Genomic DNA, 64,362 nt, shown 5'->3' on the forward strand with positions numbered 1-64,362 from the left:
AATTTGTCCGTAAAATTACGGATTGTTTTTACAGTGTACCTAACGGAGTACTGCTCGCCACTGGCCTTTCCGAACTCGGTGAGCTTTCTCCGCGATGCACGTGTGGCAACACAGAAGTCTTTGCTTACGCTTGCATCTCCCTTTTCAAGCTCTTTTCGGGCAGACAAACAGGCTTCTTCAATTTTAAAGCTTGAAAATCTTAGAATCAATGGACGGCACTTATCAGAATAAAATTTTCCCAGCCCATGCGCTCGTGAAATAGCCTCATCAGAAAGCTGCAGCTCTAAAGTGAATTGCAACAGCTCTCGCACCTTTTTCTCAGAATCCTCCCAAGTCTCATTTGGGTTATCAGGAAGTCCATGAAATAACACGTTCTTGCGCCGGGATCTGTCTTCAAACTCGTCAAGACGACGAGCGAGAAAAAATTCCCCCACATTTCCCCGAGGGGGAGAATGTGAAAGTGCGAATGCACGGTTGTCGGCCCGCTTCCGGCGCTTGCGCTCGGCCCCCGCAGCCCACCGCCTCGCCGCCTTCTCTTCCATCTCTTCCATCGGGTTTGTAGTATCACGTGTACACCACGCAGTTATCAAGCCGCTATAACGCCGCTGAGTCGCCAACGCACGCCGCTGACGACGTAGTTTGAATGCGTTAAAGATATAAGGCGCGTCACTAACACTGATATCACCGTCGCGTCCGTGGCTTGGTCGGTAGAGCGTCGCGCTGCGGCCGCAAAGTCCTCGGATCGAAACCTGGCGCCGGATGCTGTTTCTTTTTTAAATATAGAGGAGCACTGCGGACGCCGCCGCCGCCGCCGGCGGTGGATGGTTTGCGGTCGCTTATAAAGTGCATTCGCACTTAAAAGCAGTTTCGGTGCATACAGCGTCAGATACTGTGCGGGTTAAGTAAAGGTCACTTTGGCCTTCAATTGCTGATAATTTATCTTCTGACATTTGTTTCTTGAGACTCAGCTGAATAGCCTTCACATCAGACAGCTGCGACAATACTTCGGCATGGTTTTTAACAATTTTCGCGCCTAGTGCTTTCAACAGGGTATACATGTCATTGAAAGTCTGGCTGTGGTCGGGTTTAGTTGGCCCTGGATTGAGCTCAACATCGCCTCCCAGTAACAAAAGCTTTGCAACAAAAATACATCGGCACTTAGCACAAAGGGGGCATGGTAGCAGAATCAGAAAACGGTTATCACTCCGGTAACATTTTGTATACCGATAGCAACTAACCTGTAGAACGAAGCAAAAAGCGTTGCTGGACATGCTGCCGGTTTTGCTGCTGCCATGCCCACTGACGATTCCCGGGGTTCGACCGGGAATCGTCAGTGGCCATGGCGGCAGCAGCAGCAGCAGCAGTGAAAGGAAGTGGCAAGCCCCCGCCTGTGCAACGACATTGATTCATGCTTGGGATGGATGATACTTGTAGTGAGTGTTCCCTATGGCTACAACAAAATAATGGTTATGAGCGCCGTGCCCTGCAGTTTCAAGGAAACACGTGGTGTTACCTGTTAACAGAGGCGGTGTTTTTTCCAAAGAATAAAATGAACACATACATCCGTTCGCTATGGAGCTGTATTGCAACACCAACCGGGATATTAGCATACAAGACATCACTGCGTTTGGTTACGTTTGCAGTTGTTATTTCAATATAAATATTCCCCTTGTGTGGGAATGCATTGCAGAAAATTTTCAGAAAGCGCCACTTCTCTTATAGAAGCAGACGACACGGATCAGCTGCTTGTGATGTCAACGTGCCGGAGAACAAATAGTACCTGACAAGAAATAAAGAAAACCAAACCCATAGGTGCATTTGCGTATCTGCACGCAACTTGGCGTCAGACCGCTGCAAAAAAATACTGTGTATTCAACAAAACTGAGTGAAGTTTTTTTTTGTAGCTTCCCATATAGACTTCTGGTGTCAGTACAAGTGGGCACGCATCAGAAAACACATGGAGCATCCCACGTATATGCTTGCTTCCATAGTACGCATAGTCGTGCCGGCAAAATATAAACAAAAACACGAGGAACGTAAATGTTTACATTACGCAGCGGCACGACAATAAATAGATGGACACACACCAGCCACAATGCTGAGGCTCGCATATACTACGGCTATATTGAAATGACTCTCAAATATCTCAAACATATGGTCCTGTACAATTTTTAGTTTGCCTTTCTGCCGTAGTAGGTCCAAGGAAACGAGTTAAAGTGGAGCTTGTTCCGCAAAATAGTTTTTCTGACACAGATAAGGAGCACAAGCACACGCGGCTATACGTATGCTGGCATGTAGTTACACGAACAATCACGCATATCTCTATCAGCTTTGAAATGATCTCCATTATTCCAAGCGGCTTTTTTTTCATCGGCACTGAGAATGTGAGGGGAACCATTCATATAAAACTGTAGCTACCGTTGTGCGCTCTACCATGTCCAGGCCTGTGGCTATGTCGAGTAACAGAAGGGTGAACAACAAGTTAAGTAAACGTATTGCTTGTATTCGCTAGCGAGGCGTGCATGCAGGCAACCATGTGAGTGCGCCGTAACTCGTTACGTCGGGCTCCGCGGGATGGTGTTACTTGTCCGTGCTAAGCACATGACTGTGAAACACATGACTGTGTTTCACGTTACAAACTGTACCTCATTGAACGCGAAGTACTGCCTCGAGTCCAATGTGAGTGTGATTAATAACATCTCTGTTGACGCCATCGTTGAGAATCGGGTTGAAACGGAGCAGACGACGCATGCCGGTGTTTTTTTTTCTTCGGCGTGCGGGCGCAGTGGCCCAAGTCGCGCCATGTCCGTGGCGCATCGGTCATGTCTGTGGCCGTTTACAGTGTTGCCAAGCGGAGAAATTGACAGCTAAACTTTTCAAAGAATACCACCTATAGAGGCTTTCTTTAACGATTCCTCATACACATCTACATCCAAAAATGTTCGCATGTTTAGTACATGTTTATTGACATATGAACGCATTTGAAAAAATAAAACGCATCAAGTGACATTTTTTGAACCCATTCAATGAACACTCACCGTAGTTTAAGCAGTTTCAGGTAAAGATTTGGTGCGCAGTTGTATTTTCAAAAACCTCCCTCTACAAACCTTAATCTTTAGCTCTTGAGGCCTTATATCCCGGGTGTCACAATGTATACACACGAACATTTTGCCGCAATTCCACACACAACAGACATCAAATCACTTCCTGGCACCGATAAGGCACAGTGGAGTTTACATGGGAGACATTCGCTTCTACAAGCATCGTGAGGTCGCGTTATTCTCTTCGGGGGCCCACGGCCCCACACACAGTTTCTCCATTGGTGAAGCATTCGCGCCTTCTCTCACACACACACTACTGCACTCCTCTCTCGTAAGTGGGCTCGCGGGTTTTCATCTTTTTGTTTTCCATCTTTCATTTGAGCGGTGCCAATAGGGTTCATTTGAAGCCGTTGCGAATAACAGTGTCCATGCAGTCCCGTGCTTGTATACAACTGGTTTTGTTGTGATTAATCGCTTTCCTGTCGCCCTTGCGAGACATTTTGTTTATTAAAATACTGTTTGGCTGATTGCATCACACTGAAACAGAATAGTGGCCATTCGTTCTTTCTCTTGCTGATGATCGTACTGCACTGAATGCCATGCTGCGGGACGTCGTCTGCTCACGGAGTTCAGAAGTTGTGCCTCCGTTGTCCGCAAGATGGCGCTGAACGCAGCACATCAACTGTTGGTGGAGTTGATGATAAAGGGTGGCAGCGAGCGATGGGGGGCGCAAATACGAGGGAAGGGTAGAGACGCGCCGAAAAAGTTTTGGAACCATGTGCGGGCATGAGGGAAATGCTTGGGACCCACAGAACGTGGTACTACAAAAAACGAAGAAGGGCAGATGCTCAAGGGAGAGCAGGCATTGGCATACCTTCATGAAATTGTCACGGAAAAATTCTGTAAGGTGGATGAAGTGGCTCGCAGTGTCACAGTTATGTCACGGCGGGGAGGCCGGAGTGTCTCGAGATAGATGGGAACAAGCTCGAGGGGAAAAAAGTGGACCCAAAAATACCGCAGTAGGCGCGGATGGGATACCAATGGTCAACCAGTTATGGCCAAAGAGCAAGGAAAGGCTACTTCAAGCCATCGGCACAGGGCAGAAAAGAAGGCAATATCGCACATGTGGCGAACGAGCAGGATGAACTTTAAAGGGGCACTGACACAAAAATTTTGCATCTTGTTTTTTTTTGTTGCGATAAGTAGCTAGTGACCTACTTATAACCTGTAGAAACCTCATTTGCTTCAGCGTGCGACGGTTGTTTAATTAGAGGCATTTTCAATGCGGCCAGTCGCAGTTTCGGTTTCAGCGAGTGCCGCGAAACGATGGATTTTGTGGATTTTGTGTGAACAAAGCTGACCACGTGACCGTCGGAGGGATATCACAGAGCAGAGCCGCCGTAGCACTGTCGAATCCGCATCGACGGCAGTTTCTGCGAATGCCCCCACGTACTGATCTCGTGAGGCGCTTAATTAAAAAGCGACCGTGGATGTGACGCAGGCGCTGCGAGTGCAAAAGCTACCGCGGCTAAAGAACGACGCGCGACGCTCGAGACGGTGGGTGGCAAGACGCGCGCTGGGAGCAGCCGGCCGGTCTGCCTACAGGTCCGCCTACAGATGTGTTCGGCTTAGCACTGCGGCGGATATTCGAGTGCCGCTCTCGTAAGCGGTGCAGATGACAATTTTTAATGCAACCCGCCATCGCATCATTAACTCCGTTCTCATGTAAGCCACCATGGTCGGAACTTGGGGACAATTTCGTGTAGCGGTAACAAGCTATCACTCGAGCTACCTGCGCCGGCCGGGGCTACTTCGCGGCCGTGGCCGCCGCTTGCACAGCGACCGTGCGGCTAGCTCAGTGGGCTTTTCGTGCCTCCGGCGTGTTTTCGCATCCAATGGTAATAAACAGTAATACAAACAGAGTGCCTGGAATCGCTGTAGAACTTTGGTCGCGGCCAGCTGCCCGATTAGCTGACGAAATCACGGCGCCTCCGCCGCCAACGATCGGGTCGTTCGTTCTCGAGAGCAGAGGCTCCGCCCTCCGGCCCTCCGATTGGAGCGGCGAGCCGGGCGAGCCGGCGAAAAACGCCGGCAGTGCGGAAGCGGCAAACACAAACTCGTGACGTGTTTAGATGTTGTTTATTTACACCATATCCTCGGGATGTCGATTGCGCGTGGTCCTCTGCTGGCTGCTCGGTTGCGTTTTGCACACATTAAAATTGATTTTAAATATGTTCTAGGCTGTATTCGCCGCTGATATTTTGCAGATGATGTATATGTGTTCCCACCAATCTATCTCAGAAGTTATCTCGCCTTCAAAATTTTGTCAGTGCCCGTTTAAAGGGACAGACAACCGATTTTGGTCGAATATATGTTCTCTATCCCAAATGAAAGGGCATCCGTTAAAGTACCTTAACGAGAAACGGTATTGCTGATAATGCCCTAAACTTTTTAAATAAAAATTTTCAGATCTATGAGCTGTATATGTCCTCCCAAAAATCATGCTGGCAACCATGACATACAGTAGCGCGGCCACATACTTTTGTCTGTATGCGAGATGCAAAGCGATATTTTAAATCTTGTCCCCACCTAAAAAAAGTGTGAATCGCAGGCTTTCTTATTCTGTTATGTGTTTTTTTAAAATTCACTTGTCTATTTTGCACGAAGGTGTCATCTGTTGGGATGGACAACAGATAGAATCTGGCTTCACGTGGAGGTCGGCCGCTCAATTCTCCCCGGGCGTGTCAATTTTTTAAGCTGCCATTGGAGTATTTGGAAACTGAAATCGTATATTTCGGCAGAAGAAACGCCCCTGACTCAGGCAGAATCGTCAAAGCTCCTTCACTGGGTCTGTCTACTGAACTATGCCGTTGATTTTGGGCATGAAGGCTCAGTTAGCCACACTGAGAGCAACCCAGTGCGGCGGGCGGCGTGTCTTAAAAATTTCCAAAATAACGTTCAAAAATGCATATACAATTTAAACTTATACAAATACTTGGTTAAAAAATTTTCAGTATGTGAATAAATGTTTCAGCTGTCACAGTAGCTGCTGGGTTTGCAGGTCACGCGACCGGGACACATATTGTAGTGTCAAGTTTCGACACTACGAACCGCCACCCATCCGATTTCAGAATGTTTGTTGCCAAATTAAAATTATTTCCACCAATTTGTTCATAAATTGTTTGTGGTTATCGGGCTATATAAAACACCGGCTTTCATTTGGGATAGGGAACATATACTCGACAAGAATCGGTTGTCTGTCCCTTTAATGCACAAAGGCAAAGGAGGCAGGACTAAACCGAGCTCGTACAGACCAGTCACCGTCAAGTCAGTGCTGTACAGGTTAGGAATGCAGACAGTGAAATTCGAGCTAGAGCAGTGGGCAGGAGAAAAAAGGATACTAGGAAAACTTCAAAATGGGTTTCAAAAAGTCACAAGTCTAGATGACAACCTATTTGTAGTAAGCCAATGCATAGACGTGGCGAAGATGCAAAACAGACATTTGTTGTTTGCCTTCCTGGACATTGAAGCTGCATATGATAACGTAGACAGGGAGTGGCTATGGAATATCCTGGAGGACGAGGGAGTGGGTGCAGAATTTATCAACTTACTCAGGGAACTTTACCAAAAAACACCAAGTGCAAATAGTGTGGGAGGGGATAACATGATAATAGGCTTGTATACACCTACAATAGTTTGAATCATGCATGTCCTCTCTCTCCACTGCTGTTCAGGATCTACATGGTGGGGTTAGAAAGGAAGCCAGAGGGTAGTGCGCTGCGATTCGATTTATCATACATGAAAAACGAGCGAGCGGCGCAACAACGGGTTCCAGGATTAATGTATGCAGACGACATACTGTTGATGGGGGACGACTGGATAGGTATGCAGGGCTTGATGGATATATGCGGTGAAGAAGCTACGGCCCTAGGGAGAGCCTTTAGCAGAGCGAAATTAGGCATCATGGTCTTCAGCGATGACACGGAGCACAAAACAGTATCAGTGCAACAAAGTCGGGTATAAGAGTATAAATATTTAGGAGCATGGCGCATGAGGTGCACCTCAAGACGAAAGGAAAGTGGAATGCAGCTATAATGAAGCATGAAGCACTGTGGGGCTGCACCAAATGTGAGGTGGTAAGGGGAGTCTGGAAAGGGGTCAGGGTACCTGCGGGCCTGGAGGTAAATCAGAGGGTGGTAGGCAGACTGGCCTTGGGGCCCACACCAAAACTGCGAATGAGGCTGTACAGTGAGATATGGGCTGGTTGTCCTTTGAGGCGAGGGAAGTGCAAAGCAAGATAAAGTTTGAGGAGCGACTTCGTGACATGGTGAAGGAAAAATGGGCTGTGAGAGTGTTATATGAGGAGCATGGACACGCGGTGGAGACGGAGGACCGGATCAAGCGGTACGGAAAGTCGGTATAGGGGAAAGTGGGGCATACGCAAGTGTTAAAAAGCAGGTAAAGGCAGCGGAGACGACGAATTAGGCACAGAGAATGGAAGAGAAAAAAACCTTGGAGATATACAGGACAGAGAAACTAGAAATCGGGAAGGAAGGTCTCTATGGCAATACGAGAGGCAGTGCATTGCTCTTCGAAGCACAGGTGGGGGCGTCTGCGAACCTTAATGGGCATACACAGGCATCTGCAGGCCACAGGATGAAACGTGCATGCTGCGGCAGAGATCAGGAAACTGTAGATATTGTCAGGGACTGCACAGAGACACGACCGCTGCTGGGCAATGGGGAAACGACTTTGGCGGAGGCTTTGGAATTTTTTGGGGTGAGGGGGAGCCTCAACTTTAGGGCCATAGAGGTGACGAAGAGGTGGTTGAAATGGTGGTGGAGGAAAAGCGGGGAAGAGATGGGTACGCAAGGGGAGTAATCATACGAATGAGAATTTAGAACAGCGTGGGGAAGAGAAAAGGGAAAGAGTGTGGAGGAGGAACTGGAGGGGCACATTTATTAGGTTAGCTAAGAGTAGGGCAAGCAAGTGGAATAAAACAGGCAAGTCCACGTCCCGATTCGAAGGGAGAGCCACCAATCATCGCTGTTAGTGGCGCCACCATACCAGCGCACGAGGCCAATGACGAACTAATCGTGGTGCGTTTTTTAAAGAGGCCATTTTCACGAGGTTTGATTGCGCTACTTGTCAAGTGAACCAAAATTACCCCCTTCTCGCACGTATCGCCGGTGGGGAGGAGCAATAACACTTGGCGAAAAAACGTGTGCAATGGCAGTACTCGTGACGCCGCATGTGTCCCATTTGATGTGCCGAGTGTGTTCTAAACGCTGTTTGGAACCTTTGTTGCAGACTGCATTTTTGAGCAGCAGGTCCGTCCCTATATATGACGAGTACCTTCTCCAGAGGCCTTGTGACCAGTCCCTAGTCAACTGCGAGGCCCCCTGACGACGGCCTCTGCCCTGCTCAGTTACCATCTGCTGAAGGAACGGGGTCCCTCCTTCAGGTTCTTGTGGACCCTCCTCGCTCCCTGTGTGCAAGAGACTGATTTTGCTTCACTGAGCAGGCGGGGCTCGGTTTCTGAGCCTGTTGGTGCAAGCAGTGCTGCCTCGACTGTGTGAGGCAGTCCCGTGTCATCTGATGGTGGGAGCATTCCTGCAGCTGCCACAGTTTAGCTTTGTAAAATTCCTGGGCCGAATGTTGTTGCGCACTATGAGCGAAATTCCAAGCACTGTCTCGCCCTGTGCTGGGTGCTGCGAACAACCAGCACTGGCTGACGCCCTCGGCCTGTGCTTGCCTGGCGGAGGAGTCGGGTGGAGACAGAGAGCCATGGTTCTGTCACATGTCACGATTGCTGGGCGTGCATGCGCAGCTATAGGTTGCAGCCCTCGCTCATGGCATGACCATTGTGCTGGCGGGAAGCTTAAAGGGACACTAAAGTGAATTTGTCAAGCTCCCGTTTTTGCTTGCACTGCGTAGACTGGCTCAAATTGCCACATTTTTCATCGTTTATCCAGTTGATAAGTTTGTAATTATCTTATAAAGCCCGAAAGAAGAAAATCTACCATGTGCGGTCTGCGGCGGCCGCACCCAGAGTTTCTTAGTAAGTATACTAGAGAGGAAACTGCGCCTCGTAAGCCATGTCGTCATGGGGGTTCATGGGAAGACCCCCTTTTTGGCTTGGGCTTGGCATGACAATTGGATTCTTAAGCGGTTTTTGGGATTTGCTTTCTTCACCATGATTTAATACGTTTACGAGCTACAAGGAAGCCGAAATCCTCCCGTTTCTGTGGCACCCGCGTTCAGTGAAACAGCAGGCAATGCGTAATCGCACATGACGTTGCTCATGTCGCAGTCGAAGGACGTATGACTGAGCGGGAATATGCCGTTGCGAAATTTGTAACCGACGAAAAGAAGAAACAAAACGTACTTCGACGAAGACACAATACGGCAGATACGGGCGCTTGTATGCGTCCTATCTTGTCATCGTGCACGACTGTTTAACACCACGTATTCTTTTTCCTTGTTAAACTACCTGGCGGTCGGTGCACCGCGGTTCACCATAAAGGTAACGTTTTCGTAGGCACGCTCAAAAAACTTTCGAAACTCTTCAAATTTATTATTTGAAATAATGGTAAAATTAATAAAATCACAGTATCTAATGAGTTACCCCCCAAATATTAATATTGTTCGTAACCAACCTTGGCCTGCGGAATAGCAGGCACCACCGTTCCGGCGAAAATACGCTTTACCTCCCTTTTTCTTAGTTGTAAAACAGCCTGTTTTATTTTCCACTTACATAATTGCACGCTAGTCTTCGCGTTTTTTGTGGCACTTTGTTTAAATTTGCGGTCACTAAAACGTTTCAATCCAAGCCAATGATGAAACTAAGGCGAGCGCGATGTATAATGGCGGTCCATGACGACACAGACGACCTTGATGTGAGCCGCATAGACGCTAGCACCAGATTCCTCTCTAGTGTATACTGTAAGAAACTATATGGCCGCACCATCTAAAGGCTGTGACGTCGGGAGATGGTGCACCGTGATTGGTAGATGTCAACGATTAGCATCCAAACAAGTTTTGCTTTCGGTTCTGTCAAACAACACGCTTGGCATTCGCCATTATCATTGGATGGGTATTCTCAATATCTCAATAATTGTCATACTGCGCTTCTGCCATGTTGTCGGCTGTAAAATGGCTAAGATAAGCCTCCCAAGGCGGCTTGGAATCATAGCAATCACTAGCCGAGGCCTACGCAGTGGATACTTGCCCTCCGTGTCACCGCAGACGATGAAATGCCATGCGCTTTTCCCCCATATTTCGAGCTTGCCTCACTCATGCCTGTATCGTACAAAGCGTGTTCGCACCAGGCCAAGGGTCTGCTGATTCTGGCCTGTGCCCACTGCCCGCAAGCAGTCAGCGCTTATGGCAACAGCACGCCAACGAGAACACGCTAGCGCTTCAGTGTCAGACTGCGCGCGTTCTGCGAACTCACTCGTGGAGCAGTGAACGTTACGGCCCAAAAGTGGGGAACTCAGTATAGAAAACATGGGCCGAAAACAACAAAAAAAAATCAACTTACAAAAAAAGTACCCTCGGCGATTCGAACTTGCAACTTGCAATATAACATACCTAGCACCCCAAACCACTCGGCCACTGGCCAGCGCTACCAGCATGGGAAATATAAGGTATATAATGTATAACCAGTTTACACTTTTGTTTAGTTTTAGCATTTCAAGCACCTTAGGTGACTATTTGTTGTATAGCGTTCGGGCAGTAAGTGTCCCCCAAATTACCACAATATGTCACGTCCAGCAATTGCATTTCTTAGACAGCAGATGTGTGGTCGTGCTGCTGACCGCTGTGCTTGTACACCCAGTGCAAAAAAGTGCTTCCTGCTCCCTAGTTTTGTGCTGTATGGTAATAGTTTCAGTTGATTTTATTTCCTTGGTACCTATATATCGACTTCGCTGACTGTTCTCCTGCCTTCAAGTGGCCTTAGATTTTCCTACTAGCGTACCAGTCAGTGAAGCGTCGCATGTGCGCTTGTGCAGCGCTTGTTTGGAGCGACCTTGACTTGGAGCTTCATACAGTGTACAAACTAACAAACTAAAGAAATGCACATTCTTCCATTCACAAACGTGTCGTGGCTAATTTCAACTGAGCGAACGAATTGCGACGACCCGTTGGAGGCCGGCGGACTAAACGCTGGGCCGACTCGGAAAGTCGGCGAGCCGCGCAGTAGCACAGTCAAGCCAAGTCATCTCCTCCTGATGTCGCACAAAAACGCCGCAGAAAATGGGCGAGGATGCAGAGAGGACGAGAGCACTTTCGAATTGATTTTTCTACTAAATTCGCGTAAACGCACTCAGAGGGTCGAATCATGGCCTATGGCCTATGGATTCTGCACTACAATTTGCGCTAGTAATCCCGCAATGTTTACAAATCGCTTCAGTGTCCCTTTATATGCGGACTCCAAACGGCCCAATGTGACCTTTCCAGTGCCGTCAGTGGTAGAGTGATCAATCGGGTTGGTGTTACACATGCACTGAGATGCTTATGGTGCGGGAGGCAGAGAGGCAGCCCTATGTTTGTCCACGAGAATAAAGCTCGAGTCCTTCCAAGTTTCATTCAGGTAATTACAAATTACAAACAGACGTGTTTTGTTTTGAGCACAGTGTGGACTGCGTCCAGCTTCGCAGGTCATCCCTTTTCTCAAAGTGGAAGGGCACTAAATTTTTTTGGGGTGTGAAGTTTTTTGTGTTTTTTGTTTTGTTCGGCTTAGTGTTTTGAGTGTTATGGTTTCTTCGGGGTCTTCTACTGTGTAATAAATTTATCTTGTCCACATGTTTTGAGCGTTATGCTTTCTTCGGGGTCTTCTACTGTGTAATAAATTTGTCTTGTCCATCACTCCAATGCCTCTTATGTCCATTCTTTTCCGCCCGCCGAGATGGAATGTGACAGCAGTTATCTTCCCTGTTCTGGATGCAAGGTACGTTCAAAGCTGCTGTTTTGCTTGCGGCTGCAGTCAGGCTGCATTACCCAGCTAGGAAGGCAGGACGAAAGCACCGAAGGCCTCGACCCGCTTTGCGGCGTCATGTGAATGTTGCCGCAAGTTTGGCTGACTCACCGAAAGGTGCTGTCAAGAAAGCACTCGAGGCAAAGTCAACAAAGTCTGCTTTAATCTGCAGACACCATGGGCCACTGTGTTCAACGAAGCGTCTGCCTGAGTTGGGATCTTGCTAGGCCGTCTACGGCAGCCCGCCCTGTATGTCTCCTAGAGGGAGGGTTGCCTGATGGTTGCTTAGTCCAGGAACATGGCATTCCTTGTTCAGTCAGACCATAGAGCAGAAAGCCACAGAGGAAGCAATCCTGTTGCACGCAATGGCTCGGTTGGACAGAAAGGTTTCCAGAGGGCATGCCACACTTGGGCAGTGTGCCCTTTGGGCAACGCGCATCAAGGGCAACATTCAGGCCATCGATGGGTTCCGGGACTATAATGGTAGCCTCAAGGTTGGCCTGTCTTGAGAGAGATAGCCAACCTGCGCGGTGACTGTGAAGGGGGCTTTAAGTGGTGTGCTTGCAACAGGCGTAGCTGCGTTGACTATGCACTGATATAGTATTCACTGGCAACCTGCATCAGACAAGTCCACATTGATGAAGGAGGCCTCTTCCGACTGGGGAGTGACCACAACCGAATCAAGCTTTCCCCTCATCGCCCCATTAGAAAACCTGTAAAGCGCTACCTGCAGGCAGCCGCATACAAGACAGTTGCCAATGAGTTGGAGTCCAGCCCCATCTACGCAAGGAAAGCAACGTACCATGAGTTTGTCGATGAATTAACTATAATCGTGTGCAAGCATGAGGTTCGCACGGGCTCTCGTGGGGGTGCTCAACGAAAGCGGTGCTGGGACAGCGAAATCAAAAAGGCCCTTGAAAGCGCGCTGTGCGGCAAAGCCGGGTGCACAGGTGTGCAGTGAAAAATCTCGCAGCCAGTGAACACCTCCTCCTGTGGGTGGCAGTGGAGGCCATACAGGGTTGGATGGTCAACGTTGGAGGCTCGCAAGGCCACCAACAAGATTGCATTTGAGGAGCAAAACTGAGCCGTGAACGACAACTGCTGGGCACGATGACTGTTCCGCTACATAGGACTCGAGGGGTATGGACACAATGATGCAACCGCCTCCCTCGAACCAGCCCAATGGAGGTGGGCCCTGTGCGCACGATCAATGAGAAGCTGTGAGCCAGAGGGAAAGATGAGGGAACCACTCGGTGGTGGACCGCAATGCCCCAAAAGCTAGGTCACCTTGGCCACAAGCAAGAAATAGGCCGTATGTGGCAACAGCAGCGGCAGTGCACTCCCCTTTGAGGCCCGTGCAGGGGCACTGCGCATGATGCTGTGCTGTCAGTGCTGCGACAAAACACAAAGTGCAGGGCTTGCGGCGCGCATGAAGAAAGTATCGAACAGCTAGTGCTGCACTGCCATAAGCTGCTCCCATCTGCTAGGATGACTATGACCAGCATTGGGGTTCGAGTATGGACTACCACAATGGCTTCGAGAGTGGCTACCACACTGGCAGCGATCGGTTCGGCTCGGTGCGGCTGTGGCGACATTGCAGTGAACTTGAAAAGAAAGGGACGGGCGAAGAGAAGACAGAGACTCTAGGTCCCCATTCCGAGCTGCTACTACTTCTTCCTCTACTTCATGTTTTTTTACATTCTCCCCCCCCCCAAGATGCAGGCCCAATCCCGCTAACCCCATGTTCAACACCCTCCCCACTGAAGGAAGATACATATGCAAACCTTATCTCAGAAATTATAATGTCCAGCTCCCTTAATGTCTATATGGACACCGATTATTCACAGCAGCCCTACGTTTCTGTCAAAAGGTCCCTTCCTAGAGCCATAATGTTTGTAGTCCTGCTCCGGCTGATGCGTTCAGTGCGAAAGGCACTTTTTGACAGTCCATTTCCGCATGCTCTGACGTTTGAATATGACCGTCGTGATGGTGTATGGGTACTTGGCTGAAACGTAGGTGGTGCTGATTTGTCTGCCATCTTTGGATGAACTGTGTTGTAAGTTTGGCTTTCCACTGTAACTTTGGCACTTGGCTTTCCACTCTGTCCTGGTGACTCCACAATGCAAGCACGATATTGTCATTTGCAAGGATGTGTCCTTTAATTATTTTGGTTGTCCTGTATGATGACGATATTCTGTCACACGTGTGTGGCGTAAGGGAAAGAGAGTTGCGGTAAGATGAACAGGCAGGTTTTTAGTTGTGGTCCGTGTTATGGAGTCACCACGCAACAATCCACATGCCCGTAGCTGTTCTGGTTTAGTCATTCGTGAGTCGGTAGAAGCAGCTTCGTGTTGTGATACATTTGCAGGAACTGTGTACTCTACACTTGTATGTTCAACAAAACTGGTCTTACTTGTCACATGTAATGAATATGTGCCGTGCTTTGCTATTTGCAGTTTTATCTGTCATAAATTTTGGTGAAGCGCTTCTGTTCCTGAGAAACTGGCGTCCCACTAGATGTTGTGGTGTCATTAAAGTAGGGTTACATGCCCTTGGAAACATAGTGAATTGGCGTTTTGGTGAGGGAGTCAGTAACAGCAGTTATGTACCTAATAGCCCAGATAATAGTTTATTGCTTCCATCTTTTTCAATATTGTGTATGTTATGTTAGGTTTCATTTGTGCGGCGTGCCTGGATTCACACGTAACTTTCTTAATGGAGTGAGCTAGTTTTCAGCTGATTTCTTGTTTGATGTGAGCAGCATTATTTAGTAATGTGGATATTGTAAACACAGGTCGTGCTTCTGCAGAGGTTCTGTACGTGCGGGGTGCACCTGCATTGTATCATGTAATTCATGATTGAGTTCTAACTATAGTGCCTATTCTAGGCGTTATAATGACGCGAAGAATTCTGGATTGGCTTGGTTGTGCGGTTCGCCGAACCGCTAACGGGTCATCAGAAGTCGATCGCGAAGAAGGTGCACCTGAGCCCCAATGTGGCTCCATTTCACTAGTTTGCAGTGGTTTGCTGACCATGTATTAGGCTTAGTGAAGTCCACGCGGTTAAACTCCGCAGTAGGAATCCGTATGGGGGTTATTCACTATTGCAAGCAGCAAGAAGCTTTCGCGTAGCAGATAACGCCGAGTGCGTTTCAGTGCCCGTCAGCTTGAAGTGGCAGTACGCATCGACATGGCTATTAAATAACTTGTGAACTGGCGCCCTCAGTGTGAACGGGCTGCCTTACAGGTTTCGGCGCGACCCGGCTGGCAATCTAAGTATACAGGAGGCTGTGGTCGAGTCCGTGGTCCATGGTAAGTTTCGCTTACTGTGTATTAAATGATTTAAAGGAGGCATTGGTTCTGTAAGCGTGGCGAAAGTTACGGAATCCTGACTGTCCTGTTGGCATTTTATAGGGGTTCTAGAACGCGTGCTCATAGATTAATCTTACATGCCGGCTCACGCGCGAGCAGGCTCCTTGCCGAAGACATGCGTAGAGGGGCGGATACTACGGGTCGCAGTGAACTGGGTATTCGCTCTTTCCAGCGACGGTGGCGCCACCGCGCGCCCTCTATGTGAAGCTGTTTGTAGATGATCGGTCTCGCTGGCGGAGGCAGCCGCCCCATTCGGAAACGTGGTGATGGAAAACATTAAACCGAAAAGCAACCGAATGTGCTGCGTGCCGCAGTGTACAAATCGATCAGTGCCGGGAAAAACCAGCGTGCATACCTTTCCCAGGGATAAGAAAGCCCGAAAGGTGTGGACAACCTAGCTGCGCATCGGAAAAGCTGTCATTAACACGATGGTGGTTTGCAGCAGCCACTTTACGAAGACGGACTTCTTCTGGAGCCATATTCGTAAGTTTAATTCGCTCTTTCCCTAGTGATGCTGTGCTTTCCTTCTGAGATAAGTGTGTCGTCTATTAACAGATGGTCTGCAGCCACTGAAACCGCGGCTGAAGAAAGGCGCCGTGCCGTCACGAAACATTCCGGTGCGCACGCACGAGAAAACGGTGAAGCCCAGATCCAACAGGAGAGCGACATTGAGAGAAACCCAAGGTACGCTTCGGCATGCGTTTTCGATCGACGTGATTCACGTCGATTCACGTCCGATTCACGTTGGGAGTCACGTGAATGATCATCTACTGTGCCGGTCGTTACGTACCACCGCTTTTCTTTCGTCTGCAGCTGCTCGCACATTTGTAAGCTCCGTGTTCAACGTTTTGTTAAACGCCTCTGCCACCTTGCAAAAACGGTGGTTGCTAGTTTTCTCCCACGCTGCTCCCAAGCGCTCAATCCGCGATGTCGAAATTGGAGCGCGACTGTGATTAATTAGCCTGTATTTTAACGGTGCACCTCGCGTCGTCACATACCGTGCACGCGATTGTCCCAGGGGCCCAGGCAGGGACCACGGTTTGTAGTAATTTTAAATAAGCAGTGTCGAAGAAATCCCTGGCCGTTTAATCCACTATTAATTATTTACCGTGAGTACCTGATCACCAAGCGGGGAATTGGACGGACGTTCTCAAAACCGATATATAGATAAAATAGGGAAGCATTAAAGCAACAATGCTGCAAAGCAAATTACGTATAAAAGCAGAGAAACAAGCAACCCCCCAAAAAACAAGTAAAAATGCTTCAGCCCTTTATAGAGCGAATGCGGATTCAAGAAGTTCTTTCAATTATAAGAAATTAGATTGTCTAAGCGTTCCAGTCTGTAGTTATTTCAAATTGTGAGGTTATGAAAAAAATTAAATGCGCTTATATAACGATAGTATTCTCAATTTGTTTTTTCCTTTGATTTCAATGTCCCAACACGTAGTAACATTGCGTTAAAATAGTGGGTTGTATTCCAGTTTCATTGTTGTATGCCAGAGAAACTGAGGTCTGGCAGTACTTTCCAGCTGCGCCAAAAAAGCTTTCAAGATTTGTGAATTCTGTATTGTGCTACCATTGCAGAAGACCTGGAAGGAAGCCTGGCACCTGGAACCAGCCCAGCAGGGTAGGGCTGCATCTGTACGCCCTCAACCAGCGCAGGTGTAACGGGAAACGAAGGTAAATGTCTGAAAACGTGGTACAGCACGGCCCTATTTGAAATTTTCTCTACTATGTGCCGCACAATCATGTATACTAGCCCGAACTCCACCTCCACTGCCCATTGAACCAAACTCCCGCTATCCGGACGTGAGCTGTGTAATAACGTGATCTCCTTTTCTTTGATACTCCAGATGCAGTTTTTTTCACATAAAACACTAATTTTGTGTCCAAACCCAGTCATAACACCCTAATGCAACGTGAAAACTCTGTATATACAGAACCAGTGGGTCTAGTACGTTCAATATTGGTTCAAATGATGTAGTATTTGTTGCACTTATTATTTAACATTGTTTTGCAGCATCAAATTATGTTTTTTTTGCGCTACAGACATACCACTGCAAGAATGGCTGCAGAACACAAGTGCGTGTCCAGGGGCTCAAACAGTTGGTACCGATCCGAATGCAGGTAGGGTATTAAAATTTGTTCTGATGCAGCGTTGTGTAGAAGCTACAATTTATTTCTTATTTATGTTCCAGATGCAGCAGCAGCTGAAGCATTGCTGCTGTTGCGTGGCTCATCACAACCCGAAACGGCCGAAAAAGCAGTTCAAGCAAACACAGTGCATGACTACTTGCAGAAGTTTAGGATATCTGAACTGCTTGTGAGTGACCATTATATTAACACATTCACAGGGGGGCCAAGCGCTAAAATCCTGAACAAAGTGGTTGCGCTAGTGAAAAGTAAGGAAAGCGAGAACAGGATGGAGGCCACAGTTCAAGACAGAGTTGTTTTGGTGCTGATTGTGCTGAAACAAGCGATGTCATTTTCTTCGTTAGCTGTACTTTTCCAGTGCAGTGTATCATCAGTGCACAGGTACTTTGCTCACACGCTTCCTCTTGTTGCTGCAGCGCTCCAGTCAGTTATTGAGTGGCCGTCAAAAGAGGAAGTTTTGAACAACATGCCCGTGCACTTGAAAAAGTACTCGAGGGTGAGGGGTGTCGTGGACTGCACAGAAATTTTTGTTGAAAGGTCCCGATGCTCGACTTGCCAGCTACTGTCGTACTCGCACTACAAGTCAAATTACACAGTGAAGTTCCTTGTTTGCGTTAGTCCGGCAGGAACCATAACTTTCATTAGCCGTGCATTTGGCGGAAGAGCGTCAGATAAAGCAATCACTGCACAGTCTGGGCTTTTGGAAAAGTTTGAGCCGTTCACTGATGACATCATGGTGGACAGGGGCTTCTTAATTGATGAACTATGCAGTGCTCGAGCAGTTGGTATCGTAAGACCGCCCTTTGCAGGAAAGGCAAGTCAGTTTAGCCATTCTGATGCCATCAGTACTGCTGACATTGCTAGGGCACGAGTGCATGTAGAACGAGTTATTCAGAGGATAAAAATATTCAAAATGTTCGACTGCGCAATCCCATGGGAATTGCTGCCACACATTGATCAGCTGTTTACAGTCGCATGTGGCCTGACCAACCTGTGTGCGCCAATACTTGCTGATGACAAATTTCTCTGACTTCACTAAGACTTCTAAATGTGGCACGAAACGAAAAACAAAACAGCTTTTTTGTGTGCCGTTTTCTTAAACTCTTTTATGATGGTAGGCTCCTGCAGTCCTGTGCTGTGTGTCCAGATTTCTACGCATGCTAAGGATTGTACCCGTCTCTCGTAAAAGCTGTTTGTTTTGTTTTTTGTCGTCATAGCATTGTTTATTTTCATGATAACTCTTATGTATAAATTTACCTCGTACCCAAATGTTGTGTTTTTACTATCAGTTTATTTTCTGCGTTCAGTATTTGAGCAAGTAGTAATCTTGCCTGAACAAGATACACATTTGTCTCGAGTTTTCAACAATTAAAAAGTGCCTGCATATTGCAAGTTGACATGTTGCTTCATACAATGTGAAAAATAACATGTATTTTGAAACTTTCTGTTCACCATCCGCGGTGTCTCAGTGGCTACGGCGTTGTGCTGCTGAGCCCAAGAATGCGGGGAAAGCAGAAACGCCCGTGTTCGAGATTTCGGCGCACTCTAAAGATCCCCAAGTGGTCAACATTAACCCGTAACCCTCCACTACACCGCGTCTTATTGCCTGCCTAGCATCAGTGTGTTACACAGCATAATCAATCAATCAAAGTTTCTCACAGTCTTTAGTTTAGAGTACAGTATTTCCAGGTTTGCCGCCCATGTGTGCTTTGCATTTTCTTTAAATGTGAATCAATCAACCAATGTCTTAGAAACCTTGAAAACTGTTTTTTATTGCACTTTTCTGTAATATTTTGTACAATGACAAACAAGTCATGTGGTGCTTGAAGCTTACACATGGCATGACATTGCGGCTATTTCGACCAGTTTTGGAAGAATCTTCTTAAAATAAACATACTGCAACTTTGAAACAAGGCTCTGCATGTGCTCAGGGTCTCTCTTCACTTCAATGACCAGGCTCTGCACTGGAGAGAAAACTACAAAATCACAATTGTCCATACAGAGCAGAAGCATGCCTAGCTGAACTTGGGAGTAATAGCTGTGTTGACGTTTCAGAGTATAGTTCTGCCCGTCTTCAACAATGTAAGAATGCTTCTTACCTTCTACTAGGTTAACAATGCCAGCGTCTTTACCTAGCACGGGGCATTTTACCTCAATCAGGACCTTCCTGCCATCCCGTGAGCTTATGCCATCGGGGCTGTAGCCCAGCCATGGCACCTCAGGGGCTATTACAAGCCCAAGTCTACTGACTTCAGTTTGGCACAGAAGCTCATATTCCTCCAAGGCGACTGGCTCGTTAAGTTTGCCATAGTCTGTAGCACTTTTTCCTCTAAATGTGGCTTTACAGTACATTCTTTCCAGTTTTGCCGCCCACGTGTGCTTTGCATTTTCTTCAAATGTGAACAACTCACGACATATGCTACCTGTAATCCTTTTTTTTTCTTTCGCTATGCCAGAGTGTACACCTTTGTACTAATGTTGACAAACAAATCCACCTGGCTTTTTCATGGCTTAGGCACACATTACTTTCGTAAAAGGCCTTCTCAGCTGGGCTTAGCATACCAAGGGAACACTTTTTCAGTTTAACTTTTGACTCTCCTACGTTGCTAGACTAAAAAAACTGAAAAGTAGTGTACTTCTGGAGCATGAGATTGACGCGTTCAGGTGCGAATGCAGAGTCCATTACTCTCGCAACATTTGCGTCATGAGGCTTCCTTGTACGCCTTTTGTGTTATGCGAGTGCGGAATCCGGTGCCACATCCAGTAATTGTTTCCTCATGTCATCCTGGAGCTCCTGGGGGGTCACCTTTTCTTGAATTTTGTCAACGTGGCAGAACGCTGCCACTGGCCGTGGTTCATAGAGAGCCTTTGCACTAAGACGGCCCCACTGCTGCTGCATATTCGTGCAGGAAATGGTGTCCAAGCTGTCGGCACTTGACCTGGGTACGAAGACAAATAAAAACATAAATGCAAAGACTGCATGTGCATGAGTGTGCAAGAGTATGCAATGAATGCAATACCTTAATGTTTCTGAACGGCTGTGAAACAAAGGCCAACCAAGGAAATGATTTGTTACAATCTGGCTTGGTGGTAGCTGGTTCGCTTCCCTGGCTGTTGAAATTGTATTTCATTTGGAGGTGAAAAATTAATGTCTGCGCGAGTGTCTGACTTCGCGTCCACTCGGTAGCACACCGAATCGGCCAGCTTTCACAGCAGCATACAATGACCAGTTTTGCTTTTTTTAAGCATTTCAGATTTTTTCTTGCAGAATGAACACAGGCAAGTACCACACGATGTTTTTTTTTCAGTTATTTTATGTTTTATCTGCTAAAAAAACTAACAATATCTATGAAAATAATTGTGCTCCAAATAACACTCACCAATCAGGGTAGCAAACACAAGCTTGCACATTTCCGAGAGGCCTGCTTTGCAGGTGCAGGTCCCCTGAAAATAAAGATGTGATATTAATTATCTTCCTAATTTAGCATTTGGTAAATGTTACTGTCCACAACGAAAAGCATCGAACCCACGAAAAAATATCTTTCAAATTGAGCATTTGGCAACTGTTTCTTTGTGCTTTTAGACGCCTGTGTACTACGAAAAGCATCGCAGCCACCTCCACATGTTTTCCTAAAGTGAAACGCATCTCCGGAAAAATTGAGATGTTTAAGCTTGGATCCTCTGAACATGCTTGCTTGTTTATTTACCGTTTTGAACTTGCTGCTAGTTCTCTCTTTAAAACCCGCCACAGCTATGGGCGATGTGGGTATTTGTAATAAATAAACGTGTTACGGCGTCATTATCGTTTCCGACAACGCGCCGAAAGCACGGCACAGCTAATGTGACGAGGCACTGCAGTAAAGGCGTCAGCGTTTGATATTCAGTTTCGGCATTTCTATGATTTGTAACATGCATAAACCCCATATCATCCTTTCTTCTGAACAACATCCCACAAAGTTATAACTTACTTGCATCCTTCACACTTAACCCGATACGGTCGCGCTAGTGGCAACAACAACATGGTGTGCTCGGCTGCGCGTACCGAGCGCTGCTTGGTATCTAAATCTTCGTAAAAAGTGCGCGAACAATTTTACGAGCATGGGTGGAAGTGTACAAACCTTTATGGAGCCTGCGGTGCCAACGTAAACCTTCACGCAGTGCGGTTGTCTGGTGACGCCGCTCGATTGCAAGCACAATGCCTCAACGCTCACGATTTCATCGGTGGCCTCACTGATGCCGCAAAACACAACGTGACTGGCGTTGTAAACTGCTTCGCCTTCGACAAAGCATCTTCTTGTCTCATCGGCAAGGGAAAAGATAGTCTAAAGATAGACTAATGGGCCCGGAGCGGCTTTTTCTTCCAGGCGCGCACGTTTCCGCGACGTCCCGATCATTTTCCCGTACTCCATGTTGGATACCGTCGCGCCACCTATATTCGCTGGAAAGTGCGAATAGTTCGTCCATTGTATCTCTAATGGCAGAACGGGGAGTTAAGTAGAAAAGCGTCTGCCGTGAGTGTTACCCCGCCGGCGGGGGTTTTACGGGCGCTGTGTGCTGGAGTGAAGAACGCTTAAAGTTTGAACAGGAACGTGATGAATAGATGAGAAAGCGTGTGCTTGTCGGCCCTCTGCCAGTTTTGAACTCTCTTTGTTGGGAACAACCTTGAGCCAAGCAATGCTGACGGCTAGAAGGCCGAGGAACGTAAAAGTTGCTGAAGTAAAACACTCGGTTAGATGGACAAAAGCTTCCCCCCCGCTAAAGATATTGCCGCGAACCATACATTGGGTTTGCTTATTTGTGTTTTGCTTTTTCCGCCCGGCTGCGCCGGTCTGTGTTATCTCTACGCCAAGGGAAGCGCGTGTTCCATTCTTTCTTTCTGTGCCGCATGTGTTATCTGTTGTGATAGGGAGAGCATTCCGATCTAACGTGAACAGCCCAGAATAATCTTCTTGGATCTACTATGTTCTCGATGCGAATCGACGTTTCGAGAACCACGCGCGCCAAAAGATAAAAAGCCTGCAGTGCGGACGCCGGGGCATTCGATTCGACGACACTCGCCTGTGCAAGTCACTTTGTTGACCGCTGCTTCGCCGCCTCTGTATTCTTTTGAGTTGTTAGGGGAGCACAAGTTCGCTCCAATAAACGTGTTTCTCATTCAACACAACTGCATCGTCCTTGTCTTCGTGACAATATGGAGTACAGCACAAGTTAACAGGCGGCATGGGGCGCCACACGCAATGCAGCAACTCGCAAGTAAACATAAGCGGGCACACGAGTGGAAATGATGAATACGTGCTCGAGTAAAGACGTTGTTCACGCCTGCTGTGAAAAGAAAGATATTTGTTCACCGATCGTAACTCTGAAAGGTAAGGTAAGGTAGGAAAGGTAACTCCGCGTATTGCAAATTTCCAGATATAGTACAAGAACTGCGTTCTCGTTTCGGAGTAGTTTCTAGTGCACAGTACAACAGCTAGTGTAGTAGATAAACAAATTAAGCTTAATTGCAGGAGGTTGTAGAGCGGCCTGTGCCAGCCCCCTAGCAAACGGCCTTTCTCGCTGCTCGAAGTCTGCTACGAAAGGCAATTTTGCCTGCTCCTAGGACTGCTCCTAAATACATGTACCCCGTTCCACCCCTGTGTGCAGCACACGGTGAAAACAAAATATGGAAAGTAAGAGCACAAAGCCAACATTACTAGCCTTTTTTAACATGCCAGCCTGGGTACAAGGCAGCACAAATTGGCAAGCAGTAAATGACAGCTACTAAGTTACGCATCAAGCGAAGTTCAGCTAGTATTGTAAACAATAGGTCCAGGATGCCTGCAAAAGTACTCATTTTGTTTGACCAGTGCTATGTCAGCTTAATTTTATCCTTCCACCTGTTAGGCATGTTGTTCAATCACAGGCAATCACTTTTTTTTTCATTTGAAAAAGCACAGATTTCATCAAAGACGAAAGTGAATCACTTCAGCCGACGTACCCACAAAGTGGGTGCAGCAAACGAAAGTCGCTAAACTGTACAAATGTCAAGCAAAGCCTGTCCAACAATGCTTGTGTAAACACGAGCACAAGCGATTTTGTTTGCGGTTGATTGTGTAATGAGCTCTTGGGCAGTTTGGAGAACGGCGGGCGATGTCGTTTCTGGCAGTCTTGTCCGTGCCCGAGATCGCGACTTGAAGGCTGAAACAGGCTGGAATGCTGCTGGGAACGGCATCAGGCTTGTCTCGCTGCGGTGACACCGCGCCGAATTCGACAGCGAATTAATGGGCGCAGATGATGTCATCAAAATACTTCTCCTATACACATGTATACTTGTAGTCGAAGATCGAGTCGCCAGTTCCTTGCCGCGGGCTTGGTGGCTGGCCTTTGTTTCTCATGCTCCTCTGTGTTGCTGGGCAAACATAACAGGGAGACTCTTTCCGTTGTACACTTGAAACACAACGGTTGCCCGGGACATAACGCGTGTTTGACGTTGCCCTTCACATGCACTAAGTCGCATAATAAAATGTGGTTGTTCCCTCTTCCATAGGGACCGGTAAAACACGAAAGAGGAATGTGCCTTCACAGGAGCAGTTGAATGTTTATTGTGCATCGAAATGAATTTGCACATCGCTATTTATATTTCATCAGTATGGCACCGTTATATGCATAAACGTTAGACGCCGGATTGCACGTGCCGGAGAATTCCGTAAATCCAACTGAAACCACAGGCGCTCGCAAACCGTCTGTGCGAATGAAACCAAGCGGGTTATCAGTGAATCGTTTGGTGAACACATGGTCTGCTGCAGCGAAAGGAGTAGCGGACCGTTCCAGGAGTGCGACATTCGCAATTCGGCGTCAATCTTACTTTGTGGTCGTTGCCTTACAGGCCTCTCCGCAGGTTACGCTTCGTGTTGCCCGTACACGTACGCGCTGGCATCGAGGCGCCAACTGTTGGCGCTCATTAGAGTCATGATGCACTACTTCTCTTCGGCTCTCCTAGACGGCAGCACCATCTGAAGGAATGGATACAAGGCGGGCTCGTCATCCCATTTCCGTGTCTGTTCATGGCGCAGTCGGGAGCGTGTTTCGTATCTCCCGTTGCGGCAAAAGAATTCGGGGTTGAAATCCCGACGCAGCCGCATCAAAAGGAAGTTTTTCTGGTGATGTCATTTCTGTGACGGATATGTAATCAGTCAGATCTTGGTGGACCCCGGCGTAAAACACTTTCGTGTAAATAATCACTGTGTGAAGCTCACTGGGCAATGTTCTTGCACCAAACACTCCTAATTGATAGCATCCTCGTCGCTCTGGCCCGTGCTATGCCGCCCAAGGAAAGTCCCCACGCACCATAGCCAAAGGCAGCATATGAAGCTCACCCATAGAGTTCCAGAGAAGTTTCACAACCAGTGCAGCATTGAAGGACTCTTGCAGTGCTAACCTGCCCTCCCTGTCTTCTTTTCTCGAAAAGTGTGCCGCCATGTTTTCTCTGGCGTTTTCGCCGCCGACTCCGTAACTGCGCTGTCGTGGGCCACTACTGCATGCATTGTGTGGTTATTTTGCTTTGCCAGCTATGTCTGAGACCCTTCCCACAGTGCTTTTGTCCTCTGCTCAGCGAACAGATCGAGGGCTTCATCCTTTTTGTTGTTTTACTCGAGCTACAGAAGTGGAAGTGCCGCCACCACTTACTACCTTACTACTGCAGCCGTGTCATCATGGCCCACCGGTTTACGCATCGTTATTTTGAAGTGCAGAAAGCCACACCTGAAGAGTTCCGTATGAGTACACGTGTTTATCATGTGTGAGTGCTCCCACCAAACGTGACAAAAGAATGAAAGGCGGAAGAGAACAGGTTTTCAGAATCCGGTGGAAGTGAACTAGGTGGTGCTACTTAGAAAAGTGGCCATGAATGCGATGTAGGGGCTGTAGTGACAACGGCCTGATTGGGAGCTCTCTTTCGTGCAGCAGCTGCAATACTGGGATGACGAGCTGCGGGAGAACTACACCGAGATTCTGACCAGGTTCTACTTGGTGTTTGAAAGCATACACAAGTACACCATTGATTTGAGTCGGTGAGTTTCCCACTTTCGTGGGTGGTCTACCCCTGCCCGAAGTCTGAGGCGTAGCCACGAACTGCCGCCACGTCTTTACCTTCTTCGGTGGGCCCCCTTTGGTTGTGCCGATGGGGCCACGAGCCAGACCTTCTGGTCTGTTTGTGTTGCATTGTGTTCCCCGCGCATAGCCTGGCCTGGCACCTGGTCCGACGAAGGGAGGGGGGATTTTCTCGGTGAAATGGAGGTCGCACTCAAAAATGCCGCAAGGTCACTAAGTGCTGCGACTACCATTGATCTGTCTTCATCTGTCCAGTAGACACTTGTGCGAGAACATAAAAAGACAAACATTATGCCAGAATAGCAGGAACAGGTAAGAAAACATGCACTGGGGACCTGAAAGTACAAGTAACCGGTAGCGGCAGATTGCCCGGAGTTCTCCTCCACGTTTACTTGTATACTGTGGTGCTCGTGGCGTGATCTGCAAAGGCTGTTCCATTTGGCTGAAACAGAAGATCCTGGAACTGCGGAACTCTGGAGCGCTCGCTGATTATCATTGAGTGTGGGCCGACCATAGTTTGGGAAGGGCTGTGGGGAGTTGGCCTACCATTGTGTTGATAATGCTTGGGCTAGCCACACCTTCGCCACCCTGGGGCATTGTAAGGCCACTGGTAGCAATTTGTCAATGCCAGTGCGCACCCATTGAGCAAGTCTTGGATAGCCTTGAAGCTGCACAACATGACCATTATTGCTGCGGGCATAGCATCTTGGGCTAGCAGAGGGCAACCATGGATCCTGCGCGTTACTTTCGGCAGGCATCAAAACGGCACTGTTGCAGGTCTATCGGGCCATGAAGACAAAATTCAGCATAGTTTAAATCGGGAGAACTAGCTTTTTGTAACTCAGTGAGCTCCATACCACCCATGAAAGACATTTTTAACCTAAAAGGTGCTACAATTTTTGAAACATTTTCAAATTTTGCGCTTCAGTGATGTATTGTAGGTGGGAGGGACATAATGTGGACCAGCACTAAACACATAGTAGTAATCTATGTGATAACGAAGTGTTAGCGCTCAAAAAATACAATCAAACAAACCTAAAGGCTCCACTGTCGTTTGATTGTGGTTGGTGTTTCAACCAGCTTAGAGAAATAGGGAACCTGCGCTGGGTAGGAGGCGCTCCGAACATCGTACACTGAGCGCCACCTAGGGGAGCGGCGCAGAAACATTTAGTAGTACCAGAGTCCGTCAATGCTTTAAAAGCATTGACGGACTCTGGTAGTACGGAAGCAGATGACCCGCCCGTGTCCGTGCGTGTACCGGCCTGCGCGCGGGTTGTGCATGTGCCGTTTGAACACATTTTGTGCCGTGTTTGCCAGGGGAGAATGCCGCCGGTCATTTCGTGGTATGGATCTGCGATGGTACCACTACCAGAACACTTTCTATGAGAGCGTGTGATGGATGAAAGGTGGAAGCTGTATGCAGCAAGCTACGTGTACGATGTGAAGGAACCGCAAGATCCCAGCTGTTCACGTGGGACGGCCAAGTGCTATTCGCAAGAGAAGGACATTTCCCCTACATTGTCACTATACAGCTGAGCACCCAAATTGTGTTTTATTTTTTGCTGTCAAAGAGAAAAGACAATTCTAGGCCCAAGTTTTGCTGTGCTGTTTGGCTGCCTTTTTCTGGCTTGTCGCTCCTCGCGGTCCCAGTTAGAACTGTGCCTTCTGCATCAGGTTCCGCTGGGATTGCGCTGCTCCGAGCTCGCGTTGCCCACCTGTGCAAGTAGACAGAAAGGAGTTCCTTCAATCGTAAAAAAAAGCTAACCCGAAATAAAAAACACGAATATGGTACTAAACAACTAGAGAATGTTTTTGGGAGCGCAGTCCTTGCACCTGACCGGGCGAAATGAGCGACTAAAAGCATTAAAAAAATCAGTTTCCCCCAAGAAATTAGGGGAATCCAAAAGCAACGCGCTTGCGCGCGGGGAGTTTTGGAGGGCTCCCCCAACAATTAACCCGCAACCACCTTGCGCTGCTCGGGTCGGCTCGGGTGTTGGGAACTTTAGGCTTAGCATCGGGGCGGATATTTGATTGCCGCTGTCTGTACAACTGCGAATGACAATCCCTGTCACAGCTTTTCAACACAATATCATGTCATTTCCCGAATATGGAGCTTCATTTTCGCAATAACTGCCATTTGGACGATCGGTGACGATGGCCTGTTTTGATTGATTGATGATGATGATGATGAGGAGGATATTTGGGCTGTACCCTTTGAATCGGGTGGGTGTGCCCCGCATCACTAGCCAGGACAAACACAAAGAGAAATGCATGACAAACATAACGACAATAACGCGGCACGAACGAGACACAAGCATATGGCACACCAAAAGGAAACACTTTACAACACTCAGCCACATACGAGAAACAAACAAAACAAACAAAAAAACAGCATAACATAACGAAGACTCCGAGAATGTACAATCAAAGTCCCTGGGCTGCCATCGCAAACCAGCGTTCCAGGGGGCGCTTTGTACGCGCAACAGCGCGCACATCCACCACAGCGTCGGCGTCCCCGAAGCCGAGAGCTTCCTGCAGGGTCAGAGACGGACCATTTTCGTGGATATTGTCACAGTGTCCGAGATCTGCACAGCTTAAAATCAAGTGTTTGGCGGACACGTAACCCTCACCACAAGCACGGCACACCACACTGGACACCTGGTCATGGAACGTTTTCTGGTGCAGAAGAGCACAGAGGGCTCTCGCACGAGTCTCGAAGAGCATCTTCCGCGCAGGTACCGCCATCTTTCGGCCGCTCGCCGCACTTTGTAGTCGGGACTGGGCGATCCGGAAAAAAAAGAGAAGTGGGCGGCTCGACCAGCAGCGGGTGACGCTAAAAAGAACGTGCAGATTACTAACAGAACTACTTCGTTTACCGAACTGAGGTAAACGAAGCGATGATCAAGCATGACAAGCTTACTCATACTCAGTGGCACTTCGTTTACCGAACTGAGGGCTTACCTCTCTAATCGCTCCACCGATGATCAAGCATGACAAGCTTACCTCATACTTAGTGGCACGCAGATGCTGGGAAAGGTTAGGTTAAATTAGGTTAGGTTAGGTTAGGTTGGGTTGGGTTGGGTTAAATTAGGTTAGGTTAGGTTAGGTTGGGTTGGGTTGGGTTAGGTTAGGTTAGGTTAGGTTAGGTTAGGTTGGGTTAGGTTAGGTTAGGTTAGGTTAGGTTGGGTTAGGTTAGGTTAGGTTAGGTTAGGTCGGGTTAGGTTAGGTTGGGTTAGGTTAGGTTAGGTTAGGTTGGGTTGGGTTGGGTTGGGTTGGGTTAGGTTAGGTAAGCTTAGGTTAGGTTAGGTTAGGTTAGGTTGGGTTAGGTTAGGTTAGGTTAGGTTAGGTTGGGTTAGGTTGGGTTGGGTTAGGTTAGGTTAGGTTAGGTTAGGTTAGGTTAGGTTGGGTTAGGTTAGGTTGGGTTAGGTTGGGTTAGGTTGGGTTGGGTTGGGTTGGGTTGGGTTGGGTTAGGTTGGGTTAGGTTGGGTTAGGTTAGGTTAGGTTAGGTTGGGTTAGGTTAGGTTAGGTTAGGTTAGGTTGGGTTAGGTTGGGTTAGGTTGGGTTAGGTTAGGTTAGGTTAGGTTGGGTTAGGTTGGGTTAGGTTAGGTTAGGTTAGGTTAGGTTGGGTTGGGTTAGGTTAGGTTAGGTTAGGTTGGGTTAGGTTAGGTTAGGTTGGGTTGGGTTAGGTTGGGTTGGGTTGGGTTGGGTTAGGTTAGGTTAGGTTAGGTTAGGTTAGGTAAGGTTAGGTTAGGTTAGGTTAGGTTAGGTTAAGTTGGGTTGGGTTGGGTTAGGTTAGGTTGGGTTGGGTTTGGTTGGGTTGGGTTGGGTTGGGTTAGGTTAGGTTAGGTTAGGTTAGGTTAGGTTGGGTTAGATTGGGTTAGGTTAGGTTAGGTTGGGTTGGGTTGGGTTGGGTTGGGTCGGGTCGGGTCGGGTCGGGTTTCGGAGTAGTTTCTAGTGCACAGTACAACAGCTGGTGTAGTAGATAAACAAATTAAGCTTAATTGCAGGAGGTTGTAGAGCGGCCTGTGCCAGCCCCCTAGCAAACGGCCTTTCTCGATGCTCGAAGGCTGCTACGAAAGGCAATTTTGCCTGCTCCTAGGACTGCTCCTAAATACATGTGCCCCGTTCCACCCCTGTGTGCAGCACACGGTGAAAACAAAATATGGAAAGTAAGAGCACAAAGCCAACATTACTAGCCTTTTTTAACATGCCAGCCTGGGTACAAGGCAGCACAAATTGGCAAGCAGTAAATGACAGCTACTAAGTTACGCATCAAGCGAAGTTCAGCTAGTATTGTAAACAATAGGTCCAGGATGCCTGCAAAAGTACTCATTTTGTTTGACCAGTGCTATGTCAGCTTAATTTTATCCTTCCACCTGTTAGGCATGTTGTTCCATCACAGGCAATCACTTTTTTTTTCATTTGAAAAAAGTGGGTGCAGCAAACGAAAGTCGCTAAACTGTACAAATGTCAAGCAAAGCCTGTCCAACAATGCTTGTGTAAACACGAGCACAAGCGATTTTGTTTGCGGTTGATTGTGTAATGAGCTCTTGGGCAGTTTGGAGAACGGCGGGCGATGTCGTTTCTGGCAGTCTTGTCCGTGCCCGAGATCGCGACTTGAAGGCTGAAACAGGCTGGAATGCTGCTGGGAACGGCATCAGGCTTGTGTCGCTGCGGTGACACCGCGCCGAATTCGACAGCGAATTAATGGGCGCAGATGATGTCATCAAAATACTTCTCCTATACACATGTATACTTGTAGTCGAAGATCGAGTCGCCAGTTCGTTGCCGCGGGCTTGGTGGCTGGCCTTTTTTTCTCATGCTCCTCTGTGTTGCTGGGCAAACATAACAGGGAAACTCTTCCCGTTGTACACTTGAAACACAACGGTTGCCCGGGACATAATGCGTGTTTGACGTTGCCCTTCATATGCACTAAGTCGCATAATAAAATGTGGTTGGTCCCTCTTCCATAGGGACCGGTAAAACACGAAAGTGGAATGTGCCTTCACAGGAGCAGTTGAATGTTTATTGTGCATCGAAATGAATTTGCACATCGCTGTTTATATTTCATCAGTATGGCACCGTTATATGCATAAACGTTAGACGCCGGATTGCACGTGCCAGAGAATTGCGTAAATCCAACTGAAACTACAGGCGCTCGCAAACCGTCTGTGCGAATGAAACCAAGCGGGTTATCAGTGAATCGTTTGGTGAACACATGGTCTGCTGCAGGGAAAGGAGTAGCGGACCGTTCCAGGAGTGCGACATTCGCAATTCGGCGTGTATCTTACTTTGTGGTCGTTGCCTTACAGGCCTCTCCGCAGGTTACGCTGCGTGTTGCCCGTACATGTACGCGCTGGCATCGAGGCGCCAACTGTTGGCGCTCATTAGAGTCATGATGCACTACTTCTCTTCGGCTCTCCTAGACGGCAGCACCATCTGAAGGAATGGATATAAGGTGGGCTCGTCATCCCATTTCTGTGTCTGTTCATGGCGCAGTCGGGAGCGTGTTTCGTATCTCCCGTTGCGGCAAAAGAATTCGAGGTTGAAATCCCGACGCAGCCGCATCAAAAGGAAGTTTTTCTGGTGATGTCATTTCTGTGACGGATATGTAATCAGTCAGATCTTGGTGGACCCCGGCGTTAAACACTTTCGTGTAAATAATCACTGTGGGAAGCTCACTGGGCAATGTTCTTGCACCAAACACTCCTAACTGATAGCATCCTCTTCGCTCTGGCCCGTGCTATGCCGCCCAAGGAAAGCCCTCACGCACCATAGCCAAAGGCAGCATATGAAGCTCACCCATAGAGTTCCAGAGAAGTTTCACAACCAGTGCAGCATTGAAGGACTCTTGCAGTGCTAACCTGCCCTCCCTGTCTTCTTTTCTCGAAAAATGTGCCGCCATGTTTTCTCTGGCGTTTTCGCCGCCGACTCCGTAACTGCGCTGTCGTGGGCCACTACTGCATGCAATGTGTGGGTATTTTGCTTTGCCAGCTATGTCTGAGACCCCTCCCACAGTGCTTTTGTCCTCTGCTCAGCGAACAGATCGAGGGCTTCATCCTTTTTGTTGTTTTACTCGAGCTACAGAAGTGGAAGTGCCGCCACCACTTACTACCTTACTACTGCAGCCGTGTCATCATGGCCCACCGGTTTACGCATCGTTACTTTGAAGTGCAGAAAGCCACAGCTGAAGAGTTCCGTATGAGTACACGTGTTTATCATGTGTGAGCGCTCCCACCAAACGTGACAAAAGAATGAAAGGCGGAAGAGAACAGGTTTTCAGAATCCGGTGGAAGTGGAACTAGGTGGTGCTGTAGAAAAAGAGGTAGAGGAATAAAGAGAAGAAGAAGAAACTGCTCGGAACGGTGGCCTCCTGCCTCTCTGCTTCTCTTCGCCCGCCCCTTTCTTAACATTTGGTGCCGAAAACCCCGTGCGGCAACGATTGACTTCAACGCACGACCTCAAGGGCCCGTCTTTCATCTGCTCCGCCCCTTCGCGCTGCGAGTTGGGGAGGAATCGTTTAACGAAGTGGTCCTGGAACGTCACGGCTGGGGGGACGATTAGGTGCAGCCTATCGCGTAATGAAGCGACTGAAGAGCAAGATTTCTCCGCGAAGAGCCAAGAATACGAGGCTTATAAAGGAAGCTCGCTCGTTGCTCGACGCTGGATGTCAAGACATCGCCAAGCTCACGGGCTTGCAAGAACGACTCATGGCCAACCACGCCGAGCTCTTGAAGATCAGCGAGGAGCTCGAGGCCTTCCTTACGGCGGAGGAACAAGAAATCGAGTATCAAGCGGCCGAGGAATACAATGATAGGACCCTCGACACGTTGGCGGAAATTCGATGCAAGATCGACTTTCTTGAACGAGCCGCTCAGAACGCCCCACATTCGCCGGCTGTTAACGAAATGGTCCCGTTCAGACAGGAAAGTGCGGCCACGACCTCGGGACCTCGGCTTCCGCCGCTGGACGTACCGGTCTTTCGAGGTGAGCTTCAGCTTTGGACGGGTTTCTGGGAGCAGTTCGAGCAAACCATCCACAACAACAACGCTCTGACGCCCACGTCGAAGTTTTATTATCTGCGCCGTTACGTGATGGGGGAGGCGGCTGCAGCAATCGCAGGCTTACCGACCACAGACGCCTGTTATGCGGATGCTATAGAAATCCTCAAGCAGCGATACGGGAACAAGCGAAGGATTCAGCAGCATCATCTTTCCGCACTGAGGAATCTGTCGCCTGTAAAATCGTCTGCTGATATACGGGGGCTCAGGCAGCTCTACGATGCGGTGCAGCTGCATAGCCGCTGCTTGAACTCTCTGAAGGTGCCCACCTGCAGCTTCTCTGCCATGCTCGTAGATATATTGCAGCACGCGCTCCCACACGATATTGTGCTGAATTTTACTAAAGAGAAGCGGCATAGAGAGCTGACCTCCTCCCCAGGGTACGGCCCTCCTCCAGCCAATTCATCGGGAGAGCTGAACCCTTCCCCAGCAGACGAGGCACTCCCAGCCCGCTCATTGGCAGTGACAGCTGAAGCGGACGATGAATTGAAAGAGCTGCTCACCTTTGTGAGGATGGAGCTAGAGATCCGCGAGCAGTGCTGCGAGTTGCCCCGGCGACAAGTTGCTGGCAACCGACCAGAGAAGCAGCGAAGTTGCCCCTTCACGGCGTCGGCATTACACGTCACTGCCCGCAAAGACCGAAAGGAGGAGTGCTTCTTTTGCCATTCCCAGAAGCACAGCACGCGTTCATGCACTGCCGACCTCTCGCTGGCTAGTAAGAAAGAGCATCTCGCAAGGGACAGAAGATGTTTTAGGTGCACGACCAAGGGTCACCAAGCGAGAAACTGCAGGGCCAGATTGAGTTGCGCGTCGTGCCACGGGAGGCATGCAACCACCATGTGCGACCCTTCGTTCAAAGGCAATAATGCAACCGAGGGTGCACCGGGAACAACGGTCTGCGTATCGGCCCCGGTTCAAGCGTCTGGAGAGAGCAGCAACGAACAGTCGAACGATCGTTCTAAAGACAATGGGGTGTACCTTCAGACGTTCCGAGCATGGTTGAGCCACGACGGGAGGAGCCGACTCGTTCGAGGTATACTCGACGGCGGAAGCCAGAGGTCGTTCATCACCGAAGACCTCGCAACCAAGCTGCGTTTGAAGGTTGTGAACGAGACGACGGCCGCATTCAACACGTTCGGCAATGCTTCTACTCCGTGTGCGCAGAAGCGAAAAGTCGTTCAAGTTCCCCTTCGGAGCCAACACGCTACAGATGTCCACTCCATCGAAGCGATAGTGGTACCTGTCATCTGCCAAGATGTATCAGCACCATCAGCTGATATCTCTTTCGTAGAAGATCTGCGAAGGCAGGGCAAGTCTTTGCTGACCAGCAGATGTTCATAGGAGTAGATTCAGAGCCCGGCCTCGGTCTGCTCATTGGATCCGACTACCTTTGGCGTTTGCTAACGGGAGAAGTTATTCGGAGCCCGGATATCGAAGGCCTGGCGGCGATAAACACTATTTTTGGGTGGACGCTTCAAGGTCCGTCTCGGCAGAAGGCATTCCTAGATGGGGGAACTCACCTCATGGTCTGCGTTCTGAGGGTGAGCAGCGTCACGGAGGACGAATCCGCGTCAGAGCTCTTGCAGGCTTTCTGGCAACTGGAATCAATGGGCATAGCGGACTCGAGCGGACAATCTACTGATTGCCTGGTACAGTTTAAACAAACAATTCAGAAGAACAACGGAAGGTACACTGTTGCACTCCCCTGGAAAGAAGGCTGGAAGAATTCCTTGACGGACAATCGTGACATCGCACTGAACCGGCTGCAGAGATTAGTAAAGCGACTTTCTCACCAAGAAGGGCTGCTACAGAGGTACGACACAGTGATCAGGCAGTACTTGTTGCTCAACCATGCTGAAGTCGTACCCAAAGTAGTTCCTGACGATCGGGTGGTTTACTACATGCCGCATCGCGAGGTCGTGCGCGAGGAGTCACTGACAACCAAGCTGCGAGTTGTTTTTGACGCGTCCTCGCATTCACAAGGTGTACCATCCCTCAATGACTGTCTCGACAAAGGAACGAACCTCAACCCAGAGTTACTTCAGGTTCTGCTGCGGTTCAGGTGGTATCCCATAGCTATAAACTCGGACATAGAAAAGGCATTCCTTCAAATCGAAGTGCAAGAAACGGATCGGGACGCTTTCAGATTTCTCTGGTTTGAGAACATTCTCACCAGTTCCACGGAAAAGATGGTCGAATGGAGAATGACGAGAGTGCCATTCGGCTCAACCTCAAGTCCCTTTCTGCTCATGGCCACTATCCACCATCATCTGGATACGGTGAGCGAGGACGACCATGACTTCGCCAGAAAACTGAAGAAGTCGTTTTACGTGGATGACTTACTCATAGGAGCGGACACATACAACGAAGGATTGGACATTTACGAGAGATCGAAATCTATAATGAGTAAAGCTGCTATGAATCTTCGTAAATGGAAAACTAATAACAAGCAGCTTCAGAAGGTTTTTGACCAGAAAGAGGAAAACGTTGACGGAGCATCAACTTCTGGGACCGTGCTGGGAATGCTTTGGAATACAGAGCATGATTGTTTTGACTTATCGCCCAAAGCAGTAACCCAGTACTTGGCTTCGGTCACATCTAGCTCGAAGCGTTCTTTGCTGAAGACGGCGGCCAGGATCTTCGATCCACTTGGAGTTCTCGCGCCATTTACTGTCACAGCTAAGATCCTGTTTCAACAATTGTGGATGAGGCAGGTGTCATGGGATGCTGAGCTACCCACCGATGTAGCTATGTTGTGGAAAGCCTGGTGCGCCGATTTACTCCAGCTGGTTTCGATTAGGATCCCACGGTGCGTGAGACATGGGCTTGACACAGTAGTGAAAGCTGCTGACATTCATGTTTTCGTAGACGCCAGCTTGAAAGCATATGGAGCGTGCGCATACCTCAAGGCTTCAGACACCAATGATCATGTTGTCACTTCCTTGATTATGGCCAAATCTCGAGTGGCACCGATGAAAGCCTTGACTCTTCCGAAACTGGAACTGATGGGCGCAGTGGTAGGAACGAGAATGGTGAAATACCTGCGAACATCGTGGGATACGTTGTCGCTGAGCGTTGTCATGTGGACGGATTCTACAACCGTACTCAACTGGATCCGAGGGCATCTGAACAAACAAAACCAGTTTGTCCGGAACCGAATACTTGAAATTACAACTGTAACCAAACCAGAGGACTGGATATATTGCCCAGGTGAAGATAACCCTGCAGATTTGTTGACGAGAGGTGTGTCGGCGACTACTCTACGTGAGAGTCGAATATGGTGGAGAGGCCCAGAATGGCTGCCGAAACCGCGTTCTGACTGGCCTACTGACCCAAGCAGATTGAAAGACGCTTGCGGGGAGCAGATGGTGCCCCCACAGCCGGGTGATAAGGTCTCTCAGTTTGCAGGGGTGCTTCTTCAGACACAGGGAAATTCAGAGCCCATTTTATGCCTAGAGAGATTTAGCAGTCTGCAAAAGCTGCTGCGTATCACAGCACAGGTCTTCAGGTTCATGGAACGTTGTCGACGTACGCAAAGGTCGTTTCCTGCGTCGATCACCGCCGAGGAGATGGACAGGGCCGAGATTTTCTGGATACGGCATACCCAAAATGAAGTGTTCGACCGAGAGATCGGGCAACTTCGATGTGGCCATTGTGTCGACAAACAATCTGTCCTGCATAACCTCCACCCATTTTTCGACAACAACCGAGTTCTTCGTCTAAGTGGTCGTCTTCAGGGAATGAAAGCTGCCTACGAGGAAAAGCATCCGGTCGTACTACCCAAGCGGCATGCCTTCACAAGGTTAATGGTTGTTGAAGCCCACTGTCGTGTATTTCATGGTGGCGTAGCGAGCACTATGGCCCAGTTACGTCAACGTTTTTGGGTTATTCATACTCGGCAGGAGGCGAAGAAGGTGATTCGTGCTTGCTTCCTCTGTAAATGATTCAGCAGCAGACCTGTTAACGTACAACTTGCTCCGCTGCCTGAGGACAGACTACTGGCTTCCAAACCATTTGAGGTAACTGGACTCGACTTCGCCGGTCCACTTTACGTGAAAAACACCCCGGGCGCAACTACTTCAAAGACTTATGTATTGCTGTTCACGTGCTCTACCACAAGAGCTGTGCACCTGGAGTTAACAACCGGACTCTCTTCGGACGCTTTCCTTCTCGCTTTTCGTCGGTTCCTGGCGCGCCGAGGGGTACCGTGCACTTTGTACTCCGACAACGCGCTCGCATTCAGAAGAGCTTCAAGAGATATCAAAGAGGCACGGAGGATAACGGGAACCTCTCCATTATCCTCATTTCTCGCCACCAACCGGATTAAGTGGAAATTCATAGTCCCAGCAGCGCCGTGGTGGGGAGGTTGGTGGGAGAGGCTGATTCGCTCCGTAAAGTTAGCCTTGCGGAAGGATCTTGGAAAGACGAGCCTGAGCGCAGAGGAGCTGACCACGCTTCTTACAGAAGTAGAAGCTGTCATCAATTCAAGGCCTCTTACTTATACGTGCACCAGTGCGGAGGAGCCCTCGCCTATATGCCCTGCGCACTTTCTCATTGGAACTTCCTTGCTGAGCATACCTGGCCCAGGCAATGAGGACGACTCCTACATCAACCAGGTGACACGTGAAACCACAATTAGCAAGCTTCGGTACCGGCAGAAGCTTTTGGACCACTTGTGGAATCGCTGGAGAAGAGAGTATATCCTTGATCTGAGGTCCTTTCATCATCATCCAAGTGCGTCCAACCGAAGTTTACAAGTTGGGGACGTGGTCTTGGTGGAGGCAACTGGCACACCCAGGAGCCTTTGGTTGCTGGACCGTGTTACAGAAGTTTTTCCTGGACGAGACGGGCTCACTCGGGCCTGTAGCTTGAAGACGCAGGATGGGAAGATAATTAAGAGACCGGTGCAGACACTTCATTTCCTAGAAATGGGACCTACATCTTCTGGGGGGGGGAGAATGTAGAAAAAGAGGTAGGGGAATAAAGAGAAGAAGAAGAAACTGCTCGGAACGGTGGCCTCCTGCCTCTCTGCTTCTCTTCGCCCGCCCCTTTCTTAACAGGTGCTACTTAGAAAAGTGGCCATGAATGCGATGTAGGGGCTGTAGTGACAACGGCCTGATTGGGAGCTCTCTTTCGTGCAGCAGCTGCAAGACTGGGATGACGAGCTGCGGGAGAACTACACCGAGATTCTGACCAGGTTCTACTTGGCGTTTGAAAGCATACACAAGTACACCATTGATTTGAGTCGGTGAGTTTCCCACTTTCGTGGGTGGTCTACCCCTGCCCGAAGTCTGAGGCGTAGCCACGAACTGCCGCCACGTCTTTACCTTCTTTGGTGGGCCCCCTTTGGTTGTGCCGATGGGGCCACGAGCCAGACCTTCTGGTCTGTTTGTGTTGCATTGTGTTCCCCGCGCATAGCCTGGCCTGGCACCTGGTCCGACGAAGGGAGGGGGGATTTTCTCGGTGAAATGGAGGTCGCCCTCAAAAATGCCGCAAGGTCACTAAGTGCTGCGACTACCATTGATCTGTCTTCATCTGTCCAGTTGACACTGTGCGAGAACATAAAAAGACAAACATTATGCCAGAATAGCAGGAACGGGTAAGAAAACATGCACTGGGGACCTGAAAGTACAAGTAACCGGTAGCGGCAGATTGCCCGGAGTTCTCCTCCACGTTTACTTGTATACTGTGGTGCTCGTGGCGTGATCTGCAAAGGCTGTTCCATTTGGCTGAAACAGAAGACCCTGGCACTGCGGAACTCTGGAGCGCTCGCTGATTATCATTGAGTGTGGGCCGACCATAGTTTGGGAAGGGCTGTGGGGAGTTGGCCTACCATTGTGTTGATAATGCTTGGGCAAGCAACACCTTCGCCAACCTGGGGCATTGTAAGGCCACTGGTAGCCGTTTGTCAATGCCAGTGCGCACCCATTGAGGAAGTCTTGGATAGCCTTGAAGCTGCACAACATGACCTATATTGCTGCGGGCATAGCATCTTGGGCTAGCAGAGGGCAACCATGGATCCTGCGCGTTACTTTCGGCAGGCATCAAAACGGCACTGTTGCAGGTCCATCGGGCCATGAAGACAAAATTCAGCATAGTTTAAATCGGGAGAACTAGCTTTTTGTAACTCAGTGAGCTCCATACCACCCATGAAAGACATTTTTAACCTAAAAGGTGCTACAATTTTTGAAACATTTTCAAATTTTGCGCTTCAGTGATGTATTGTAGGTGGGAGGGACATAATGTGGACCAGCACTAAACACATAGTAGTAATCTATGTGATAACGAAGTGTTAGCGCTCAAAAAATACAATCAAACAGACCTGAAGGCTCCACTGTCGTTTGATAGTGGTTGGTGTTTCAACCAGCTTAGAGAAATAGGGAACCTGCGCTGGGTAGGAGGCGCTCCGAACATCATACACTGAGCGCCACCTAGGGGAGCGGCGCAGAAACATTTAGTAGTACCAGAGTCCGTCAATGCTTTAAAAGCATTGACGGACTCTGGTAGTACGGAAGCAGACGACCCGCCCGTGTCCGTGCGTGTACCGGCCTGCGCGCGGGTTGTGCATGTGCCGTTTGAACACATTTTGTGCCGTGTTTGCCAGGGGAGAATGCCGCCGGTCATTTCGTGGTATGGATCTGCGATGGTACCACTACCAGAACAATTTCTATGAGAGCGTGTGATGGATGAAAGGTGGAAGCTGTATGCAGCAAGCTACGTGTACGATGTGGAGGAACCGCAAGATCCCAGCTGTTCACGTGGGACGGCCAAGTGCTATTCGCAAGAGAGGGACATTTCCCCTACAATGTCACTATACAGCTGAGCACCCAAATTGTGTTTTATTTTTTGCTGTCAAAGAGAAAAGACAATTCTAGGCCCAAGTTTTGTAGTGCAGTTTGGCTGCCTTTTTCTGGCTTGTCGCTCCTCGCGGTCCCAGTTAGAACTGTGCCCTCTGCATCAGGCTCCGCTGGGATTGCGCTGCTCCGAGCTCGCGTTGCCCACCTGTGCAAGTAGACAGAAAGGAGTTTCTTCAATCGTAAAAAAAAGCTAACCCGAAATAAAAAACACGAATATGGTACTAAACAACTAGAGAATGTTTTTGGGAGCGCAGTCCTTGCACCTGACCGGGCGAAATGAGCGACTAAAAGCATTAAAAAAATCAGTTTCCCCGAAGAAATTAGGGGAACCCAAAAGCAACGCGCTTGCGCGCAGGGAGTTTTAGAGGGCTCACCCAACAATTAACCCGCAACCACCTTGCGCTGCTCGGGTCGGCTCGGGTGTTGGGAACTTTAGGCTTAGCATCGGGGTGGATATTTGATTGCCGCTGTCTGTACAACTGCGATTGACAATCATTGTCACAGCTTTTCAACACAATATCATGTCATTTCCCGAATATGGAGCTTCATTTTCGCAATAACTGCCATTTGGACGATCGGTGACGTTGGCCTGTTTTGATTGATTGATGATGATGATGATGAGGATGATATTTGGGCTGTACCCTTTGAATCGGGTGGGTGTGCCCCGCACACACTAGCCAGGACAAACACAAAGAGAAATGCATGACAAACATAACGACAATAACGCGGCACGAACGAGACACAAGCATATGGCACACCAAAAGGAAACACTTTACAACACTCAGCCACATACGAGAAACAAACAAAACAAACAAAAAAACAGCATAACATAACGAAGACTCTGAGAATGTACAATCAACGTCCCTGGGCTGCCATCGCAAACCAGCGTTCCAGGGGGCGCTTTGTACGCGCAACAGCGCGCACATCCACCACAGCGTCGGCGTCCCCGAAGCCGAGAGCTTCCTGCAGGGTCAGAGACGGACCATTTTCGTGGATATTGTCACAGTGTCCGAGATCTGCACAGCTTAAAATCAAGTGTTTGGCGGACACGTAACCCTCACCACAAGCACGGCACACCACACTGGACACCTGGTCATGGAACGTTTTCTGGTGCAGAAGAGCACAGAGGGCTCTCGCACGAGTCTCGAAGAGCATCTTCCGCGCAGGTACCGCCATCTTTCGGCCGCTCGCCGCACTTTGTAGTCGGGACTGGGCGATCCGGAAAAAAAAGAGAAGTGGGCGGCTCGACCAGCAGCGGGTGACGCTAAAAAGAACGTGCAGATTACTAACAGAACTACTTCGTTTACCGAACTGAGGTAAACGAAGCGATGATCAAGCATGACAAGCTTACTCATACTCAGTGGCACTTCGTTTACCGAACTGAGGGCTTACCTCTCTAATCGCTCCACCGATGATCAAGCATGACAAGCTTACCTCATACTCAGTGGCACGCAGATGCTGGGAAAGGTTAGGTTAGGTTAGGTTAGGTTAGGGTAAATTAGGTTAGGTTAGGTTGGGTTGGGTTGGGTTAGGTTAGGTTAGGTTGGGTTAGGTTAGGTTAGGTTAGGTTAGGTTAGGTTAGGTCGGGTTAGGTTAGGTTGGGTTAGGTTAGGTTAGGTTAGGTTGGGTTGGGTTGGGTTAGGTTATGTTAGGGTAGGTTGGGTTGGGTTAGGTTAGGTTAGGTTAGGTTAGGTTGGGTTGGGTTAGGTTAGGTTAGGTTAGGTTAGGTTGGGTTAGGTTAGGTTAGGTTGGGTTAGGTTGGGTTAGGTTAGGTCAGGTTGAGTTAGGTTGGGTTAGGTTGGGCTAGGTTAGGTTGGCTTAGGTTAGGTTAGGTTGGGTTAGGTTGGGTTAGGTTAGGTTAGGTATGGTTAGGTTAGGTTAGGTTAGGGTAGGTTAGGTTGGGTTGGATAGGTTAGGTTAGGTTAGGTTAGGTTGGGTTAGGTTAGGTTAGGTTGGGTTGGGTTGGGTTGGGTTGGGTTAGGTTAGGTTTGGTTAGGTTATGTTAGGTAAGGTTAGGTTATGTTAGGTTAGGTTAGGTTAGGTTAGGTTGGGTTGGGTTGGGTTAGGTTAGGTTGGGTTGGGTTGGGTTGGGTTGGGTTGGGTTAGGTTGGGTTAGGTTAGGTTAGGTTAGGTTAGGTTGGGTTAGGTTGGGTTAGGTTAGGTTAGGTTAGATTAGGTTAGGTTAGGTTGGGTTGGGTTGGGTTGGGTTGGGTCGGGTCGGGTCGGGTCGGGTCGGGTCGGGTCGGGTTTCGGAGTATTTTCTAGTGCACAGTACAACAGCAAGTGTAGTAGATAAACAAATTAAGCTTAATTGCAGGAGGTTGTAGAGCGGCCTGTGCCAGCCCCCTAGCAAACAGCCTTTCTCGCTGCTCGAAGTCTGCTACGAAAGGCAATTTTGCCTGCTCCTAGGACTGCTCCTAAATACATGTACCCCGTTCCACCCCTGTGTGCAGCACACGGTGAAAACAAAATATGGAAAGTAAGAGCACAAAGCCAACATTACTAGCCTTTTTTAACATGCCAGCCTGGGTACAAGGCAGCACAAATTGGCAAGCAGTAAATGACAGCTACTAAGTTACGCATCAAGTGAAGTTCAGCTAGTATTGTAAACAATAGGTCCAGGATGCCTGCAAAAGTACTCATTTTGTTTGACCAGTGCTATGTCAGCTTAATTTTATCCTTCCACCTGTTAGGCATGTTGTTCTAACACAGGCAATCACTTTTTTTTTTCATTTGAAAAAAGTGGGTGCAGCAAACGAAAGTCGCTAAACTGTACAAATGTCAAGCAAAGCCTGTCCAACAATGCTTGTGTAAACACGAGCACAAGCGATTTTGTTTGCGGTTGATTGTATAATGAGCTGTTGGGCAGTTTGGAGAACGGCGGGCGATGTCGTTTCTGGCAGTCTTGTCCGTGCCCGAGATCGCGACTTGAAGGCTGAAACAGGCTGGAATGCTGCTGGGAACGGCATCAGGCTTGTCTCGCTGCGGTGACACCGTGCCGAATTCGACAGCGAATTAATCGGCGCAGATGATGTCATCAAAATACTTCTCCTATACACATGTATACTTGTAGTCGAAGATCGAGTCGCCAGTTCCTTGCCGCGGGCTTGGTGGCTGGCCTTTGTTTCTCATGCTCCTCTGTGTTGCTGGGCAAACATAACAGGGAGACTCTTCCCGTTGTACACTTGAAACACAACGGTTGCCCGGGACATAACGCGTGTTTGACGTTGCCCTTCACATGCACTAAGTCGCATAATAAAATGTGGTTGGTCCCTCTTCCATAGGGACCGGTAAAACACGAAAGTGGAATGTGCCTTCAAAGGAGCAGTTGAATGTTTATTGTGCATCGAAATGAATTTGCATATCGCTGTTTATATTTCATCAGTATGGCACCGTTATATGCATAAACGTTAGACGCCGGATTGCACGTGCCGGAGAATTGCGTAAATCCAACTGAAACCACAAGCGCTCGCAAACCGTCTGTGCGAATGAAACCAAGCGGGTTATCAGTGAATTGTTTGGTGAACACATGGTCTGCTGCAGCGAAAGGAGTAGCGGACCGTTCCAGGAGTGCGACATTCGCAATTCGGCGTCAATCTTACTTTGTGGTCGTTGCCTTACAGGCCTCTCCGCAGGTTACGCTGCGTGTTGCCCGTACACGTACGCGCTGGCATCGAGGCGCCAACTGTTGGCGCTCATTAGAGTCATGATGCACTACTTCTCTTCGGCTCTCCTAGATGGCAGCACTATCTGATGGAATGGATATAAGGCGGGCTCGTCATCCCATTTCCGTGTCTGTTCATGGCGCAGTCGGGAGCGTGTTTCGTATCTCCCGTTGCGGCAAAAGAATTCGGGGTTGAAATCCCGACGCAGCCGCATCAAAAGGAAGTTTTTCTGGTGATGTCATTTCTGTGACGGATATGTAATCAGTCAGATCTTGGTGGACCCCGGCGTAAAGCACTTTCGTGTAAATAATCACTGTGTGAAGCTCACTGGGCAATGTTCTTGCACCAAACACTCCTAACTGATAGCATCCTCGTCGCTCTGGCCCGTGCTATGCCGCCCAAGGAAAGCCCTCACGCACCATAGCCAAAGGCAGCATATGAAGCTCACCCATAGAGTTCCAGAGAAGTTTCACAACCAGTGCAGCATTGAAGGACTCTTGCAGTGCTAACCTGCCCTCCCTGTCTTCTTTTCTCGAAAAATGTGCCGCCATGTTTTCTCTGGCGTTTTCGCCGCCGACTCCGTAACTGCGCTTTCGTGGGCCACTACTGCATGCATTGTGTGGTTATTTTGCTTTGCCAGCTATGTCTGAGACCCCTTCCACAGTGCTTTTGTCCTCTGCTCAGCGAACAGATCGAGGGCTTCATCCTTTTTGTTGTTTTACTCGAGCTACAGAAGTGGAAGTGCCGCCACCACTTACTACCTTACTACTGCAGCCGTGTGATCATGGCCCACCGGTTTACGCATCGTTACTTTGAAGTGCAGAAAGCCACAGCTGAAGAGTTCCGTATGAGTACACATGTTTATCATGTGTGAGTGCTCCCACCAAACGTGACAAAAGAATGAAAGCGGAAGAGAACAGGTTTTCAGAATCCGGTGGAAATGGAACTAGGTGGTGCTACTTAGAAAAGTGGCCATGAATGCGATGTAGGGGCTGTAGTGACAACGGCCTGATTGGGAGCTCTCTTTCGTGCAGCAGCTGCAAGACCGGGATGACGAGCTGCGGGAGAACTACACCGAGATTCTGACCAGGTTCTACTTGGCGTTTGAAAGCATACACAAGTACACCATTGATTTGAGTCGGTGAGTTTCCCACTTTCGTGGGTGGTCTACCCCTGCCCGAAGTCTGAGGCGTAGCCACGAACTGCCGCCACGTCTTTACCTTCTTCGGTGGGCCCCCTTTGGTTGTGCCGATGGGGCCACGAGCCAGACCTTCTGGTCTGTTTGTGTTGCGTTGTGTTCCCCGCGCATAGCCTGGCCTGGCAGATGGTCCGACGAAGGGAGGGGGGATTTTCTCGGTTAAATGGAGGTCGCACTCAAAAATGCCGCAAGGTCACTAAGTGCTGCGACTACCATTGGTCTGTCTTCATCTGTCCAGTAGACACTTGTGCGAGAACATAAAAAGACAAACATTATGCCAGAATAGCAGGAACGGGTAAGAAAACATGCACTGGGGACCTGAAAGTACAAGTAACCGGTAGCGGCAGATTGCCCGGAGTTCTCCTCCATGTTTACTTGTATACTGTGGTGCTCGTGGCGTGATCTGCAAAGGCTGTTCCATTTGGTTGAAACAGAAGACCCTGGCACTGCGGAACTCTGGAGCGCTCGCTGATTATCATTGAGTGTGGGCCGACCATAGTTTGGGAAGGGCTGTGGGGAGTTGGCCTACCATTGTGTTGATAATGCTTGGGCTAGCCACACCTTCGCCACCCTGGGGCATTGTAAGGCCACTGGTAGCCTTTTGTCAATGCCAGTGCGCACCCATTGAGCAAGTCTTGGATAGCCTTGAAGCTGCACAACATGACCATTATTGCTGCGGGCATAGCATCTTGGGCTAGCAGAGGGCAACCATGGATCCTGCGCGTTACTTTCGGCAGGCATCAAAACGGCACTGTTGCAGGTCCATCGGGCCATGAAGACAAAATTCAGCATAGTTTAAATCGGGAGAACTAGCTTTTTGTAACTCAGTGAGCTCCATACCACCCATGAAAGACATTTTTAACCTAAAAGGTGCTACAATTTTTGAAACATTTTCAAATTTTGCGCTTCAGTGATGTATTGTAGGTGGGAGGGACATAATGTGGACCAGCACTAAACACATAGTAGTAATCTATGTGATAACGAAGTGTTAGCGCTCAAAAAATACAATCACACAGACCTAAAGGCTCCACTGTCGTTTGATAGTGGTTGGTGTTTCAACCAGCTTAGAGAAATAGGGAACCTGCGCTGGGTAGGAGGCGCTCCGAACATCGTACACTGAGCGCCACCTAGGGGAGCGGCGCAGAAACATTTAGTAGTACCAGAGTCCGTCAATGCTTTAAAAGCATTGACGGACTCTGGTAGTACGGAAGCAGATGACCCGCCCGTGTCCGTGCGTGTACCGGCCTGCGCGCGGGTTGTGCATGTGCCGTTTGAACACATTTTGTGCCGTGTTTGCCAGGGGAGAATGCCGCCGGTCATTTCATGGTATGGATCTGCGATGGTACCACTACCAGAACACTTTCTATGAGAGCGTGTGATGGATGAAAGGTGGAAGCTGTATGCAGCAAGCTACGTGTACGATGTGGAGGAACCGCAAGATCCCAGCTGTTCACGTGGGACGGCCAAGTGCTATTCGCAAGAGAAGGACATTTCCCCTACAATGTCACTATACAGCTGAGCACCCAAATTGTGTTTTATTTTTTGCTGTCAAAGAGAAAAGACAATTCTAGGCCCAAGTTTTGTTGTGCTGTTTGGCTGCCTTTTTGTGGCTTGTCGCTCCTCGCAGTCCCAGTTAGAACTGTGCCTTCTGCATCAGGCTCCGCTGGGATTGCGCTGCTCCGAGCTCGCGTTGCCCACCTGTGCAAGTAGACAGAAAGGAGTTCCTTCAATCGTAAAAAAAGCTAACCCGAAATAAAAAACACGAATATGGTACTAAACAACTAGAGAATGTTTTTGGGAGCGCAGTCCTTGCACCTGACCGGGCGAAATGAGCGACTAAAAGCATTAAAAAAATCAGTTTCCCCCAAGAAATTAGGGGAACCCAAAAGCAACGCGCTTGCGCGCGGGGAGTTTTAGAGGGCTCCCCCAACAATTAACCCGCAACCACCTTGCGCTGCTTGGGTCGGCTCGGGTGTTGGGAACTTTAGGCTTAGCATCGGGGTGGATATTTGATTGCCGCTGTCTGTACAACTGCGATTGACAATCCCTGTCACAGCTTTTCAACACAATATCATGTCATTTCCCGAATATGGAGCTTCATTTTCGCAATAACTGCCATTTGGACGATCGGTGACGTTGGCCTGTTTTGATTGATTGATGATGATGATGATGAGGATGATATTTGGGCTGTACCCTTTGAATCGGGTGGGTGTGCCCCGCACACACTAGCCAGGACAAACACAAAGAGAAATGCATGACAAACATAACGACAATAACGCGGCACGAACGAGACACAAGCATATGGCACACCAAAAGGAAACACTTTACAACACTCAGCCACATACGAGAAACAAACAAAACAAACAAAAAAACAGCATAACATAACGAAGACTCTGAGAATGTACAATTAACGTCCCTGGGCTGCCATCGCAAACCAGCGCTCCAGGGGGCGCTTTGAACGCGCAACAGCGCGCACATCCACCACAGCGTCGGCGTCCCCGAAGCCGAGAGCTTCCTGCAGGGTCAGAGACGGACCATTTTCGTGGATATTGTCACAGTGTCCGAGATCTGCACAGCTTAAAATCAAGTGTTTGGCGGACACGTAACCCTCACCACAAGCACGGCACACCACACTGGACACCTGGTCATGGAACGTTTTCTGGCGCAGAAGAGCACAGAGGGCTCTCGCACGAGTCTCGAAGAGCATCTTCCGCGCAGGTAACGCCATCTTTCGGCCGCTCGCCGCACTTTGTAGTCGGGACTGGGCGATTCGGAAAAAAAAGAGAAGTGGGCGGCTCGACCAGCAGCGGGTGACACTAAAAAGAACGTGCAGATTACTAACAGAACTACTTCGTTTAGCGAACTGAGGGCTTACCCCTCTAATCGCTCCACCGATGATCAAGCATGACAAACTTACCTCATACTCAGTGGCACGCAGATGCTGGGAAAGGTTAGGTTAGGTTAAATTAGGTTAGGTGAGGTTAGGTTGGGTTGGGTTGGGTAAGGTTAGGTTGGGTTAGGTTAGGTTAGGTTAGGTTAGGTCGGGTTAGGTTAGGTTGGGTTAGGTTAGGTTAGGTAAGGTTGGGTTGGGTTGGGTTGGGTTGGGTTAGGTTAGGTTAGGTTAGGTTAGGTTAGGTTAGGTTAGGTTTGAGTCTGAGGCGTAGCCACGAACTGCCGCGACGTCTTTACCTTCTTCGGTGGGCCCCCTTTGGTTGTGCCGATGGGGCCACGAGCCAGACCTTCTGGTCTGTTTGTGTTGCGTTGTGTTCCCCGCGCATAGACTGGCCTGGCAGATGGTCCGACGAAGGGAGGGGGGATTTTCTCGGTTAAATGGAGGTCGCACTCAAAAATGCCACAAGGTCACTAAGTGCTGCGACTACCATTGGTCTGTCTTCATCTGTCCAGTAGACACTTGTGCGAGAACATAAAAAGACAAACATTATGCCAGAATAGCAGGAACGGGTAAGAAAACATGCACTGGGGACCTGAAAGTACAAGTAACCGGTAGCGGCAGATTGCCCGGAGTTCTCCTCCACGTTTACTTGTATACTGTGGTGCTCGTGGCGTGATCTGCAAAGGCTGTTCCATTTGGTTGAAACAGAAGACCCTGGCACTGCGGAACTCTGGAGCGCTCGCTGATTATCATTGAGTGTGGGCCGACCATAGTTTGGGAAGGGCTGTGGGGAGTTGGCCTACCATTGTGTTGATAATGCTTGGGCTAGCCACACCTTCGCCACCCTGGGGCATTGTAAGGCCACTGGTAGCCGTTTGTCAATGCCAGTGCGCACCCATTGAGCAAGTCTTGGATAGCCTTGAAGCTGCACAACATGACCATTATTGCTGCGGGCATAGCATCTTGGGCTAGCAGAGGGCAACCATGGATCCTCCGCGTTACTTTCGGCAGGCATCAAAACGGCACTGTTGCAGGTCCATCGGGCCATGAAGACAAAATTCAGCATTGTTTAAATCGGGAGAACTAGCTTTTTGTAACTCAGTGAGCTCCATACCACCCATGAAAGACATTTTTAACCTAAAAGGTGCTACAATTTTTGAAACATTTTCAAATTTTGCGCTTCAGTGATGTATTGTAGGTGGGAGGGACATAATGTGGACCAGCACTAAACACATAGTAGTAATCTATGTGATAACGAAGTGTTAGCGCTCAAAAAATACAATCACACAGACCTAAAGGCTCCACTGTCGTTTGATAGTGGTTGGTGTTTCAACCAGCTTAGAGAAATAGGGAACCTGCGCTGGGTAGGAGGCGCTCCGAACATCGTACACTGAGCGCCACCTAGGGGAGCGGCGCAGAAACATTTAGTAGTACCAGAGTCCGTCAATGCTTTAAAAGCATTGACGGACTCTGGTAGTACAGCAGCAGATGACCCGCCCGTGTCCGTGCGTGTACCGGCCTGCGCGCGGGTTGTGCATGTGCCGTTTGAACACATTTTGTGCCGTGTTTGCCAGGGGAGAATGCCGCCGGTCATTTCGTGGTATGGATCTGCGATGGTACCACTACCAGAACACTTTCTATGAGATCGTGTGATGGATGAAAGGTGGAAGCTGTATGCAGCAAGCTACGTGTACGATGTGGAGGAACCGCAAGATCCCAGCTGTTCACGTGGGACGGCCAAGTGCTATTTGCAAGAGAAGGACATTTCCCCTACAATGTCACTATACAGCGGAGCACCCAAATTGTGTTTTATTTTTTGCTGTCAAAGAGAAAAGACAATTCTAGGCACAAGTTTTGTTGTGCTGTTTGGCTGCCTTTTTGTGGCTTGTCGCTCCTCGCGGTCCCAGTTAGAACTGTGCCTTCTGCATCAGGCTCCGCTGGGATTGCGCTGCTCCGAGCTCGCGTTGCCCACCTGTGCAAGTAGACAGAAAGGAGTTCCTTCAATCGTAAAAAAAGCTAACCCGAAATAAAAAACACGAGTATGGTACTAAACAACTAGAGAATGTTTTTGGGAGCGCAGTCCTTGCACCTGACCGGGCGAAATGAGCGACTAAAAGCATTAAAAAAATCAGTTTCCCCCAAGAAATTAGGGGAACCCAAAAGCAACGCGCTTGCGCGCGGGGAGTTTTAGAGGGCTCCCCCAACAATTAACCCGCAACACCCTTGCGCTGCTTGGGTCGGCTCGGGTGTTGGGAACTTTAGGCTTAGCATCGGGGTGGATATTTGATTGCCGCTGTCTGTACAACTGCGATTGACAATCCCTGTCACAGCTTTTCAACACAATATCATGTCATTTCCCGAATATGGAGCTTCATTTTCGCAATAACTGCCATTTGGACGATCGGTGACGATGGCCTGTTTTGATTGATTGATGATGATGATGATGAGGATGATATTTGGGCTGTACCCGTTGAATCGGGTGGGTGTGCCCCGCACACACTAGCCAGGACAAACACAAAGAGAAATGCATGACAAACATAACGACAATAACGCGGCACGAACGAGACACAAGCATATGGCACACCAAAAGGAAACACTTCACAACACTCAGCCGCATACGAGAAACAAACAAAACAAACAAAAAAACAGCAGAACATAACGAAGACTCTGAGAATGTACAATTAACGTCCCTGGGCTGCCATCGCAAACCAGCGTTCCAGAGGGCGCTTTGAACGCGCAACAGCGCGCACATCCACCACAGCGTCGGCGTCCCCGAAGCCGAGAGCTTCCTGCAGGGTCAGAGACGGACCATTTTCGTGGATATTGTCACAGTGTCCGAGATCTGCACAGCTTAAAATCAAGTGTTTGGCGGACACGTAACCCTCACCACAAGCACGGCACACCACACTGGACACCTGGTCATGGAACGTTTTCTGGCGCAGAAGAGCACAGAGGGCTCTCGCACGAGTCTCGAAGAGCATCTTCCGCGCAGGTACCGCCATCTTTCGGCCGCTCGCCGCACTTTGTAGTCGGGACAGGGCGATCCGGAAAAAAAAGAGAAGTGGGCGGCTCGACCAGCAGCGGGTGACACTAAAAAGAACGTGCAGATTACTAACAGAACTACTTCGTTTAGCGAACTGAGGGCTTACCTCTCTTATCGCTCCACTGATGATCAAGCATGACAAGCTTACCTCATACTCAGTGGCACGCAGATGCTGGGAAAGGTTAGGTTAGGTTAGCTTAGGTTAAATTAGGTTAGGTGAGGTTAGGTTGGGTTGGGTAAGGTTAGGTTAGGTTAGGTTAGGTTAGGTTGGGTTAGGTTAGGATAGGTTAGGTTAGGTTAGGTTGGGTTAGGTTAGGTTGGGTTAGGTTAGGTTAGGTTAGGTTGGGTTGGATTAGGTTGGGTTGGGTTAGGTTAGGTTAGGTTAGGTTAGGTTAGGTCGGGTTAGGTTAGGTTGGGTTAGGTTAGGTTAGGTTGGGTTGGGTTAGGTTGGGTTGGGTTAGGTTAGGTTAGGTTAGGTTTGGTTAGGCGGGTTGGGTTAGGTTAGGTTAGGTTAGGTTAGGTTGGGTTAGGTTAGGTTAGGTTGGGTTAGGTTGGGTTAGGTTGGGTTAGGTTGGGTTAGGTTAGGTTAGGTTAGGTTGGGTTAGGTTGGGTTAGGTTAGGTTAGGTTAGGTTGGGTTAGGTTGGGTTAGGTTAGGTTAGGTTAGGTTAGGTTAGGTTGGGTTAGGTTAGGTTAGGTTAGGTTAGGTTGGGTTGGGTTAGGTTAGGTTAGGTTAGGTTAGGTTGGGTAAGGTTGGGTTAGGTTGGGTTAGGTTAGGTTAGGTTAGGTTAGGTTAGGTTGGGTTGGGTTGGGTTGGGTTGGGTTGGGTTAGGTCGGGTTAGGTTAGGTTGGGTTAGGTTAGGTTAGGTAAGGTTGGGTTGGGTTGGGTTGGGTTGGGTTAGGTTAGGTTAGGTTAGGTTAGGTTTGAGTCTGAGGCGTAGCCACGAACTGCCGCCACGTCTTTACCTTCTTCGGTGGGCCCCCTTTGGTTGTGCCGATGGGGCCACGAGCCAGACCTTCTGGTCTGTTTTTGTTGCGTTGTGTTCCCCGCGCATAGCCTGGCCTGGCAGATGGTCCGACGAAGGGAGGGGGGATTTTCTCGGTTAAATGGAGGTCGCACTCAAAAATGCCCAAGGTCACTAAGTGCTGCGACTACCATTGGTCTGTCTTCATCTGTCCAGTAGACACTTGTGCGAGAACATAAAAAGACAAACATTATGCCAGAATAGCAGGAACGGGTAAGAAAACATGCACTGGGGACCTGAAAGTACAAGTAACCGGTAGCGGCAGATTGCCCGGAGTTCTCCTCCATGTTTACTTGTATACTGTGGTGCTCGTGGCGTGATCTGCAAAGGCTGTTCCATTTGGTTGAAACAGAAGACCCTGGCACTGCGGAACTCTGGAGCGCTCGCTGATTATCATTGAGTGTGGGCCGACCATAGTTTGGGAAGGGCTGTGGGGAGTTGGCCTACCATTGTGTTGATAATGTTTGGGCTAGCCACACCTTCGCCACCCTGGGGCATTGTAAGGCCACTGGTAGCCGTTTGTCAAGGCCAGTGCGCACCCATTGAGCAAGTCTTGGATAGCCTTGAAGCTGCACAACATGACCATTATTGCTGCGGGCATAGCATCTTGGGCTAGCAGAGGGCAACCATGGATCCTCCGCGTTACTTTCGGCAGGCATCAAAACGGCACTGTTGCAGGTCCATCGGGCCATGAAGACAAAATTCAGCATTGTTTAAATCGGGAGAACTAGCTTTTTGTAACTCAGTGAGCTCCATACCACCCATGAAAGACATTTTTAACCTAAAAGTTGCTACAATTTTTGAAACATTTTCAAATTTTGCACTTCAGTGATGTATTGTAGGTGGGAGGGACATAATGTGGACCAGCGCTAAACACATAGTAGTAATCTATGTGATAACGAAGTGTTAGCGCTCAAAAAATACAATTAAACAGACCTAAAGGCTCCACTGTCGTTTGATAGTGGTTGGTGTTTCAACCAGCTTAGAGAAATGGGGAACCTGCGTTGGGTAGGAGGCGCTCCGAACATCGTACACTGAGCGCCACCTAGAAGAGCAGCGCAGAAACATTTAGTAGTACCAGAGTCCGTCAATGCTTTAAAAGCATTGACGGACTCTGGTAGTACGGAAGCAGATGACCCGCCCGTGTCCGTGCGTGTACCGGCCTGCGCGCGGGTTGTGCATGTGCCGTTTGAACACATTTTGTGCCGTGTTTGCCAGGGGAGAATGCCGCCGGTCATTTCGTGGTATGGATCTGCGATGGTACCACTACCAGAACACTTTCTATGAGATCGTGTGATGAATGAAAGGTGGAAGCTGTATGCAGCAAGCTACGTGTACGATGTGGAGGAACCGCAAGATCCCAGCTGTTCACGTGGGACGGCCAAGTGCTATTTGCAAGAGAAGGACATTTCCCCTACAATGTCACTATACAGCGGAGCACCCAAATTGCGTTTTATTTTTTGCTGTCAAAGAGAAAAGACAATTCTAGGCACAAGTTTTGTTGTGCTGTTTGGCTGCCTTTTTCTGGCTTGTCGCTCCTCGCGGTCCCAGTTAGAACTGTGCCTTCTGCATCAGGCTCCGCTGGGATTGCGCTGCTCCGAGCTCGCGTTGCCCACCTGTGCAAGTAGACAGAAAGGAGTTCCTTCAATCGTAAAAAAAGCTAACCCGAAATAAAAAACACGAATATGGTACTAAACAACTAGAGAATGTTTTTGGGAGCGCAGTCCTTGCACCTGACCGGGCGAAATGAGCGACTAAAAGCATTAAAAAAATCAGTTTCCCCCAAGAAATTAGGGGAACCCAAAAGCAACGCGCTTGCGCGCGGGGAGTTTTATAGGGCTCCCCCAACAATTAACCCGCAACCACCTTGCGCTGCTTGGGTCGGCTCGGGTGTTGGGAACTTTAGGCTTAGCATCGGGGTGGATATTTGATTGCCGCTGTCTGTACAACTGCGATTGACAATCCCTGTCACAGCTTTTCAACACAATATCATGTCATTTCCCGAATATGGAGCTTCATTTTCGCAATAACTGCCATTTGGACGATCGGTGACGATGGCCTGTTTTGATTGATTGATGATGATGATGATGAGGATGATATTTGGGCTGTACCCTTTGAATCGGGTGGGTGTGCCCCGCACACACTAGCCAGGACAAACACAAAGAGAAATGCATGACAAACATAACGACAATAACGCGCACGAACGAGACACAAGCATATGGCACACCAAAAGGAAACACTTCACAACACTCAGCCGCATACGAGAAACAAACAAAACAAACAAAAAAACAGCAGAACATAACGAAGACTCTGAGAATGTACAATTAACGTCCCTGGGCTGCCATCGCAAACCAGCGTTCCAGAGGGCGCTTTGAACGCGCAACAGCGCGCACATCCACCACAGCGTCGGCGTCCCCGAAGCCGAGAGCTTCCTGCAGGGTCAGAGACGGACCATTTTCGTGGATATTGTCACAGTGTCCGAGATCTGCACAGCTTAAAATCAAGTGTTTGGCGGACACGTAACCCTCACCACAAGCACGGCACACCACACTCGACACCTGGTCACGGAACGTTTTCTGGCGCAGAAGAGCACAGAGGGCTCTCGCACGAGTCTCGAAGAGCATCTTCCGCGCAGGTACCGCCATCTTTCGGCCGCTCGCCGCACTTTGTAGTCGGGACAGGGCGATCCGGAAAAAAAAGAGAAGTGGGCGGCTCGACCAGCAGCGGGTGACACTAAAAAGAACGTGCAGATTACTAACAGAACTACTTCGTTTAGCGAACTGAGGGCTTACCTCTCTTATCGCTCCACCGATGATCAAGCATGACAAGCTTACCTCATACTCAGTGGCACGCAGATGCTGGGAAAGGTTAGGTTAGGTTAGGTTAGGTTAAATTAGGTTAGGTGAGGTTAGGTTGGGTTGGGTAAGGTTAGGTTAGGTTAGGTTAGGTTAGGTTGGGTTAGGTTAGGATAGGTTAGGTTAGCTTAGGTTGGGTTAGGTTAGGTTGGGTTAGGTTAGGTTAGTTTAGGTTGGATTGGGTTAGGTTGGGTTGGGTTAGGTTAGGTTAGGTTAGGTTAGGTTAGGTCGGGTTAGGTTAGGTTGGGTTAGGTTAGGTTAGGTTAGGTTGGGTTGGGTTAGGTTGGGTTGGGTTAGGTTAGGTTAGGTTAGGTTAGGTTTGGTTAGGCGGGTTGGGTTAGGTTAGGTTAGGTTAGGTTAGGTTGGGTTAGGTTAGGTTAGGTTGGGTTAGGTTGGGTTAGGTTGGGTTAGGTTAGGTTAGGTTAGGTTGGGTTAGGTTGGGTTAGGTTAGGTTAGGTTAGGTTGGGTTAGGTTGGGTTAGTTAGGTTAGGTTAGGTTAGGTTAGGTTAGGTTAGGTTGGGTTAGGTTGGGTTAGGTTGGGTTAGGTTAGGTTAGGTTAGGTTAGGTTAGGTTAGGTTAGGTTAGGTTAGGTTAGGTTAGGTTAGGTTAGGTTAAGTTGGGTTGGGTTAGGTTAGGTTAGGTTAGGTTAGGTTGGGTTGGGTTGGGTTGGGTTAGGTTAGGTAAGGTTAGGTTAGGTTGGGTTAGGTTGGGTTAGGTTAGGTTAGGTTAGGTTAGGAAGACTCTGAGAATGTACAATTAACGTCCCTGGGCTGCCATCGCAAACCAGCGTTCCAGGGGGCACTTTGTACGCGCAACAGCGTGGACATCCACCACAGCGTCGGTGTCCCCGAAGCCGAGAGCTTCCTGTAGGGTCAGAGACGGACCATTTTCGTGGATATTGTCACAGTGTCCGAGATCTGCACAGCTTAAAATCAAGTGTTTGGCGGACACGTAACCCTCACCACAAGCACGGCACACCACACTGGACACCTGGTCATGGAACGTTTTCTGGCGCAGAAGAGCACAGAGGGCTCTCGCACGAGTATCGAAGAGCATCTTCCGCGCAGGTACCGCCATCTTTCGGCCGCTCGCCGCACTTTGTAGTCGGGACAGGGCGATCCGGAAAAAAAGAGAAGTGGGCGGCTCGACCAGCAGCGGGTGACACTAAAAAGAACGTGCAGATTACTAACAGAACTACTTCGTTTAGCGAACTGAGGGCTTACCTCTCTAATCGCTCCACCGATGATCAAGCATGACAAACTTACCTCATACTCAGTTGCACGCAGATGCTGGGAAAGGTTAGGTTAGGTTAGGTTAGGTTAAATTAGGTTAGGTGAGGTTAGGTTGGGTTGGGTTGGGTAAGGTTAGGTTAGGTTAGGTTGGGTTAGGTTAGGTTAGGTTAGGTTAGGTTAGGTTAGGTTAGGTTGGGTTAGGTTAGGTTGGGTTAGGTTAGGTTAGGTTGGGTTGGGTTAGGTTGGGTTGGGTCAGGTTAGGATAGGTTAGGTTAGGTTAGGTTAGGTCGGGATAGGTTAGGTTGGGTTAGGTTAGGTTAGGTTAGGTTGGGTTGGGTTAGGTTGGGTTGGGTTAGGTTAGGTTAGGTTAGGTTAGGTTAGCTTAGGTTAGGTTGGGTTAGGTTGGGTTGGGTTAGGTTAGGTTAGGTTAGGTTAGGTTAGGTTGGGTTAGGTTAGGTTAGGTTGGGTTAGGTTGGGTTAGGTTGGGTTAGGTTAGGTTAGGTTAGGATGGGTTAGGTTGGGTTAGTTAGGTTAGGTTAGGTTAGGTTAGGTTGGGTTAGGTTGGGTTAGGTTAGGTTAGGTTAGGTTAGGTTAGGTTGGGTTAGGTTAGGTTAGGTTAGGTTAGGGTAGGTTAGGTTAGGTTGGGTTAGGTTAGGTTGGGTTGGATTAGGTTAGGTTAGGTTGGGTTAGGTTGGGTTGGGTTGGGTTGGGTTGGGTTGGGTTAGGTTAGGTTAGGTAAGGTTAGGTTAGGTTAGGTTAGGTTGGGTTGGGTTGGGTTGGGTTGGGTTAGGTTAGGTTAGGTTAGGTTAGGTTAGGTTGGGTTGGGTTGGGTTGGGTTGGGTTGGGTTGGGTCGGGTCGGGTCGGGTCGGGTCGGGTCGGGTTGGGTTGGGTTGGGTTGGGTTGGGTTAGGTTAGGTTAGGTTAGGTTAGGTTGGGTTGAGTTGGGTTGGGTTGGGTTGGGTTGGGTTGGGTTAGGTTAGGTTAGGTTAGGTTAGGTTAAATTAGGTTAGGTGAGGTTAGGTTGGGTTGGGTAAGGTTAGGTTAGGTTAGGTTAGGTTGGGTTGGGTTAGGTTAGGTTAGGTTAGGTTAGGTTAGGTTGGGTTAGGTTAGGTTGGGTTAGGTTAGGTTGGGTTGGGTTAGGTTAGGTTAGGTTAGGTCGGGTTAGGTTAGGTTGGGTTAGGTTAGGTTAGGTTAGGTTGGGTTGGGTTAGGTTGGGTTGGGTTAGGTTAGGTTAGGTTAGGTTAGGTTAGGTTGGGTTAGGTTGGGTTGGGTTAGGTTAGGTTAGGTTAGGTTAGGTTGGGTTAGGTTAGGTTAGGTTGGGTTAGGTTGGGTTAGGTTGGGTTGGGTTAGGTTGGGTTAGGTTGGGTTAGGTTAGATTAGGTTAGGTTGGGTTAGGTTAGGTTGAGGTTAGGTTAGGTTTGGTTAGGTTAGGTTAGGTTAGGTTAGGTTAGGTTAGGTTAGGCTAGGCTAGGTTAGGTTAGGTTAGGTTAGGTTAGGTTAGGTTAGGTTAGGTTGGGTTGGGTTGGGTTGGGTTGGGTTGGGTTGGGTTGGTTTGGGTTGGGTTGGGTTAGGTTAGGTTAGGTTAGGTTAGGTTAGGTTAGGTTAGGTTAGGTTAGGTTAGGTTGGGTTAGGTTAGGTTAGGTTAGGTTAGGTCGGTGCTGACGCAATATGATTTCTCCCAGTGCTCTGAATGTCGTTAAAGAAATTAAAAAAAGATCTGGTAAACGGCAGAAGGAACTATGACTCTATATGCTGTGCATTATGTTAGGTTAGGTTAGGTTAGTTTAGGTTGGGTTGGGTTAGGTTAGGTTAGGTTAGGCTAGGTTAGGTTAGGTTAGGTTAGGTTATGTTAGGTTAGGTTGGGTTGGGTTAGGTTAGGTTAGGTTAGGTTAGGTTAGGTTAGGTAAGGTTAGGTCAGTGCTGATGCAATATGATTTCTCCCAGTGCTCTGAATGTCAACGTAAAGAAATTAAAAAAAGCAGTGGTAAACAACAGGCGTAACCATAACTCTAGAGGCGGTGCGGCCGAGCCTGGACCAGCGTCGGGACCTTCCTGTGGAAAGCCACAGCTGTGCTTGTTTCCATGGGCTTCGCGCCCGGAGGTTCTTGCTTCAGCCGGCACAAAACAGCCGAATCAAAACTGGCACGGACAAGGGGAATCCGACTGTCTAATTAAAACAAAGTATTGCGACCGCCTCTGGTCGGTGCTGACGCAATGTGATTTCTGCCCAGTGCTCTAAATGTCAACGTAAAAAAATTAAAAAAAGTGGTGGTAAACGGCAGAAGTAACTATGACAATATACGTTGTGCGTTATGTCAGGTTAGGTTAGGGTAGGTTGGGTTGGGTTGGGTTAGGTTAGGTTAGGTTTGGTTAGGCTGGGTTAGGTTAGGTTATGTTAGGTTAGGTTAGGTTAGGTTAGGTTAAGTTGGGTTAGGTTAGGTTAGGATAGGTTAGGTTAGGTACCGACTCAGAACTGGTACGGACAGGGGGAATCCGACTGTCTAATTAAACCAAAGTATTGCGACCGCCTCTGGTCGGTGCTGACGCAATGTGATTTCTGCCCAGTGCTCTAAATGTCAACGTAAAAAAATTAAAAAAACCTGTGGTAAACGGCAGAAGTAACTATGACTCTATACGTTGTGTGTTATGTCAGGTTAGGTTCGGTTGGGTTGGGTTGGGTTGGGTTAGGTTAGGTTAAATTAGGTTAGGCTAGGTTAGGTTAGGTTATGTTAGGTTAGGTTACGGAAGGTTAGGTTAGGTTAAGTTGGGTTAGGTTAGGTTAGGATAGGTTAGGTTAGGTTAGGTCGGTGCTGACGCAATATGATTTCTCCCAGTGCTCTGAATGTCAACGTTAAAGAAATTAAAAAAAGATCTCGTAAACGGCAGAAGTAACTATGACTCTATATGCTGTGCATTATGTTAGGTTAGGTTAGGTTAGGTTAGGTTGGGTTGGGTTAGGTTAGGTTAGGCTAGGTTAGGTTAGGTTATGTTAGGTTATTTTAGGTTAGGTTAGGTTAGGTTAGGTTGGGTTAGGTTAGGTTAGGTTAGGTTAGGTTAGGTCGGTGCTGATGGAATATGATTTCTCCCAGTGCTCTGAATGTCAACGTAAAGAAATTAAAAAAAGTAGTGGTAAACAACAGGCGTAACCATAACTCTAGAGGCGGTGCGGCCGAGCCTGGACCAGCGTCGGGACCTTCCTGTGGAAAGCCACAGCTGTGCTTGTTTCCATGGGCTTCGCGCCCGGAGGTTCTTGCTTCAGCCGGCACAAAACAGCCGAATCAGAACTGGCACGGACAAGGGGAATCCGACTGTCTAATTAAAACAAAGTATTGCGACCGCCTCTGGTCGGTGCTGACGCAATGTGATTTCTGCCCAGTGCTCTAAATGTCAACGTAAAAAAATTAAAAAAAGTGGTGGTAAACGGCAGAAGTAACTATGACAATATACGTTGTGCGTTATGTCAGGTTAGGTTAGGGTAGGTTGGGTTGGGTTGGGTTGGGTTAGGTTAGGTTTGGTTAGGCTGGGTTAGGTTAGGTAATGTTAGGTTAGGTTAGGTTAGGTTAGGATAAGTTGGGTTAGGTTAGGTTAGGATAGGTTAGGTTAGGTACCGACTCAGAACTGGTACGGACAGGGGGAATCCGACTGTCTAATTAAACCAAAGTATTGCGACCGCCTCTGGTCGGTGCTGACGCAATGTGATTTCTGCCCAGTGCTCTAAATGTCAACGTAAAAAAATTAAAAAAACCTGTGGTAAACGGCAGAAGTAACTATGACTCTATACGTTGTGTGTTATGTCAGGTTAGGTTCGGTTGGGTTGGGTTGGGTTGGGTTAGGTTAGGTTAAATTAGGTTAGGCTAGGTTAGGTTAGGTTATGTTAGGTTAGGTTACGTAAGGTTAGGTTAGGTTAAGTTGGGTTAGGTTAGGTTAGGATAGGTTAGGTTAGGTTAGGTCGGTGCTGACGCAATATGATTTCTCCCAGTGCTCTGAATGTCAACGTTAAAGAAATTAAAAAAAGATCTCGTAAACGGCAGAAGTAACTATGACTCTATATGCTGTGCATTATGTTAGGTTAGGTTAGGTTAGGTTAGGTTGGGTTGGGTTAGGTTAGGTTAGGTTAGGCTAGGTTAGGTTAGGTTATGTTAGGTTATTTTAGGTTAGGTTAGGTTAGGTTAGGTTGGGTTAGGTTAGGTTAGGTTAGGTTAGGTTAGGTCGGTGCTGATGGAATATGATTTCTCCCAGTGCTCTGAATGTCAACGTAAAGAAATTAAAAAAAGCGGTGGTAAACGACAGGCGTAACCATAACTCTAGAGGCGGTGCGGCCGAGCCTGGACCAGCGTCGGGACCTTCCTGTGGAAAGCCAGAGCTGTGCTTGTTTCCATGGGCTTCGCGCCCGGAGGTTCTTGCTTCAGCCGGCACAAAACAGCCGACTCAGAACAGGCACGGACAGGGGGAATCCGACTGTCTAATTAAAACAAAGCATTGCGACTGCCTCTGGTGGCTGCTGACGTAATGTGATTTCTGCCCAGTGCTCTGAATGTCAACGTTAAAGAAATTAAAAAAAGACTGGTAAACGGCAGAAGTAACTATGATTCTATATGCTGTGCATTATGTCAGGTTAGGTTAGGTTAGGTTAGGTTGGGTTGGGTTGGGTTGGGTTAGGTTACGTAAGGTTAGGTTAGGCTAGGTTAGGTTAGGTTATGTTAGGTTAGGTTAGGTTAGGTTAGGTTAAGTTGGGTTAGGTTAGGTTAGGTTAGGTTAGGTCGGTGCTGACGCAATATGATTTCTCCCAGTGCTCTGAATGTCAACGTAAAGAAATTAAAAACGAAGTGGTAAACGACAGGCGTAACCATAACTCTAGAGGCGGTGCGGCCGAGCCTGGACCAGCGTCGGGACCTTCCTGTGGAAAGCCACAGCTGTGCTTGTTTCCATGGGCTTCGCGCCCGGAGGTTCTTGCTTCAGCCGGCACAAAACAGCCGACTCAGAACTGGCACGGACAGGGGGAATCCGACTGTCTAATTAAAACAAAGTATTGCGACCGCCTCTGGTCGGTGCTGACGCAATGTGATTTCTGCCAAGTGCTCTAAATGTCAATGTAAAAAAATAAAAAAAGAGGTGGTAAACGGCAGAAGTAACTATGACTCTATACATTGTGCATTATGTCAGGTTAGGTTAGGTTAGGTTGGGTTGGGTTGGGTTGGGTTAGGTTAGGTTAGGTTAGGTTAGGCTAGGTTAGGTTAGGTTATGTTAGGTTAGGTTAGGTTAGGTTAGGTTAGGTCGGTGCTGACGCAATATGATTTCTCCCAGTGCTCTGAATGTCAACGTAAAAAAATTAAAAAAAGCGGTGGTAAACGACAGGCGTAACCATAACTCTAGAGGGGGTGCGGCCGAGCCTGGACCAGCGTCGGGACCTTCCTGTGGAAAGCCAGAGCTGTGCTTGTTTCCATGGGCTTCGCGCCCGGAGGTTCTTGCTTCAGCCGGCACAAAACAGCCGACTCAGAACAGGCACGGACAGGGGGAATCCGACTGTCTAATTAAAACAAAGCATTGCGACTGCCTCTGGTCGGTGCTGACGCAATGTGATTTCTGCCCAGTGCTCTAAATGTCAACGTAAAAAAATTAAAAAAACCTGTGGTAAACGGCAGAAGTAACTATGACTCTATACGTTGTGTGTTATGTCAGGTTAGGTTAGGTTGGGTTGGGTCGGGTTGGGTTAGGTTAGGTTAGGTTAGGCTAGGTTAGGTTAGGTTATGTTAGGTTAGGTTAGGTTAGGTTAGGTTAGGTTGGGTTAGGTTAGGTTAGGTTAGGTTAGGTTAGGTTAGGTTAGGTCGGTGCTGACGCAATATGATTTCTCCCAGTGCTCTGAATGTCAACGTTAAAGAAATTAAAAAAAGATCTGGTAAACGGCAGAAGTAACTATGACTATATGCTGTGCATTATGTTAGGTTAGGTTAGGTTAGGTTAGGTTGGGTTGGGTTAGGTTAGGTTAGGTTAGGTTAGGCTAGGTTAGGTTAGGTTATGTTATGTTAGGTTAGGTTAGGTTAGGTTAGGTTGGGTTGGGTTAGGTTAGGTTAGGTTAGGTTAGGTTAGGTTAGGTTAGGTTAGGTTAGGTTAGGTTAGGTTAGGTTAGGTTAGGTTAGGTTAGGTTAGGTTAGGTTAGGTTAGGTTAGGTTAGGTTAGGTTAGGTTAGGTTAGGTTAGGTTAGGTTAGGTTAGGTTAGGTTAGGTTAGGTTAGGTTAGGTTAGGTTAGGTTAGGTCGGTGCTGACGCAATATGATTTCTCCCAGTGCTCTGAATGTCAACGTAAAAAAATTAAAAAAAGCGGTGGTAAACGACAGGCGTAACCATAACTCTAGAGGGGGTGCGGCCGAGCCTGGACCAGCGTCGGGACCTTCCTGTGGAAAGCCAGAGCTGTGCTTGTTTCCATGGGCTTCGCGCCCGGAGGTTCTTGCTTCAGCCGGCACAAAACAGCCGACTCAGAACAGGCACGGACAGGGGGAATCCGACTGTCTAATTAAAACAAAGCATTGCGACTGCCTCTGGTCGGTGCTGACGCAATGTGATTTCTGCCCAGTGCTCTAAATGTCAACGTAAAAAAATTAAAAAAACCTGTGGTAAATGGCAGAAGTAACTATGACTCTATACGTTGTGTGTTATGTCAGGTTAGGTTAGGTTGGGTTGGGTTGGGTTGGGTTAGGTTAGGTTAGGTTAGGTAAGGCTAGGTTAGGTTAGGTTATGTTAGGTTAGGTTAGGTTAGGTTAGGTTAGGTTAAGTTGGGTTAGGTTAGGTTAGGATAGGTTAGGTTAGGTTAGGTCGGTGCTGATGCAATATGATTTCTCCCAGTGCTCTGAATGTCAACGTTAAAGAAATTAAAAAAAGATCTCGTAAACGGCAGAAGTAACTATGACTCTATATGCTGTGCATTATGTTAGGTTAGGTTAGGTTAGGTTAGGTTGGGTTGGGTTAGGTTAGGTTAGGTTAGGCTAGGTTAGGTTAGGTTATGTTAGGTTAGGTTAGGTTAGGTTAGGTTAGGTTAAGTTGGGTTAGGTTAGGTTAGGATAGGTTAGGTTAGGTTAGGTTAGGTTAGGTTAGGTTAGGTTAGGTTAGGTTAGGTTAGGTTAGGTTAGGTTAGGTTAGGTTAGGTTAGGTTAGGTTAGGTTAGGTTAGGTTAGGTTAGGTTAGGTTAGGTTAGGTTAGGTTAGGTTAGGTTAGGTTAGGTTAGGTTAGGTTAGGTTAGGTTAGGTTAGGTTAGGTTAGGTTAGGTTAGGTTAGGTTAGGTTAGGTTAGGTTAGGTTAGGTTAGGTTAGGTTAGGTTAGGTTAGGTTAGGTTAGGTTAGGTTAGGTTAGGTTAGGTTAGGTTAGGTTAGGTTAGGTTAGGTTAGGTTAGGTTAGGTTAGGTTAGGTTAGGTTAGGTTAGGTTAGGTTAGGTTAGGTTAGGTTAGGTTAGGTTAGGTTAGGTTAGGTTAGGTTAGGTTAGGTTAGGTTAGGTTAGGTTAGGTTAGGTTAGGTTAGGTTAGGTTAGGTTAGGTTAGGTTAGGTTAGGTTAGGTTAGGTTAGGTTAGGTTAGGTTAGGTTAGGTTAGGTTAGGTTAGGTTAGGTTAGGTTAGGTTAGGTTAGGTTAGGTTAGGTTAGGTTAGGTTAGGTTAGGTTAGGTTAGGTTAGGTTAGGTTAGGTTAGGTTAGGTTAGGTTAGGTTAGGTTAGGTTAGGTTAGGTTAGGTTAGGTTAGGTTAGGTTAGGTTAGGTTAGGTTAGGTTAGGTTAGGTTAGGTTAGGTTAGGTTAGGTTAGGTTAGGTTAGGTTAGGTTAGGTTAGGTTAGGTTAGGTTAGGTTAGGTTAGGTTAGGTTAGGTTAGGTTAGGTTAGGTTAGGTTAGGTTAGGTTAGGTTAGGTTAGGTTAGGTTAGGTTAGGTTAGGTTAGGTTAGGTTAGGTTAGGTTAGGTTAGGTTAGGTTAGGTTAGGTTAGGTTAGGTTAGGTTAGGTTAGGTTAGGTTAGGTTAGGTTAGGTTAGGTTAGGTTAGGTTAGGTTAGGTTAGGTTAGGTTAGGTTAGGTTAGGTTAGGTTAGGTTAGGTTAGGTTAGGTTAGGTTAGGTTAGGTTAGGTTAGGTTAGGTTAGGTTAGGTTAGGTTAGGTTAGGTTAGGTTAGGTTAGGTTAGGTTAGGTTAGGTTAGGTTAGGTTAGGTTAGGTTAGGTTAGGTTAGGTTAGGTTAGGTTAGGTTAGGTTAGGTTAGGTTAGGTTAGGTTAGGTTAGGTTAGGTTAGGTTAGGTTAGGTTAGGTTAGGTTAGGTTAGGTTAGGTTAGGTTAGGTTAGGTTAGGTTAGGTTAGGTTAGGTTAGGTTAGGTTAGGTTAGGTTAGGTTAGGTTAGGTTAGGTTAGGTTAGGTTAGGTTAGGTTAGGTTAGGTTAGGTTAGGTTAGGTTAGGTTAGGTTAGGTTAGGTTAGGTTAGGTTAGGTTAGGTTAGGTTAGGTTAGGTTAGGTTAGGTTAGGTTAGGTTAGGTTAGGTTAGGTTAGGTTAGGTTAGGTTAGGTTAGGTTAGGTTAGGTTAGGTTAGGTTAGGTTAGGTTAGGTTAGGTTAGGTTAGGTTAGGTTAGGTTAGGTTAGGTTAGGTTAGGTTAGGTTAGGTTAGGTTAGGTTAGGTTAGGTTAGGTTAGGTTAGGTTAGGTTAGTTAGGTTAGGTTAGGTTAGGTTAGGTTAGGTTAGGTTAGGTTAGGTTAGGTTAGGTTAGGTTAGGTTAGGTTAGGTTAGGTTAGGTTAGGTTAGGTTAGGTTAGGTTAGGTTAGGTTAGGTTAGGTTAGGTAGGTTAGGTTAGGTTAGGTTAGGTTAGGTTAGGTTAGGTTAGGTTAGGTTAGGTTAGGTTAGGTTAGGTTAGGTTAGGTTAGGTTAGGTTAGGTTAGGTTAGGTTAGGTTAG

The 64,362-nt window shown here is 48.3% G+C and overlaps 1 long non-coding RNA gene across 1 annotated transcript; it reads left to right on the forward strand.

Moving 5' to 3' along the window:
• Nucleotides 1–16,151: 16,151 nt before the first annotated feature.
• LOC144149340 (uncharacterized) lies at nucleotides 16,152–19,442 on the forward strand. Its single transcript, XR_013318276.1, has 3 exons — nucleotides 16,152–17,072; nucleotides 17,442–17,519; nucleotides 17,591–19,442. It is a non-coding gene; the product is annotated as an uncharacterized LOC144149340 (long non-coding RNA).
• Nucleotides 19,443–64,362: the final 44,920 nt, after the last annotated feature.

Source organism: Haemaphysalis longicornis, unplaced genomic scaffold (genome assembly GCF_048455015.1).
Source record: "Haemaphysalis longicornis isolate Haplotype H1 unplaced genomic scaffold, Haemaphysalis longicornis Haplotype H1 scaffold_8, whole genome shotgun sequence".
NCBI classification, from domain to species: Eukaryota; Metazoa; Arthropoda; class Arachnida; order Ixodida; family Ixodidae; genus Haemaphysalis; species Haemaphysalis longicornis.